This window comes from Uloborus diversus, chromosome 10 (assembly GCF_026930045.1).
Source record: "Uloborus diversus isolate 005 chromosome 10, Udiv.v.3.1, whole genome shotgun sequence".
Lineage (NCBI taxonomy): Eukaryota > Metazoa > Arthropoda > Arachnida > Araneae > Uloboridae > Uloborus > Uloborus diversus.
The window spans coordinates 24,784,542-24,856,630 of NC_072740.1; the positions used below are offsets into that span (position 1 = coordinate 24,784,542).

At 32.5% G+C, this 72,089-nt stretch overlaps 1 protein-coding gene across 1 annotated transcript; it reads right to left on the bottom strand.

Moving 5' to 3' along the window:
- Nucleotides 1-1,677: 1,677 nt before the first annotated feature.
- LOC129231762 (kelch-like protein 8) lies at nt 1,678-30,120 on the bottom strand. The gene is made up of 8 exons (XM_054866130.1): nt 29,512-30,120; nt 28,736-29,003; nt 26,165-26,308; nt 19,551-19,662; nt 17,652-17,820; nt 7,138-7,297; nt 5,371-5,572; nt 1,678-2,584 (listed from the first exon to the last, which is right to left on the bottom strand). The coding sequence occupies exons 1-8, from the start codon at nt 30,118-30,120 to the stop codon at nt 2,461-2,463; spliced, it is 1,788 nt and encodes a 595-aa protein (XP_054722105.1). The 3' UTR covers nt 1,678-2,460.
- Nucleotides 30,121-72,089: the final 41,969 nt, after the last annotated feature.

Sequence of the window (72,089 nt, forward strand, 5' to 3'; positions counted from 1 at the left end):
GAATGATGAAAAATCAGTCTATATTTTTAAACCTATCGTCTGCCATTTTACTAACTAAATAAATTTTTTTGTGACATACTGGAAACAAGGCTCCCATATGACTGGCATCTTTTGCACTAGCAATGTTTGGGAAAATTGCATAGCACACTCATGCAAGTAAAATATATCAGGTTAGCAAGGATGTGCATGTTTGTCAGAGCCTCCCTTTGGGAGCCCAGCTCAAAACTGGAGTGGGAGCTGACTATAAATGTTTCATATGCATTACAGGGCAAATAATTAACATGGAGTCTGTCTGAGCTCTTCATGGCCCTGTTTTTTATGCATGCCTGTAAGAGGGTGTACAGCCACCTTTACTAAATACAGTAAACTCCCGATAAGCTGCAGGTCTTTTCGCATTTTTTTTAAAACTTATGATTATGTTATTGTTTTCTTTTCAATTTTACATATGTTTTTTTATACTCAATGTTAGTAGAAGCAATGTTTTCAATTATTAATAAAACTCACACATACATTTAAATTACATTTTTTAGCTATTGTATACATTAGGTATTGTTTTGTACCTATAATTTGGATTATACGCAGTTTTTTCTTATCCACGGTTATCGTGCCACCCTATTCCGCGGATAATCAGGAGTTTAATGATAATTTTTAAAGCACTGTAGCAACAAAGAAGTGAATTCTTAGCACCTTCAAATACAAATTTATGTTCATAGTTTAATGTTATTTTCCTAAGCTCATATAAAATAATGCAATTCAGAACGAAGTCTGAATTGCATTATTTTAGTTCTATTTAAGTTCTGTCTTTTGACTTTAACTTCTAATACAATTTAAAATCTAACTGTACCAGTTCTTCAATTGTAGTAACTTTTATGTGAACCTATTTGTTTTACATTATGTTGATCTACTACTATTTTATAAATGTTTTTAAAACAACTAAACAAAAGTTATGGTTGAAGTCATGAATAAAATAATTCATATTTATTATTTAAAGCAGATTTTCTACAAATGTAGTCATATTTAAGATGATTAAATCAACTACTTCAATTTATGTATCTATTTTCAAATGTGAATGTATGTTTCTAACTGAGATGAATAAGATGATTAAAAAAAAACACGTTTCTGGCAAACAAGTTCACATTTTCAAGTAACCGATACATTTGAGAAAGGGGTCGACACCATTTTAAACTTTTAAGGCGATAAGGGGCAATCAATTTTTTTTAGTAATTTTCAATGAATTTCTTCAAAATTTTCAGCACAATTAAATGATGCTAATACCAACTCAAATATAAAATTACATTAAATTGTTTTAAAATTGTTTTTTTTTAATTTAAATTTTGATTTTATAACGCTTTTTTCATATTCTCTCAGTGTCTGAAAAGTCATCAAAATTATAAAATACTAGCTAAATATGATATATAAAAAACCAAAAATAAAATGTTGGAAATACTTTTTCAAAATTTTGTGGTAAAGATAAATAGAAAAAAAGCCAAAAACTAGACGTTCTCGGTAAAATATGCCCATATTTAAATAAAATATAGCAAATATATTCCACAAAACTAACCAAACAGAAAAATCTTTCCCAACAAAATGTTAACAAACCTCTTAAGTACTTGGCATAAAATTTTCAGCAAATTTAGACAATTCCTTACACTGGAATAGTTTGAATTTTGTAAATATGCTGAAAATTATGCTTTGGGAAAATCAACATTTACTATTTTACTGTTGCAAATTTCATTATTCAATAAACAATTTAATTTTTAATACGAATTCATCACAAACAAGGTCTTATGATTTATTTCAAATGGTATAGATATTAAAAATTTAAATATTCTTTGCTTTTTTACACAAGCATTTTTATATACATTTTCATATGCATTTTTTAATAAATAAAGGGGCGTGGCTCCCACAAAAAGTGTCAAACTTCACCAGTTTTCACGGATTCAATTTTTTTAAAAAAATGTTCAGTTAAAAGGTTTAGTTTTTACAAGTATAATAAATAAAAAACATTTTAATAAATGAAAAACCATTGACCACTTTTTGCTCATCTGAAAGTCTTATCACCTTAAAGTTGTTATAGTTAAAGCCATGAGTATCTTCTATTTTATTAATATACATTCTATAAAGATGAAATACTAGCAATAAAAAAACTTAATAATTGAAAAAAGGGTTCAATGAAAAATTTCTATTTGGCTACCAGACCATTGAATAAGGTAAGGTGTCGAATTGATGAAGAAATTTCAGTCTACTGTTTTCAAAGAAACTTGTAAATTTAACAAGAAAAATTGTCTTCTATTATTTTTTACTGAACAAAAAGCGATTTGTAATGTCATGAAAAACACAACTGCATAACAGAAAATTAAAACTCAGAAATATGTTTAAAGTAATTCAAACACAATAGGAAATGCCATAAATAAATGTTTATGTGTGTATTAAATGCTAGAAATCTGACTGTCATCACCTCTAGGTGATGTTTTCTTCCTTGATACTATTGTTACACAGCTTACTCAGGTAATCAGCACTGCAAGAACACCAAGTCACTCCTGCACCAGCACGGCAATCATTAATATTTTCTCCCATTTTCCACCTACACACAAATAAATAATTACAATCAATAATACAGCAGATAAAGCATATAATTAATATAATTATTCTGTTTGTTTTTTTAATGTTCAAGACTGGGGAAGACAGGCAATTGTTTACTTCAACTAACAATTCAAAATATAGGCACGTAGTTTTTACTTCTCAAATTCATCTTTAGAAATTTTAATTAAAATGATAGTGCAACTTCAATTTGCAACAGAGAACAGTTAACTCCCAATTATCTGCGGAATTGGGTAGCACAAGTGCCGCGGATAATAAAAATCGTGGATAAACTGCAAAAGGGCTAAAAGGAAGGACTGATAAGGAATGTTCTTCATCAAAAATAGAGTTTGAAATAGAGGGCGGGATTGCGCGAAACAAGCACAAAATTGATAATCCTGCGCAATCTAAAGGTCTGTGCGGGATTCCCCCTCCCCTCCCCTGTAGATTCTTAAACTCGATGATGAACCCCAGACTGGGAAAGCGCAGAAGAGAAAAAAAAATTTTCCTCCGTGCGGTAGTATCGGCAAAGAGCGAACGAATTCCTCCCCCCAACGGGGGCGCAATTTTCAATGTTCCTAAGTGTACATAAATTGATTTTATACTACAAATCTTTAAAATAAATTCTTCATGTTAAACAATTGTGAAGTGGCTAGAAACCTCACAACAGGTACAGACAACTTGGGTTCAAATTCGTTTGAAAACAATCAAAAAGAAACATTAAAATGTTACTTCTAGTTAAGATATCAGATTTTTATCATATTTTTGTTACTTCATTGCAACAAATATATAACATGCTGATGGCAAGTTTCTGTGCTTCCATGTTAATCATATTTTGTTTGATTTCTTAATATTCTGACATCAGTGCGCCCGACTCTTCTGTTGCATGTTGAAAAATTTTCAGTTTGTTCATTCATAAAAATTTTCCGAATACCACAGCTGTGATCATACTATTGTTACGATGAAGCAGTAACTTATACAGGGTTAAAAGCATTTGCTTTTCCACATTTCAAATTTAACTGATTTTTACCAATTTACATGCTTTATTTTTCAGTTTCTTGTTTTTGCAGTAATTTGAACTATTCTGTTATAAGTAATAAACTAAATGAAATAGTCAGATAAATAAACTGACTCTGTTGTTAATTTTAAAGAACATAAAACCTATACTTTTCTATTTAAAATCCAAGATTGAAATGAAATAAAATTCAACTAATTTATCCTTGTAAGGAAACTTATTAAACATAAGAAATGAATGAAATTCAGTTATTGTAAAGAATGTAAAACTGGCCACAATAAAGAACATATTTATTACACATAAAACCATTAGAATTGTTCAAAAAATAATCGGAAATAACCAGAAAATATTGTTAATGGTATCAAATAAAATCCACTGCATTGATGCACTTGATCAATATCAAAAGCAAAAATATTTTAAAAAGGGAAATAGAAACCTATGTCAAAAAAAGTTATTTTTAGAGGAAAAATAAATGCATGCTGATCCTTGACCCTAAAGTGCATAATAAAATGAATTAGACTGTTTTATATCTGCAGCTAGAAGTTTTTAGAATATGCGATACAACAAATTTTTGGAGCAAATAATTTAATAAAAAATATAATTTTTGCATAAGTTCTGTTTTTAACCCCTTAAGGCAAATTACTTTCAGAAAAACTGGCTTTTTTTGACAGAAAATGAATGTATAGGTATAGTGTAAGTTATTTTTCCTAATTTCAGTTTTATGGGGAGGAAGATGACTTGGAAGTGAGGAGAGGGGGTATAGTTATTTTTAAGAAAAGCTACACAATGTGTATACAATTTAACTACATGTTCACTTTGAATTTCAAAATATAAAAATCAAACTATCATGCTTAGAAGCATAAAAATTGTGCATTGTATTTAATACAATAGAAACAAAATACATAAATTTTCCACACAAAACACCTGCTTTTCAATAAAGATCTCCTTACTAACTCATGGCATATCATCAAAATTCATTACATTGTTAATGCAAGAAAAATGCTGCATAAGTAATATTATTTATGGTAAATAAACTGCATTATAATGTACTTTAGCAATTATATTGGGTATAAGAAATAAAATAACAGGCCATACAAGATGCCCGTGGGACAAGGGCATGTGCAAGGTAATTCATCCGTGTGAGACACGGACAAATGAGATAAGTGATTAAAAGCCATTTATACTATTTTAATGCTCCCAATACATAATAGTAACAAAAAAAAAAAAAAAATTAGATTGCAGCTTAAAAAAAGTTTAAGAAAAATTTAGCTTTCATTATAGATTAAAGTAAAGCAGTACAGTCTTATTATCAAAAACACTTTTCTTTGATTAAATAGCAATCAGCATCAGAACGGGGCGGGGGGGGGGGGGGGGGGTGCCCACCTTAGATGACATCTTAAGCGGACAGATAAAAGTTTTAAACAAAGAGATTTAAAATTACTCCCACCAGTTTCTTTTTCTCTCTCACAAATAAAGAGAACTGAACTTCATATTCAGCCTCTTATTGCTGTATAATCACATGGATTTATGATTATTTTTATAGCATGAACAATATAAATAGAAGCTGTTTCAAGTATTTAATTTATGATAAAAAAAGTTTTATCTTAAATCAAAAAAACTAGTGAAAAACCGAGAAAATGAAACGTATTTTTTGAAAACACAGGCAAGTATGGAGATGATCAGATATGGTTATAAAAATCCAGGAGTGGGAGCATTGTACTAAGCACATGCAAAACGAAGAGAAATTTTGAAAAAGAAAAACATATACAACTTACCTATCGAGTTCAACATCATAAATTTCGACAGTGTTTAAATAATAAGAACCATTGTGTCCTCCAATAGCATAAATACAGCCACCTAATGTTGCTGCACCAACTCCACCACGACAAAATTTCATAGGGCTTACGAAACTCCACTTGTCATTGTCTGGATCATATTTTTCAACCGAGTTAGTAGATACATTGTATTCAAATCCACCTAAAGAGAAATTGGAAATGAATTAATAGTATTATTATAAATACAATTTACTTTGCAGGTTGGCAGATTTGATTCACAAAATTAAACCCTCAAAACAACGGCTTGAGATGTATGCATGTGCATGTCAAAATTATATTTCCCCTTTCTTAAAGTTCAAGTTTTTTGGGACAAGCAATGAACTCTAAGAAAGAGTCAGTCCTGAGTATGCTTTAGTAGGGTGGTGAGCACTTGGAACAGCTTATCGGAAGAGGCCATAAGGAACTAGGGTTTAGATAGCTTTAAGAGGGCCATTGATTTTCATTGAGGACTAATAAACTGACTAGGACCAGCCTAGCTGTTGCTAATTTTCACATTTGTATTTGTATTTATTATCTGCTACAGCATGAAAATGAAAAACTACAGTCAAACACTTGGTTAAAAAAGCTTTTTATAGCAAAAAAGAAAAAAAAAATGATGGTGACTGTAAAATTAACAGTCACAAGCCCTCGAAAGAGGATGTCCACCAGAAAACATTACTTTCATGTACAAAACAGAGAAGCAATTTCTGGTTATTTTCTACAAAAAGTCAGGAAACCATTCCGGCAAAATCTGTCCGTGGATAAGGTTAATTGTTACAATGCATCTTAAAACAATCTTAAGTAATATGATAATGAATGTTGTTTTGAAAAGTGGAATGAATGGTGATAATATGTTTAAATAAAAAAAATAGACAGCTGAAGTCGAGTTCCAAAAGTCAAAACAGCAGTATTAATTGAAAAAAAAAACCTTACAAGGAGCACAATTGCTCTTTGTTATTCTCTTAACTATTAGTGAGACTAATAATCCTCACACAGTTATGAAATATGTTAATGATTTAAGTAAAGAGCATTGATGTAAAATATTTTTAGCAATAAACAAAAAACTTAACTATATTAACTACCAAAACCTTGGGAAAGCTCGAACTTAATTTGCTTGTGTTTTCCTTTCATTTCTTTCATAAAAACAGAAAGCGTCTGTTTCTGAACAAAAAAACATTAATTTCATGAAATTTTGAATAAACTCCATTTTTCGAAAGTGTAAAAATTAAAGTTTAGAGTATCATAATACAGAATCGGATTTCTTTCTCCCCTTTTTTTTGTTATTGCCTGAAATATAATTCTGCACACATGATGTATAATAGAATTTTAAGACATAAAAGATACAACCAAAAATACAATGTAACGTATGATGTAATAAAAAGAAAACTACAAAGGGCATAAATGTGTTAAATATATTAAGTTTAAAAACAAGTGATTTGAATTGAAAACTTTTTACATCGTAAATTTGTTCTTAATTTATACAGTTTTGGCATAAAAAGGGGGGAAATGATATGTAAAAATCATTTACTCAAAGCAATACAGCTCTACTTAAAGAAAGTTCTTGGAACCAGGAGTTCCCAAAGTGGATGGCCATCCCAAAAGGTTAGTTTAACTGAGTCACAAAATCAGTTAAACCAACGTTTTTTCTAAAACTAAATAAAATGTATCACATAATATAAAAAAATATTTCAATTCAACTACTTCTAGAAATATTTAAAAGCATATTACCAATGACATAAATGAAGCCATCAACGACTACTGCACCAGCTCCCGCTCTACATTGATTCATGGATGCGATAAATGTCCATTTATCAAGATGAGGATCATATACTTCACATGTTTTCAGAGATTCAGGTCCACTGTTTCCACCTAATGCGTACATTAGACCCTAATTTAAAAAAAACTTAAACATTTTAGAAAAAACTTCAAAATGGTTAACAAAAGTAGAGATATAAAACACTCAAAATACATTGAATACAATTTTGTTCAATAGCATTACGACTACTTAGACACACAATTTCAATTGCACACAGAACTGTAGTGAAACTTATATTTTACAATATACTGATGCAGATTACAGTTTAACAGTTAATTAATCTTACACGCATTTTATCATTTCGTTTCATTTTTACATTCCTTTAAGTCTAAAACTAATTTTCTCTATTTATAGGCTCGACAGAATTAAATGTAAGGGCTGGGAAACTTCACAATATACAAATAACACTTTGATAAACACGAAACATAATGACAAAACGAGCCAAATCACTTCTAACCCAGAATTCAGAATGAAAATGTCTCCATTTTCAAAAACTGATGTCAATCACTGTTAACAGACTTTACCAAGCATACATCATTAGTATGTAACAAAGTGCAAATCAGAAGTTAAATGATGAAAAATATTTAAATCTAGTAAAATTTATGAAATGCTTCATATCTACTGTTATTAACTTAGATGCTAACTAATATCTGCTAGCTGACAAAGAATGAATAAGGCAATCAGTGCTACACTTTAGATAATAGTTTACGCTTTGATATTTTATTGAAAATATTGCTTAGTTAATCAAATCTCTGAAGCTCAACTGATGAGCACTAATGTTCACCACAAAAAGTGTTGGGATAAAATGTTTTGAAAGTAGTAGTCAAACAAAGATGTGTTTTTGTTTTGTGCGTTTACAGTGTTTCAATTTTGTAATGTGAGGAGTTACTCAAATATGGTTTGTTATTTTGGTATTTTTCTTATTCTCCACAGAGTCATTTGAGTTGTTAGTATTTGATGACAAGCTACGATAATGATAATCTTAAAACAAAAATGGCAGAGTGGAACTGCAAGTTTGTCATCTTACCAGAGATATTTTTGAGTACCTATTTTTTTTAATAACTCTTGCGATATTTTAAAAATTGGTTTTGAAACTGAATTTTAGTCTTAGCCATTTCCTCCTTTATCTTAAAACCTTATCCCCTTGATGTGACTTTCTATGGCCCGTGGAGACTTCCTATGGTCAAGGCTGTGAAGATTATTTGATGCCTAGCCCCAGAGCTGCCGTTACCATCTGAAGGTAGCCCCAATTTATTTGGCAAAGCTTTCCTTAGAGCTAAGTACTGCTCATATTCAGTCAAGGGATTCAAAGTTACTGGCGTTGAACATCTAGATGACAACATTTTTATATGTAACAAATTTTCCAATTTCATAGACTACTGATGTTATTGCAAACAAAAAGAATGCTCCTGCTATTGATTCAATTCCTTAGCATTCATTAGATTTATTGTCTGTTCCTCAAACTCAACCTCCTGTGTCAACTACGTTAGTTATCTCATCCCCAGAAGTTGTCTGTTTTCAGCCATCAATTTCTTTGATACTGTAATACTGATTCTGCAGCTATCTACTACAGTGGAGAGAAAAAAAATCTGAATTTGGAAAAAAGAATCAGCACAGGGTGCAAAAGTTGTATTTTGCACATACTATCACAGATACAATTTTTTTTAAATACAAATTAATATTTTCATAAGTGAGGATTTAGTAAAAGGAGTTTTCACGGCCCTTAGCAACAATGTGTAAAACAAAATTTTTCTCACTTTCATCTTTTGTGAGAATATTATTGGGTTCCTGAATTAATTTTACACCTTTCTGCAGTATCAATCACAATTATTTTGTCAGATTTTCCAGTTCCGCTTATATAACCAGAGTCATTTTTCCAAGTTGAAGGGTCTTTGTCACCTATGTTTCATTTCTGTTGTATCTGGCCAAATTGCTCGAATTTCATTGGTTAAGCCCCGTTTTTTAAGTGTTTGATAAGCAGCCAGGACCTTTTTCTTCTCCTGATAATGTTGGGATTTCAGGAACTCCCAATAATTGCTCCATGCCTTGAAAATGTATTATAATTTCTAAGCTATTGATCCTTTTAACTTCTGTAAATGCTGGGAGCAACTTTCCATCACAGTGTAACACTAATTCTTGGCATTCGTTAAGGTTAAATTTTTGTGTAGAACTTTTTCATGTCTCTCTGCTCTAAATAATTTTTGAAGGCACTGAAGACAAGTTCGATTTATGATTAGATCCTCAGTATCATGCCCAAACGCTTCTGCAGCAGCGATCAATATGTAAATTTCATGTCTATCAGTGATACTTCAAAAATACGAGGAGTAAAAACTGCAATATGCCTCATGTTTCTGTTCGAGTCATAATTCCGTGCTTGTAATGTCACTGCTGTGTTAGTTGCCGGTGTTTGCTTATCAATGACAGAAGGACTGTCACTGTTGTCAAAACGATCATTGCTTGGGTGGCTTGAAAGTAAATCATTAGTTCCTTATGCGACTAATTGTTATTTCTTTTCTTCATAAGTTCTTTTCTTTCAAATAACTTCTTTCTTTTCTTATCGATTTTTTTCTCCTCCTTTTGCACAATCTTTTTCAGCACCAATCATGGAGCCCGGGAGTCCTTTTTGCTCTGAAGAACTAAGAATTTCCTATCCTCTTCATTTTTGATCTCTTTCAAAGCACCTGCATGCACAATGTCGAAGAGATTGTCCATAATTGCAGGTCTCACCCCCTCACAAAGATCTTTCTTCCTATTTTCAACTAGAAATATAGAAAAGAAATTCTGTAACTGTATCTATGCATCATGGAGTTTAGACTAATTTATCAATTCAATGGTCTGTTCTAGTAAAAATTCTTGCATTTTGCCAGAAATCAGAATATTCTTGAATCTTAATGCTGCACTTTTTTTTTGTCATACTTACAACTTTAGATTGTAAAAAAAATGTTCTTAAAACTTGCCTGTTTGATGGTAGCTTCCTTCTAATAACTTGTTTGGAAATATATACCCCAGAAGATCAATATAAAAATCACTTCTTAATTTGCATGAAGAGACGTTGGTGCAATTTTACAGGTCTAGGTTGATCATCTCAAAAGTCAGGCAAAAGTTGTTGTACTCTAATCATATATTCAAATAGATAAATCATTTCTGCAGAGCGATACAATCTTAAAAGGCCAAGGCCACTCTGACGTCATACTTATCCTTCCCACAATTCCCTTCTTTTCCCCTTCAGTAGTTTTGTTCTTTGTTCTCTTGATATAGTGTGTGTATCTGTTTTTGTGCCGTATGGAATATATTTTATAATATGTGTACATTTAGTTTTTAGTCATTCCTAATTAAATCTTTACGTGTTGTTCGTCTACTCGTCTATTGACTGTTCTTCATGCGTTCAGAAAACTAAACTATCACACCGCTGCCTATCGAGATAAGAAAAGGTAAGCCAACCTTTCCTCACAACATTGATTATGAGACTGATATTCTCTAACAGTGTATATGTTGAAGTTCTGAACAAAGTTAGGACTGTATATATAATTTTCTATTGAACTGTGTTTAATAAGAAAAACTAAATATGGCTCAAGCAAATTTTAAAGATTCCACGCAAATAACGAAACTGAATTCCGACAACTATGCCACTTGGAAATTCAAGATTTAAATGCTCTTAATGCGTGACGGGCTGGATGATCTTCTTCATACACCCCCGCCCGCTGAACCTAATGCGGAATTTTTAAAGAAAGATAAACAAGCGCGAGCTATAATTAATTTATGTATAGACGACTCACAAATTATTCACGTAAAAGATGAAACAACAACTGCCGGCACTTGGCAAAAATTAAAAACGATACACGAACGATCCAATTTAAGCAGTAAACTATATCTGTTGCGAAAATTATATTCTATAAAGATGCCTGAACATGCTAATATGATCGAACACCTAACTCACATGACAGATTTAGTCGAAAGACTAAAAGCTATCGGTGAAAATATCCCAGATCAACATGTAGCAGCTCTTTTATTAGTTTCGATTTCCGAATCTTACAACAATCTCATCACTGCTTTAGAAGCAAGAGATGAAGCACTTATAACATCGGATTTAGTAAAAACGAAACTAACAGATGAATATAATCGAAGAATAGAGCAACAAGCGGATAGAAATCCTAACACTTCAACTGCTTTTAAAACTGCAATTAATGCAAGAAATTATAATAATAAGAATTCGAATACATTATGTAGCTTTTGCAAGCGGTACGGTCACACACGCGATCGATGTTTTAAATTGCAAAACAAAAATAAAGCCGATTCCAATAATAAGAAATCAGAATTTCATGGAACCAAAGATGGCGGAAAACCTGCTCGACATTGCACGAGCGCCGACTCTACAAAATCTCGTAAATCACACGAAGATCTTTCCTCCCCTTCCGCGGTGCCTGTAGATCAAAACGTCTCAAGGTTAACCGAAAGAAACTTTATTGCGAATCCGACTCATTATTCCGAACAAAAAACAAATGAAATAGTACTTTATATGGACTCTGGATGTAGCTCCCATTTCTTTTCAGATGAGGTGTTATTTTCGGAATTAAATTGTAATAAATCCTTAGCTGATATAGTTTTAGCGGATGGAAGAATTTTGAGGTCAAAGGCCATTGGAACTGTAAATCTTGATTTGAATGATGAATACGGTCTGCAAAATATCAGTTTGACCGATGTATATTTTGTTCCAGAATTAAAAAGTAATTTAATATCCGTGAAGAAGATAACAAGCAAGGGATTCTCTGTACTTTTCGAAAAAGAACATTGTTTCGTGAAAAAGAATAATGAGATAATTATGCATGCGCATTCCGATAATGACAGTTTATACAAAATTGTTTTAAATAGACACTCAGAAAACGCTAATATTGCAGTTGAATGTAAAAATAAAAACTGTATCCGAATATGGCATTCGAGATTAGGTCATAGGAGTTACGACGCAATCAAGCAACTCGTACGCGAAGATCTTGCTGAGGGAATTAAGTTGGATAATTGTTGTCATAGTAACAATTGTCCAGAATGTATTAAAAATAAAATGCAGTAACTTCCATATCCAAAAGTTTCTATTGCGCGTGCAAGTAAAGCACTGGAACTCATACACAGTGACGTTTGCTCTATGCCCACTCCCAGTATTGGTGGAAAGCATCATTTTGTCAAATTTATCGATGATTATACTAGATACACCGTCATATATTTACTTGCTAAAAAGAGTGAAGTTCTTTGTAAATTAAAGGACTATGTAGGCATGACAAAAAATAAATTTGGAAGAACTATACAAACTCTCCGAACTGATAACGGCAGCGAATACATAAATAGTGAAATGGAAGATTTTTTATCTAGTAACGGTATCAAACATCAACTCAGCGTTCCGTTTTCACCGGCTCAAAACGGAGTAAGTGAGCGAAAGAACAGAAGTCTTACAGAAATGACTAGATGCTTGCTGTCCCAGTGCAAACTACCAAATCAATTTTGGGGTGAAGCTATTATTACTGCAAATTACATTCAGAACAGACTTCCAACTAGAGCTTGCGAGAAGACGCCATATGAACTTTGGAGCGGAAGAAGGCCTAATTTAGCTCACATGAAACAATTCGGTTGCACAGCCTATGCTTACGTTCATAAGGAAAACAGAAAAAAGTTGGATGAGAAAGCAATTGAAGGAACTTTCGTTGGCTATGATCAACGTTCTAAAGGATACAGAATATACACCGGTGGAAATCGTATAATTGTCAGTAGAAGCGTAAAATTTATCGAAGACTGCTCGATAACTGATAGCGTTGAAATTTCATCTCCTCCACCACTCGAAGATTCACTCAAAGATGAAGAATATGATGATAAATCTGTGGATGAATCTGAAATGACATCTGAAGAAGAGCGAATACCCGAAGAAAAGCCTAGACGATCAAAAAGAAAAACCAAAGGGAAACCACCAGATCGCTTAGGATTTCTTGCCGATGAAATTAAAAATGTTCCTGAAAATTTCGAAGATGTAGTTAAAATGAATCCAGCAGAAAAAGAAAATTGGCTTCAAGCAATAAATGAAGAAATCGAATCCTTGTCCCGGAATAAAACTAGGGAGTTGGTTGATCTTCCACCTGGAAAGAAAGCCATTGGAAATCGATGGGTATTTAAGCTGAAGAAGAATGAAAACGGAACAGTAACACGTTGCAAAGCGCGCCTTGTTGTAAAAGGTTATAGTGAAAAATTTGGAATCGATTATGAACAAACTTTTGCCCCAACAGTGAAATATACAACAATCAGAACCTTTCTAGCAGTCGCAGCATACGAAAAAATGCAAGTGAGACACGCTGACGTTACCACTGCATTCCTTCATGGCGATTTAGAAGAAGACTTGTACATGAAACAACCGGAAGGTTATGTCGATCCAAAGCATAAGGATAAGGTTTGCAAATTGAAGAAAGCAATATATGGATTGAAACAAGCAGCTAGAGCTTGGAATAAAAGAATTGAAGAAATTCTAAAGAATGAAGATTTTTCTCAAAGTATTGCAGATCCATGTCTATTTTTAAAAAATGATGGAAACGACAGAATAATGATCATAATCTACGTCGACGATATACTTATAGCATGTAAAAATGAAGATAAAATTGCGAAATTAATCAAACAACTGAACAAATTCTTCGAACTGAAAGATTTAGGAGAAGTAAGAAATTACTTGGGAATCAACATTGAAAGAGATGGAGACAAATTTCTACTAAACCAAAAATCAAAAAATTGAAAAAGAAATTTAGTCCAGACATCAAAAAGCCTTCTTATACACCAATGGACACATCTTATCCAAAAGAAGAGGATTCCTCTCTCCCACTAGTTGATAACACGCAATACAGACAAGCAATTGGAGCTTTACTTTATATATCTACAGTAACCAGACCGGACATTACCTTCACTGTGAACATATTGAGCAGGAAGAATGAATCTCCCAATGAAAAGGATTGGAAAGCAGTTCTAAGAGTCATTGAATATTTGGACTCAACAAAGGACATTTATTTACAAATTGACTCTAGCAGCCCACCAACTCTTATCTGTTACACAGATGCTGATTTCGCATCTGACCTTGCCACTAGAAAATCAACAGGGGGTACTGTATTTTTCTTAGGGAACAATCCTATATTTTGGTCCACTAAGAGACAAAATTGTGTTTCATTATCTTCAACCGAGTCTGAGCTCATTTCTGCAGCCACTGCTGCTCAAGAGCTGAAATGGATATTAGATCTACTTAAAGATTTTGGCCTAATTCAAAAATTGCCTGTTAAAATGTTTGAGGATAACAAATCAACAATTTCTTTAATTCAACATGGGAAAATGAATACTAGGTTAAAGCATTTTAACGTGAAATATTTCTTTTTGAGGGAAATGGAGGAAAATAAAATAATTAAGATAACATATTGTAACACTAACTGTATGATTGCAGATATTTTTACTAAACCTTTGCCTAAGCCCAAGTTTATTGACTTTAGAAATAAGTTAAATTTAGTTTAAGTTTTGTAATTTGAATATACGATTAAGGGGGAAAATGTTGTACTCTAATCATATATTCAAATAGATAAATCATTTCTGCAGAGCGATACAATCTTAAAAGGCCAAGGCCACTCTGACGTCATACTTATCCTTCCCACAATTCCCTTCTTTTCCCCTTCAGTAGTTTTGTTCTTTGCTCTCTTGATATAGTGTGTGTATCTGTTTTTGTGCCGTATGGAATATATTTTATAATATGTGTACATTTAGTTTTTAGTCATTCCTAATTAAATCTTTACGTGTTGTTCGTCTACTCGTCTATTGACTGTTCTTCATGCGTTCAGAAAACTCAACTATCACACCGCTGCCTATCGAGATAAGAAAAGGTAAGCCAACCTTTCCTTACAACAAAAGTAACCCCACAAACCACTCTCAAATAAAAATTAATGATATAGGCAATGTTATACTTGGTTAGAAAGTAAATAAAATGCACATTTCATGAAAATAGTGTTACAAATTAAGTTCACCTAATCATATAAAAATAATTATAGATTTATTTCGTAAATAAATATATATATGTGTATATATATATATATTACCTTTCATAGTACAAAAAGGAAATATCAAGTGTTTTCTCACATACAAAAGCATAAATTAAATTATAATTAATTTTAAAATCGGTCATCAATGTATGTGTTCTTAGAAAAATAACTCAACTAAAAAATAACAGGGAAACTTTTGTGAAATTGTTTCAGAAATGATTGCAGTAGCATGAAATGTCGTGTTGGCGATAAAGCTTTGTTGCTTGAAAAGAAGTCTGATCAGGAGACGGAATGGTACACTATTTCACAGGAGAAGGTAGTTTGAGTAAAATATCACTTGTAACAGGAAAAAAAGGCCATCAAAAATGTAAATCTGATAAGGTTTTTATTATTTGAAAAATGATGAAAAAAATCTTTTTTTTTTTGGCAAAAATTCGATAATTTTATGCTATTTGAGGCACCCCTTAAACGTTTCTGATTGACCTAATATTTTGCACACATCATTTTTTTTTGTCCATTGGAACAAAATTGGGGCATAAGAGCTAACTTGTTACAAAGTTGAAAAATAAGAGTCACCCTAATATATATATGCAACACAAAGAAGGAGTGGTCAGAAAGTGATGAAATTTGTAAGAAAGACAGAGACAGCAAGGAATAATAAATGATCTTAATTTCAAAATGATAGGCAGAATACAGAGCGAGGACGGTGTCGGCTCAGTAGGATGTAGGACCACCGCGGGCAGCGATACACAAAGAAACACATCTAGGCATAGAGTTAATAAGGGTGCAGATGGTGTCCAGAGGGATGGCTCTCCATTCCTTTTCAACCATTTGCCACAGTTCGTCTTCTGAACGAGGCAGGGACAGAGTCTGCAAACGGCGTCCAATCACATCCCATACATGTTCGATTGGTGACAGGTCAGGAGAGTATGGTGGCCAGGGAAGCATCTGTGTGCCTTGGAGAGCATGTTGGGAGATGCGAGCACTGTGTGGATGGGCGTTATTCTGCTGAAAAATTTCATTAGTAGCCCTTGAAGGTAAGGGATTGCCACCGACCGCAGCACATTATCCAAGTATCGTTGTGCCGTCATAGTGCCCTGAATACGAACTACAGGTGGTATGGAATTGTACGCAACTGCGCCCCAAACCATTATGCCACGTTGTCGTGCGGTGGGACGTTTCAGTTACTGCCAGATTAGATGTCTCCACGTCGACGCCACACACATATGCGGCGACTATCACTGGATAAACAGAAGCGGAATTCATCTGAGAGCACAACATTTCGCTATTCTGTCATCCACGTCGCTCTAGTCCGGCACCATAGTAAACATTGCTGTCCATGTTGTGGGGTCAATAGCAGTCTTCTTAGCAGACGCCGTGATTGCAGACCACGTGCGACCAAACAACGGGAAATAGTTCTGGTTGACACGGGAACATTCAGGGTATCTTGCACCTGCTGCAGAATCGAGGAACAAGTGACTTGTGAGTCTGTTACAGCTTGTTGGTGGATGCGCCGATACACGCGTTCCAACGTCACTCTGGTTGCCCTGCACCCCTCAATCTTGCCATATTTCATTGTTCCAACCATCTTCGGCACAGCCGATGCACTGTGCTCGCATCCATGTGGGTATCAGCTGTGATTTGACGTGCAGACCAACCTCCCCTTCTCCGTCCGATCACCATACCTCTCGTAAAATCGTCTATCTGCTGGAAGGGCTTTCATTGACATCGGCCTGGCATTCTCCCATGTTACACTTATCCTCCAAGACAAAAACAAAATTTCTTTGCTAACTCTTCAGTCAGAAATAACGACACGAACATTTGCCCATTCTGCAAGTTCCTTCCCTTATATCATACTTCACGTGTGTCGGAGGGCTGAGCATTTCGCATCATTTACATAACTCAGTGATGTACGTCTACTCTAAAATTTGCATAAATTTTTCAATACTCCTTCTTGGTGTTGCATTTTCAATGTCAAACAGTGTATATATATATATTTGTTCAACATAAAGACCCCCGAGAAGAACATTCAAATTTTAGATATTTGATTCAGATCCTTAACTGAGGAAAAAAAATTGAAGTTTCAGTTGGTCATCTTATCTTGCCTTCCCTTACATGTAGTGTACTGTACATTTTATTAATTGAAAAGATGAGGTTGATTAATTTTCTAAGAAAATTTACAGTTAATAAATTATAAAAGGAGCTTTATTTTAAAAATTTATTTTATGAATGTTTCAAATCAAAGGGAAATGATGGTTTACATGTAGAAAATGTTAAAGAACACAAAAAAAGTTTGTTTTTGAAACATGTGCCATAATACATATAAAAACACTGAGCAATAGGTAAAAAGGTTAAATAATTATTTATAAAAGATAAAGAAATCATACTTTCAAGTTGACTACAGCAACTCCTCCTCTTGCACAATTCATAGGAGCTACAGTATTCCAAATATCAGAGCTGACATCATATCTTTCAACAGTAGAATAAAAAACAGTATCATCTAAGCCACCAACAGCATATATGGGACCTCCCATGGAACAAAGTCCTAATCCTCTTCTGAAAATTATCGAAAACAAAATTAGTGATGATGCAAAGTGGTTTTCAGAGATGTAGATTAGCAGTGGACCAAAAAACATGAAAGTTGGACCTTGATTTGGAATACCCGCCGTAGTTGCGTATTTGTAAGTACACTGCAGGTATAAAATATTATCTTGTTTGAACAACTTCTTGAGGCCTGTACCAAGGCTTAAACTTTTTAAAAAATAGGAAAAATGGTAAATTTTCAAAAATTTTTTTATGAAAATACAAATGTTTAAAATTTTTGTTTCAATACCATTCAAATGCTTCTGTTTAACACTATTTCCAAACACCTTTATAATTATTTATATTCTTTATAGGTCATAGATCATACATAAACTGCAAAATATTTACATGGATTTTATATATGATGATGATTTTCAATATTTCCATGAAATTAACAAAAAATTGTCTTTTTAAAACTTCTTTTCTACACTGAAACATTTCTTCTTTTATAGTACTGTTATTTTTTGCAATGAATGTGCACTATGTAGCTTTTTGGTAGAGTTATATTTTATTGCAATAACAGCCCAGAACCCATCACAAGGAGGTGACTGCATTTCATATTATATTCTGCCCTTCCCATCCATCCAGTCATGTTTTTTGCATATTTACACATACATTTACAATTACTACATGATTTTAAACAGGTTTCCACTTTTGAAGGTTTGAAGTTGGACTTATGACTCAATTTTGGGGTTGATGATTGTGAGTATAAAGTTTATCATATAAATCTATATCTTGCCTCTTCCCCATTTACCAGTCAACCAACTCACTAACCAGTTTTATAACCCTTTCAACAGCCGGAGTGTGAAAGAGGAACATTTAATGAATTCAAGATCATCATTGTTTTTAGAAAGTTGTATTCTTTCTAAAAGGGAAAAAAAAATCACATCATTACAGGGAAGAAAAGTGAGCACATTGATCAGTCACGTAAAAATAATTGAACACATGTTTTTATTAATCGGCAATAAACAATTTTAATGGGGTGAAATTTACCCCTAAACGTTGGATAATTGGGATATTAGAAGGTACAATGTATTCTTCTATTTCAAATTTTAACTACAAAAATTCAAATAGTAATTGAAAATTTCAAAAACTAAACAAACTAAAGTTGGCGTACTTCAGGATTTTTCTGAAAATACAATTTATAGGGGTAAACCATTACTTGCAATCTTACCCCGTCATCGTGAATGACTTTGAAAATTAAATCTATCGTAAGTCCAAAAAAAAAAAAAAAATCTGAGAACGTAGGGGAGAGGATTAATTAATACTTTGACTAAATTCAAATGGAATTTGATTTCAGATAAATGTCAGCTGAGATACAGTGAACACGGCAAATCATTTTTCTCCGAAGGTGTTCTGGGAAAAAATCTGTCACTGGCATGTCTGTAGATATTTTTTAATCAAAAAGTTATAGAATATTCTTAAACTCATACATAATAGTACACAAAAGGTTTTAATAACTTGAATCAAACCATTTTGTAAAAATAAGTTCGTATATAAAGTGAATTTTTTGACGATAAAAACCCTCCCCCCCTCCCTTAAGGAACAATAGTAGTTTAAAAACATAATACCAGTAAGTTTGAAGATTACGTAATAACAATAGAAAAACATTTCTATAGTAAATATACTCTATCTCTACTTAAATAGATATCCTATGTCTATCAATTTATGCATGTATTGGCATGCACACACACATATATTACCTAGGTGTGGACATTGAAGATAACATTGACCATTTGTTTGTCAGCAGATCAAGTACTTCAGCACTAGCTAAATGCACATTTTCATCACATCCTCCCACAGCATATATTTTGCCTGAAAACAAAAGGCTTAATCATACAGTATAATCAAAGTTTTACACATAACACAAAAGTATAAAAAAGTTTTATTTCATAATTGCTTACCAAAAAGAAATTGTTTTTTCTCTTTTTTGAAGGGAAAAAAAAAAGAAGGATAACTATGTTTTGGTAATAAAAGAATAACCACTTATAGAAGTAAATACATGCAAAACTATTGCTAATCATGAACTAATAATGACTTAAATACAGTAACCTTCATATTGCGCTTGTTGGAAGACAACAAAAAAGCATGATGTATCCGAAAACATGATATAACCATGGTCACAAAAAGCAACGATTCTATTGACACAAAAATTGATGAAGTACAACTACAAAAAGATAAGTTAATCTCCATACTTGAGTGATTTTTTCAATAAAAACAAAAGTAAATAAACTAATAAATTTTTCTTCAATAAAAAAAATAATACATATATAATTTAAAATATTTCTATGGTTTTATGGTTGAATACGAAAATAAAATTGCTGATTAAACTGCAACAAATTTAGATGTATGAAAAACATACAATTGATAAAAAAATATTGATTATAAAGAAGAGAATATTCTTTATGAGAAATGTAACATTTCTTTTCAGTGGAACCAATATTTTAGTTCAATATAATTTTTTGGGAGACAAAGGAAAAGAGTGATATATCCAAATGAGTGATATAACGAGTAAGGATGTAACAAGGGTAGTAATGTGAAATACCCAGGTATTTATTTTTAAGTGTAAATATCCAGGGTATATGCCCGGGCAAATATCAAATTGGGTACTCATTTTCCACACTACTTTATTCACACAAATTACCCACATTTTTGAAATGATATTCCATTCATACATAGGGGGAAGGTGGGGCACCTTGGGACTTTTTAAATAATGATTCTTAGAAATTTAATTTTTAAATCAGTTTTAAACAAATTTAGCAGAACATGTAATTTAGACATTTTTGTTTCAATTGAATTTAATTTTACATAATTATTTAATCACATTAAATTTTCATAAAAAATTACGCAGTCATTCCAACATCCCAACTAGGTGAGGTACCTTGGGACACTAGCAAAAAAACTTAAATGAATAAAAAATACAAATCCTAATTGGTTAAGAAATCTTTATTTACAAAATTAAAGCCTGACAAATTTCATTAGCTTCCATATTCATTTTAAATTTACTTATATACCGTCTTAAGAGTTCTTTTACTCAGTCCATATGTTTAAGTAGCCTCTCTACTTGAAATCTTATTGCTAAGAACATTTTCTGCTGCTGTTTTAAGAGCAGCAGCCTTTTTCTCAATTTCAGTTCATTTAAACCCTTCATCAAATAAATAAAGTAAAATGAAAGACTTTTTCTGTACTGTATACTGGTGGAAGTGTTGCAACCTGCCCACCACTGTGTGTCCCACCTGCCCCACTTAGGTAGTTATTATATATGTACTTTTTAAAAGTTAGGCTTAGCAGTGCAATACATTTTTAGCCTTTAAATTATTATGAAAGGACATGTTTTAATTCCCACATGCTCTGATTTAAGTTATTTCATTTCCTACTTGAAAATTTCAATAATGAAATCATCCATCAATGTAACTCTGAACCTCTGAAAACAAGAGAAAATTAGATTAATTCTTATCTGTTGATGTGAGAAATTCCAAAATACATTGAAGAGTAGATCTTATTCTCATTTATGATATCCTAAGAAAACTAATTTCTGTTTACAAAATTAAAGCTGATATTTATGGTGTCCCAAGGTGGGCCATGTCCCATGGTGCCCCACCCACCCCTACCATACATTGAGTGGAAAGAAAATTTAAACATATGAAACCAGTTTAAGAAAAATCATAAAATAACACTTGAAAAAATAAAAAAAAAAGTTAGAAAAATTAAATCTTAACTTAAAATACTTTTTCTTTCTTTCTGAAAATAACAAATAAAACAGAATGAGTTTTTGCTCATTTTTAAATAAAACTATTAGTATAAAATACTTATCATGTTATACTGTGCAGCATGTTTCTTTGTAATAGATCTCAAAATAATTAAAAAATGAACTTGAAAAGGCAAATTTTTAAGCAAGATCAATTTCAGCAGCTTGATTACTTTCAATGAACCTTAGGTTGTGATTTAAGCAATAATCTGTATCAGATTCAGTTATTCCAGAGTCTGAATTTGAATTGCCTTCTGAATTGCACAAATTATTTGTATTTAGGCTAAGACCTTTTCACTTGTAAATTGATGTTTATCCTCTTGCATAGCATTTTCCTCATTTATTTCTAAATCTCTTTTCTTTCTTTCATCTCCCTGTCTCAATGTAGAAGCTTTCAATTCTTGAATACATAAGATATATGAACTTAGCTGCTTTTTCAGGCCTTAATGTTCTTACTGAGAATCAAACTGAAAATGTTTACAAATCTTTCTGTTGCAGCAGATGTAACTGGTGCAGTTACAATTTTGTTTAAATTCCATTACAACGAATAAAACTTGTAGTCTCTTGAAGTTCGTTGCGACAGGATTTCACTATATTTATGCAATTTACCTATTTATTCCATAAGTAGATAAAATTTTATCACATATACACCTTTTACTTTTTTTTTTGACAAATACTGACTTTTTGGATATTTACCTAGGCCTCAGTTAAATACCTCGATACCCAAAAAATATTTACCTTGTGGGTATTAATCCAATCCACATCACTAAACCAGGGGGAACAATATTTAAAGCTGAATGCATTTCTCAAATTTTAGCTGTTTTACACTAAAATTTGGATAACATACAAAGTGTATTAAACTCATATACTAAATATTTAACTCCTGTTTTTTTCATTCAATTCTTTATGTCTGTATCACTAAATGAAGAATCTCAAGACATATTTCCCAATAATTAAACTCATATTTATTTTAGCGTTTACAGACTCTCAGGGCAGTAGAGTACTCCTAGACGATGGGAAACCACATAGCAATGCATGGTCGGAAACGTTTTCCTTGCGTGGTAGTGACAACACAAATCACCGAAAAGACAAGACATGAACAAGAGAAGAAAACATGTTTATTATGTTTAGTGCAGAAAAAACCTAGGAAAAAAGAACATGAAGGAACCAACGATCCTCATCAAAGTAGGCGTTTGAAATTACGAACCTGGGCCGTGATGCATGCCTCGTATCTTTGGCGCATTGAAGATCAAACATCAAAGTGCTTAGCGGCAACCAAAAGCGTGTGCGCGCAGGCACCGTTATCTGATGCTTCAGTTTACGTAACAACATCTATCCTGTACACCAGACAAAGACTTACCAACATTTTTACTGCTTAAAAATAATAAACATGTTTTCTCCTCTCATTCGTGTTCTGTCTTTCTTGTGCTTTAAGTTGTCACTATCGAGTCAGGAAAGCGTTTCTGACCATGCATTGCTATATGATTTCCCATCATTTCGGTACACCCTATCTGCCCTGAAAGTCTGTAAACGCTGTACTGATACACCCTATATATACAGGGTGTGGCAGGTATTTGAGAACAAATTGAGGTTCACAGAAAAAAGGGAATAAACTGAGGTAAAAGGGCATTTATTACCCATTAAAGTTTACGTACAGGTAGCCAGATACATGAAGGACGACATCATTTGATAAACCCACCATCAGCGGCAATAAAAGTTTCTATACACTGTCGTAACCGACTGCAGGCAGCAATAAGATGCGTCTTTGGAATTATTGCCATTGCATCCACAATAGCAGCTCTGAGAGCAGAAACAGTGTTGTGGGAATGACTATTGGAGTCCCTCTCAACTACCTCCCATATATAATAGTCCATTGGATGGGGAGCTGGGGAGCCAAATGTTAGGTGGTCGCCAAAATTTTTGCATATCCAATCAGGGTTGTCTTGACTGTATGAGATGGTGCCGAGTTTTATTGGAAAACATAAGGCCTCCCACGTGCCACAGTAGTGATTCAGGGCTTTATAACTCTGCCTTGGTTTAAGCAACGGCATTAACTCTGGCACCTTGACAAAAAAGAATGTGGAGGCATCACCCCCCCCCCCCCCACCCCATCTCTGTCACTACTAATCACACCAAGAACCATCACTGATGCTGGAAATTTGGTAGGTATAACAGTCGGTACCTCATCCACAGCCAACGATCGTTTTTTGCAGTTCACCTTTTGGTCCTGAACAAAGTTCTTCTTATCTGAGAAAAACCAGAGCAGTCCTGGCTCCTCGGGATGTTTGAGCTTGTTCAGAAGGCTTCTGGCTCTATCCAAGTGATTAATCTTGGTTCTGTCAGACATGAATTGTCCTCTCCGCATCATGTATGATTTGTAGCAGAGGTTCTCATGAACCACACATCGGAAAGTAGCCTCATCAACCTGCTGCTCATTAGCGATTGCCCTCATCGATTTCTCAAGGTCCTCATCAATAGCAGCTTTGAAACGGCTGACAAATTCTGGGGTCCTGACTCTCTCAGAACGTCAACAATGACATTTCCTTTGTGAAACTTTGACCACATCCCCTTTTACAGCTTCCAATTCTCTCCGAACTTTGTAAACAAACAATTGGGCAACTTTCAAGAACGCAGCAATTTCTGAATTGGTGTGCCCTGCAGCTAAAGAGATAATAACGACATGTCTCTTCATTTCCTGAGTAAGAATATGATCTGCCACGACTATCAGCCAAAAGAAAATCAATGTTACTATAAAAGACAGGGAAAAGTGGCTCTTTTTAGGTGTCCTCAAATAGCTGCCGCACCCTGTATATATTTATATATTATACATTATGCAAGTAAATTAGCCATTAATGTTATGTTTTTCTTTTGCTTTTAGAGATAAATATTATTTCAGAACAATGAAAATCAAAGCTAAGTAACAAATATGCAGGAAATAATGTCTACACAGCTTTTTAGTTCATAAAATTACTCACTTGGTTTTAGTGCAAAAATAAAATGATTATAGTATGTGTTTTAAAAAAAGACCAAAAAGGAAAAAAAAAATTCAAATGTAGCATTAATGCAGATAATTTATGAAATTTACTTATAAAGCATTCATTTGCACAGCTCCCAACCATACAAAATGAAAAAACAGGAAATTGGGTCAAAGTTTCAAGGGAGAAAACAGGAGACTTTAAACAATGTTATTTGAGGAGAAAAAAATCTTTTATCAAGCATTTTTAGTTCAAAATACTTATTTAATGTATAAATTCAATAACATCTCAGAGTTCTAAAAGATTTCTTATAAAAAGCATACAAATGGAAGAAGATTTGCCAGACATTAATTTACTTAAAAAAAAAAGAAAAGAAAAGAAAAAAAAAACACTAATACAATTTATGTTATAGTCATTAGCCCTAAGACACTTGTGTCACCATAGCTACAATTTTAATTATGTCAATAAGTTTGAAAAATATGTGATACAAGTAGTAAAATTAAGTGTAGTACATACTGAAAAAAAGTCAAAAAAGAGTTTTCTACAGCAGTATACATTTCAAGTATCACAATAAGCTTCTACTTCAAACAATTTTTCGGGGAGGGCGGGGGACCTGAAAGCAAGGAATGCCAAAAATACCTTTGAAATTTTATCTCAATAGGCATTGCACAGGTTGCAATTCTGTAAATTATCAGAAAAAAGACAAACCAGAAACAAATGCCAGAAAATTGCTGCCCAATAACCTGCAATGCGCTGGAATTGTCTAAGCTTTATTCTCATGTGCATAAACTATACTGCACAGAAAAGTGGTGCCATTGGGTCTTGTAAAGGTCAAGAAGCTATGGATATTCTTCTACCAGTTTTGGTACTGAACATTATGATCTAAAAACGCTGTTTGCGATATATTTGACATTATTAGGGGAAAGGGAAAAAAGAGGTTTTGTGAAATTCTCCTAGACATTTTTCAAAATGGAGTTTTAAAATCCTTGACCTCAAGCACAGAACAAAGATTCGGCGCCCGAAATCAAAAACTTGGATTATTTCTTGGATCAATGCCTTAAATAACTCGGAAAAAAAATCAGAAAAACTGGATTTGACCCTAGGTCTGATGTATATGGTTACTGGACTATTTGAGGACTACATGAGTTTTTACCATTATTCTCTTATTAAACTACTATTTATTTGGATGCCCTTATAAGCATCAATTATATATTATATGATTGAAAGAAGTAAGGCAGATTACCAGCTGAAGTAGCTTCTGAGCACAGAAAATGATATTTTTCGTAAAATGTACATGTATGCTAAATTGGCAAATTTAGCATGGGCATCCACAAAAGGTTTTGAAAGAACTATCTTTAATTTCACTATAACTAATTCACATTTGGTCATTATAATCTCCAAATAAACTTCAATTAAACATTAAATAACAAGGCAAAGAAATACATATTTTTCCTTTCTTTTTTCCTTTTCAATTTTCATTTTCATTTGGGGAAACATGCGGATCCATTTTTAGGAGGGGATAATATAGCCTTTTTCCCTCTACTGTAAGCAATTACAATAAGCACATTCTTGATCATCACAAATAATGATTTACCTTTTAATGAGACGCATCCAACATGCCTTCGATGAGTTGACATATCATTTAGCTTAACCCACTTATTATAAAATGAACTATAAAACTCAACAGAAGCAAATGGACTACCATTCCATCCTCTGCCACCAACACAGAAGATGATACCTGAAAAAAAAAACCTCTCCTTGATTAAAAACATAATTCATGTAAAATTAATTTAAATTTGTGTGACTTGGGCTACAGTTGAAATAGTATACAAAAACTACTAAGAAAGAGGTTAAACTTCTTTGAAAGTTGTACATTTTAATAAAAAAGCAAGTTTTGAGGAAAGTTTCTAAAATGAAAACATCGATTCAGTTTTAGGGTACTGAAAATTTTATATCTGGGGTTTAAATTTAAATACTAGCCAACCAAGATTTTTAAAAAAATGTTCTAATTTAAAAGATTTTCATTTTAATTGGAGAATTCAGATGGAGTACTGTATATTATATGTGGAGATTATGTACATTATATGGAGATTATATATAGTAGTACTGTTTACAAGAAAACAAGTTAAAATTTCTATTCTATACCTTTAAAAAGAACATTTTGTAGATGGAAAGCAGATGGAAAGAGATAGCTACAAGCATTATTAACGCATCTACTTATGCAGTTGTAGTTATATTAATAGATGGTGCTTGCATACTTTTATAATGCAGTAGTGGCACCAAAAAGTATGTTCAAGCAAGCATATAACATTGAATTTCTCTTCACAAAGAAGAGATTTGTATAGCAAAATGGGCAACTTTTCCTTCTTAAAGAAAAATCAGTTTTGTGGTTTAGTATTTTTTTTTTTTCAGAGAAAACAAGAATTTTGGAAAAAATCATCAAAACTAAGTTGTAGTCAAAGTACCCCAACCAAATTAAAGCTCTACATATATTCCATGACTTATTGATGAAAAATCTTTCTCTATTCCTTTCACGGATATGTCGTTTCACCCATTAAAGCACACGATTTTTTGGGGGGAAGGAAGGGGGAACTGGCAAAAAATGAATTTTTTTTTGATTGAAAATGATGATAATAGTATTAGTTATTTTTTGCAATTTCAGTTGCGTTGTGAGGGGATGACAAAGGAGTGGCGGAGGATGAAAGTCATACAAAATTATTGTACAAACAAAAACTAAAAGACATCATTGCATGCTTATTTTGAATTTAAAAATATTAAAACCAAATTAAATCAAATTATTATACTTCAAAGCATAAAAAACACTAAAAGTTCAATTTGGCGATAAAAATGGATATATCACCTTTTCTGTACCAAAAAACTGTTCCACGCAAGAAAAGCGGTTTACACAAGAAAAATGCTGCATACTTGAGCCATTTATAGTGAATAGGTTTAATAATAATCTAGCCTATCTATTTTTACTAGAACAGAACTTAGACCACATTAGGAATAAACTAATGCAAGTTATAAAAAGCTCCAGTGCCAGACACTGGCATGTGTGAATTTGCCAGTAACTTATGCCTGTATTTCTCCCTTGTCACACATGGGCAAATGCATCAAGTCATTAAATTAGAACACCTTGTATATTACTCATTTAACTGAAGAACATACTTTGTTTTTCTTGCCATATAATAACTATCATTATCCTTAAGAGTAAACTAAAAGAAAGGTTCTAACAACTACAATTAAACTTTTCAAACTATCTTAAATATTCACTACAAAAAGTTTAAAATTAAACAATTGCAAAATGCTTTATTCTGCCATTTGAAGATAACTTTTGTGTGAACACAAATTATTTATCATGTAAAGTAGGAAAGATATTCATATACATTTGAAAACAGGACTTCATAACTGAAAAACAAATGTAAATAAACAAATAAATAAATAAATAAAGCATATACATTACAAGACCCCGAATCTGGAATGCTCGACCTTTCCTGATTTTGGAATTTTTTGGATTTTGACTCAAAAAACGGTGAAAACACTTCTGTAATGTGGTATTTGTCACGTTTTTCCTGGTTTTGCTGATGTTCGTGATAAAGTTCTTTCATTTTTTGATCAATCTGAATGAAAGTATACTTCATTATGTTAAAACAAAAGTCTGAGATAATTTGTAGCAACATATAGTCCGCGGACGTTGCATTTTATTATTACGCAATGGGCTGATCAATACCAAACATAAATCATATTTTTTACTAAAAATAATTTCGTACTTTTGTTCAATAGGCTTTGTATTGCATACTTATGAGAAGTAAAAAAGAATTATCATTAACCGAAAGTGGATGTTAAAAGATTGCTGCATTATTACAACAAAAGGCTTATTTACGCATAACACGTGGCATCGAAATAACTTTAACAATAAACTAAACTGAAAGTACAGTGTTTTCAACATGTAATTGCTAAATGTTAACAGTTTTGAACTTTTAAAACTGAATAAATAAATAAATAAATAAAAAGGAATTTTGTTTTCATTTTATTTATTTATTAATATAATTTTTTAATTTTTAAGGGGAGAAATTTCGGATTTAGGGAATCCCAAATTAGAAACACATACTGTAACATATCTCTCCCCCCCCCCCCCCCCGATATTTAAAAATTTAAAACATACCGGCATAACTTTTCCTTGGTCTAGTTCGTTTATTTACAGGAAGATGACCGTTAGGTAAATGACTGACTTGCCACATCTGGTAATGACGAGCTTCATCCAGTAGATCACGGCATTCTAAGCTTTTGCGAATTAATGAATCTGATTCTACATACATACGAAGATATGAAAGTGGTAAAAGAGGTAGATGGACATTTGATAAGAGTTTTGGCAAATATTCTCTTCTTTTGTCTACATCATGCTTGACCCAAAGCATCATGGCTTCATACACCTAAGCAATTTTGGAAAAAAAATTACAAAATAAATATTTGCTACATCATATAACTTTAAATAACATTTATCATAGAGAATATGAAAACCAAAGCACTTTGTAGTTTTTAGACAGTATGATTAAATTATTCAATATTTATTGAATTCCACTGCACGAAACTTAGTTTCATGGTAACTAATATTGAAAAATTTCTCAACAAAATACTGTAACCTTTTATGGGTGCAAATATTTTATAGCTGAAATGAAAGTATTAACATTATAAATGATAGCTTAGAATACATGTTGCATGCATTTTTACTATAAAATTTTGGAGCAAAAAACTTTTCTATGTTATCATAAGACTGAAACTATACATAAACTATACATGGTGATTATTGGTGTTTTTCAAACCAAATAGATATCACGTTTTTGGTACTTAAATGTGAGGAATTTCACTTCTTTAGGAACTAAAAATAAAAAAATCATTTATAGAATAAGTGAAAAATATTATAAAAATGAAATTTCTTACTTCTATTTCATTATCCACAAATAAATCTGAAGATGAAATGATTTCTTCTAAATGTTTTACTGATATTGATAAATATTCTTCTTCTAAGATAACTTGTCTGAAATGATTTAGAGTATACTCGTCAGCATTTTTAATTAGGCTTGATTGTCCCAGTTGATGAGCTAATTGACGGATTCCAAGACAATTACTAGGATGGAGCTGAGTATTCATGAATTCACAACATGCTTGAGCTAAAGCATCCAACTGCAAAACTGAAGCTGCATGCAATAATGCTTGGGCATTAGCAGTATTTAACTCAATCTTTGCAGTATATGCAAATTTTATGAGCATTTCCATTGTAGTTTCATCAATATCCCCAATTGTTATCACATGCTGTTTGCTTTCTGCCAGAGGAGATGTGAACATAGCTTGAAAATACGGACTACAACTTGCTAAAACATTACGATGACATTTTATAGATTTTGATCCAGCTTGTATTACAACATCACATAGAATTCCCTTTTCCAAGAACTCAAACAACTTGTTGAAAGATGTTTGTAACATTCCACTAACTTCAAAAACTGATCTTTTTGAAAGATCTGCTTCTTCAATTAGTAAATCACCCATCATTTACCATTGTGTTGCATTATATAAGAATAATTTCTTACTTTTCTGTGTTGCATGATTGCCTGCCTGAAAATAAAATACAATTGGTGAGAAAATAAAACACAGCAAAGGTTCAAATATCACATGCAAACAACAAGAGATAGAAAAATACTTAATAATGGCCAAAGTTCTAAATTTACATTGAATGAAATGAAAAAAACAGCATGAAATTAGTTTTCTTAACTTTTCATAATAAAAGATAGCTAATTTTGAAATAAAGGGTATGCTTTATAGACCTGCATAATTTTCACACTAGCAAGATAAGACTGTGTTTTCCCCATGTCCATGTCATTCAGTAATTTGGAAAATAATTTTACTAAATGTAATGTACCTTTCCAATATAACACTACATGATTTTATTTTTGTGCTTATTTGTTCATTTATGTATTTTCCTGAAATAAGCACAAACATCAGTATATATAACACTGGTGAAATAAATTTTCAGAATTTGCATATTTTATCCAATTGCATGAAAAGAAACAGAAGGAAAAATCACTGCTTCTAGATAAAAATGCAAACTTTGCATGGCAAATATGCAAGCATACACACGTTTGTAGGCAGACCCAGCAGAAAAATTCTTTATAAGTGCATGGAGGGTAAGATGAATTTTGTTTGCTAGCACACCTCGGCGAATTTCTTGGTGTTATCTTGCAGCAAACGGTAAAATTCACATCGGAACAGTAAAAATGAGTAGCCACAGCATATTTAGATGATAGAATACGGTGGCAAATTGTTGTGAGGTCAGAGGCAAGCCCATCGCAAATCCAGATATGTAGAGAGTTTAATTTAGCATCCAGTCGTGTAACCTATGAAAACAGTTGAAGGATACTGGATTCAGCGAAAGAAAGCCCATGCAAGAGCTACGATGGCCAGAGAAGATCCCCATTTGTCCATTTAAACAAGACGCATCAGAAGGGCTACAGCTTCTCAGCTCTTTTGGGACTTGTATGCAGTCACAGGAGCCCATGTGATAAGGTAGACTGTTCCCAGAAGACTGCGTGAGAGAGGGTTGCTTACAAGAAGAACGGCTGTTTGCGCGCCACTTAAGTTTACGAACAGGAGAGTTCGATCAGCATGGTGCAGGTTGCATAGTGATTGGAGTATAGAGCAATAGGTAATGTTTCTGTTCATCAACGAGTCCCGTTTTAGCCAGATTTTTGCCATACTTTCACATGGAGAGAGCCAAGGACCCGTTACCTACCCTCCAATGTCCCTGAAATCGACAATTATGGTGGTGACAGTGTAATGGTCTAAGCAAGCATATGGCCGCACACCTCTCCACATCTTTAACAGAGGCCCTGCAACTGGTGTGAGGTACAGGGATAAGGTCTTGGAGCCCTATGTTTGCCTTTTCTAGGGTGCAGTGGTTTCCGAGTTCATCTTAATGGATGATAATGTGAGGACACGTAGAGCTTTTCTGGTTGAAGAATTTCTCAAGAGTGAGGATATTTGCCGGATGGATTATCCAGCAAGGTCTTCAGACCTTAATCCTATAGAGCATGTATGGGATGCCCTGGGGAAGGCAATTACAACTCACAACCCTTGCGAGAACAATCCAGGAACTAAAAACAGCGTTGATGAATGAGTGGGACCAACTGTCCCAGACACTGATAAACTGCCTTATTTCCAGTATGACATCATGCTGCGAGGCCTGTATAGCTGTAAGAGGAGGAGGGGACCAAACCTCCTATTCAACCATTTCTTATATGCATTTTGCAACCACAGTTTCAGACCTTGAGACTCCCATAAGTGTTATGCACACACATGGGAGTCTATTATAACTGTTGAATATTTCTTTTGTTTGTATTATATCAACCTATCTTCAAACCAAATTTTATTAAAATCTATCCCGTCTTTCTGGAGATTGCAGATTGTATATGAAAGTTTGCTAAATTTCTTACACCACTGTGTTTCTCAAAGATTTTTTTTTTGTGATAACATCATTACACCCTCAATACTTTATCAAACTTCATAAGTAAGGCATCATTATAAAGATTTTTTCAGTGTTTTTGGCAAAAAGTAGAGGCAATTCACATTTTGGTTGTTTGTCAAAAAGAAACCAATTTATTCTGTTTTGTATTATGCATTGCTTCAATGCATAGCATCCTGAAATTGAGACTAGTTGGCTCAGTTGATTAGAGTCATGTTAATAGAGCAAAAGCGGCGAGTTCGAATCCCCGGGTGCCGAAAAAATACTTTAAATGAATTATCTTCTTCTGCAGAGTTCAGATCCAAATTTCCATGAATATATTATCTGAAACCAATGCAACATTCTGAGCTACAGTTCTTTTTCTGTTAAAACCAGGAAACAAGACACTAATTTTAACATGGTGAACTGCAGTATAACTTTTTGACAAAATAGAGGCATTGATTTTTTTTTTATTTTGTTGAATTATTATGCATTGATTTAGTGTAAAGCATCTTGACATGGAGGCCCAATAGCTCAGTTGGTAAGATCATCCTTATAATCAAATGAATTCATTTTAAATAGCAGTGGCAAATGGGTACAGATATGAATCAAGTTTCTTGTTCTGGTATCTTACACCACTCAAGAGTTCCACCATGTAAAAATACATGTAGGTCTATGAAATCATCAAGTTATACATAACCACACCATGATTCCACATAAATCTGCAAATACAGCTGTAAAAAGTTCTGGATAGATTTTACCTGGTGCATCGTTTTTTTTCGAAGTTAATAGATGCTCAAAATTTCTGATTTGATATGAGATTGTACTCATTTGTAAAAAGAACAGAAACTCATTTTTATCCTATGCAAGAAAACATGGTTTCTTAACAAATATAAATAGTTGATTTAAGGAGAAACCCACAAACAGCCCTTAGAGTAGATGTTCTAACCTGTGGTCATTTTAGGTGATCTTACAGAAACAGATTTTCGAGTTGAAGCTGATTTCATATTTGTTGGACCACATGGCAAAACAAATCGAGGGCTTAAAACAATATTACTTCGGAATAATTGGATTCTCCCCTCTATCTAACCATTTATTACTTTAAAGAACCAGGTAAGACCTTGATATTCCACTTTTACAGTGAATGTAATTGCCAACAGCAAAATTCTGTATACAGGCACTAGAGGTTAGTTTTGTACTCCTGGTTACACTAATGCTACTATTAACTAAAATTAAACTTAAAATGAAAACATTTACAAATTAAATCTTATGGTCTGCCTCAGTATCATTGGCACTTGATGGAAGAGTCAAAAACATTGAATTTGAAGGAAATTGAGAAGGCAATAAATAAAATCGGCAAAGCATGACTTCAATAGCTGGCTCCTTAACATGGAGTTTGGCATGAGGTCTCAGTTGAAATTTATTTCTCAATGTAAACATTCAATAATGATTCACAAAAAAAAAAACTTATTTTGCCGATTTTTGATTATCTGTTTTCAACTGGTTTTGAAATGGAGTCATCCAAAGATGAATGCCAACAATATTGAGGTGAACTATACCAAGAATATCATAGTTTAAAGTTAAATTAAGCATACATCAATAAATGCACACCCCAAGTACACTAAATCACAAGAAAGCTTGCACATTTCAATTTGAACTGACAAAAATTCTAAAACATGTGTTACGCATGACTCTAAGCATACCTCTTTTATGAACACTAGGATGAAAGTAAAGGAACTAAGAAACAAGTAATGGAATAAAAGACATCAGTCTTGTACACTAAATCACAAGAAAGCTTGCACATTTCAATTTGAATTGACAAAAATTAATTCTAAAATATGTGTTACGCATGACTCTAAGCATACCTCTTTTATGAATACTAGGATGAAAGTAAAGGAACTAAGAAGCAAGTAATGGAATAAAAGACATCAGTCTTGTACTTAATCATGTAAATAAATATCACAGATGCATTACGGCCAGTTTCCAGTCATGCCTACAAAATAAAAGTTTGAAAGAAGTGTGTGACACAATGTATGCATATTCTAAAAAATATAAAATCAGAAACCATAACATGAAGTCACATTTTTTAAATACAATGTTTAAAAATGGACCATGTATAACCCCCCCCCCCCACTCGACCCCCTCCCAAAAGTAAAAATTAAATTTAAAATATTTAATTTATTATTTTTACCTGACTTTTCTACAACATAAAGATTTTTTTTAGTTATTTAAACAGAATACAAAACACACACAAAGCATATTTGAATAAAAGCATTTTTGTTTGCTGAAAAAGTACTTCTGGAGTCAGAGGCCAGAACTACAGAATACATTTAACTCACTGGTTTTGAATTCAAGGGAACCTAATATCGTGATTTGTCCATTAATTCTTCTTTGTTAGAATCAATAATTAACATTTTAAAAAAAGTACCTATAGACCTACCTAGAAGAGTCATTTTGATACAGGAAGCTATTTGCGAAAAAATGGATTTCTTTTTTAACTTATAAGAAAAGCAAAATGAAAGAAATCACATGGTAGTTTCCTGACAAAACTATAATATTAATGGAAACAGCATGTAAAATCGAAATGTTATCTCAACTGCTGATTCCCCCCCTCCTTTTTTTGTTTTTGTCCTTTCTTTTCTTCTTAAATTAAAATTGGGACACATTACTCAATTTCAACACAAGCAATGTTGCTCATCATTAAACGACCTCTTAAAACGTGTCAAAATCAGGGCAGTAGGCCGCCGTAGAGTCCCAATTTGCATTGAGTAAGTTTCCCCTCAGCAGCAGATTTTATGGGCAAGGGGGGTGGGGGGAACCTGACCCCATCAAAGTTCTATTCTTATGAAATGATATGAGAAAAGCCCATTTATTTAGACTTTTCTTTTTTTTTTTGAAATAAATCAATCCACACTGTAAAAAAAAAAAAACATTTTTCAATTGATCGTTAATTTTTAGCTCTGAAAAGGCAAAGAGCCTGTACTCATGGTGGTTACAAAATCCAGGAAAAAAAGTTCCCTTATAATTCCCTGATTTAGCTTCGAAAAATTCGCTAATGTTACAATCGTATCTAAAAGATAGAACCACATTATATAGGGGTCATTTCACGTCAAATCGCCTAATGCCATGTGCCGTCATGTCTCATATTTTGTCCATTATTTTTTTTACAAATGAAAAATCTATGAGAAAAGCCAAATTTTTTTAGATTTTTTGATCATTTTTCGGAGTTGACGTTTTGGCATGAATGTAAAAAATCTCTCTAATTTCTTTATTTTTCCACTAATTAAGCTGAATTTGGTATCAATTTCAAGCTAATTCTTTTCGCTTTCAGTGTGAATGGCAAAGTATTCTGTGAATAGTTGTGTGTTGTCACTCTTTATCTAAAGTCAGTTTTTATGTTTTTTCAATTGGGAGATTAATTAAGTCATATCTCCAGAGTACCTACTACGATCTGCATCAAATTTTTTATAGCCTATTTAAATCATTCTCTTGCTATGTAGAAAAAAGTAGAAGGGTGTTTTTTGTTGTTTTGAAATAAAAAAATAAAGTTTGTTTTGCAGAAAATACAAGCTTTCTATTACTTTAAATCCCTTTTAAGCTTAAAAAGGCCAAAAAAACTTTTCAGAACAATTAATATTGGACTGTCAAAGGATTTGTATCAATAGTTATTAGCTAAAAAGTTGTTTATTTTGGAAAAGAATTGTGCAAAAACTTGTTTCAGACTTTGCAAAAAAAAAAAAAAAAAAAAAAGAATAAAAAAAAAAGAAAACCACTTTTGATTGAAAGTGTAGTAAATATTAAGAATAATAATTTGAAGAATAGTGTAAAGAAATATTTCTAATGGCATTATTTAGCTTTTTTTTTTTGACAGTAAAAGATGGAAAAAAAAAAAGAATTGTTACTATTTAACAGTTTTCATAGCCTAAACTTGTTTGGATTACGTAACACCTGACAATGATCTTCCGCTCTTACAATACTCATGCAATACACATCATTCTTCTTTCGCTTTGAAAGTTATTCGACACATAGCTTTCGTCGATGATAAATGTGAAATGAAAGGCATGCTTGCGCAGATGGCATTTTTTCTTTAATTTACTATTTCCTATGTATCAGAAGATGAGAAAATCAGAATTTCTATCAATATACGTTTCAAAGAGATTTTACAATATGCTTCAATATCAGGAAAAATAATCTTCTTCAGAGAAATCTAGAGTTGTGGAGTACTTACTGTAAGTGTGGAAGTTCATAGTCAGGGGTTACGTAATCCAAACAAGTTTATGCTATGAAAAGTTTAACAGTATTTTTTTTCCCCCATCCTTTAATGCTAAAAAGAAAAAAAAAGCAAAATAATCCAGTAAAAATATTTTATACTATTCTTCAAACTATTATTCTTAATATTTAGTACAGTTTCAATCAAAAGTTTTTTTTTAAATTTTTTATTTATTTTTGCGAAGTCGGAAATTGAGGTTTTTGCACAATTACTTCCCAAAGTAAACAACTTTTTAGCAATTAACTAATGATACAAATCCTTTGAGAGTCCAGTATTAATTGTTCTAAAAAGTTTTTGGCCTTTTTTAAGCTTAAAAGGGATTTGAAGTAATAGAAAGCTTGTATTTTCTGCAAAACAAACATTATTTTTTCATTTCAAATTAAAAAAAACCATCCATCTACTTTTTCTACATAGCAAGAGAACAATTTAAATATGCTACAAAAAAAAAAAAAAAAATGATGCAGATTGTAGTAGGTACTCCGGAGATATAACTTATTTAATCTCCCAATTGAAAAAACATAAAAACTGACTTTAGATAAAGAGTGGAAACACCAACTGTTCATAGAATACTTTCTGTCACTCACACTGAAAGAGAAAAATATTAGCTTGAAATTGATACCAAATTCAGCTTAATTGGTTGAAAAATAAAGAAATTAGATTGATTTTCTGAATTCATGCGAAAATGGTAACTCCAAAAAATGATCAAAAATAGAATTTTTGAAAAAATTCTCCAAAGCGTAATTTTTATTCAAAAAATCTAAAAAAATTAATTTGGGCTTTTCTTATAGATATCTATTCGTAAAAAAAATAATGGAAAAAATCTTAGACATGACGGCACGGCTGACTATTTAATTTAGGCGATTTGACGCGGAATGATCCATAGCATACCTGCCGTTTTTGCAAGAAACACAAGCAGTAGATTTTATTTCGAAAAATAAGAGGAAAATCAGTAGATTTTTAAATCAGAAAACAAGAGAGAAAATGGTGAGATTAACATTCAAAATACTTTAAGACTAAACTTTTTTCAATTAAATTTGGTTTGGTTCAACCTTTAACTTGTGACATTTAAAAACACACTCAAAATGATCACAAAATTTTTATTAAACATTCATGAATTATTGTTTCAATGAAAATAAACAAATTTTAATTACAAGCCTTTTTACAAGGCTTAAATAATAAACAAAAATTGGAAAAAAATACAATTAAAAGCACAGATGCAAAAAATATTGAAATCATCAGCTGTATGAAACAAAAGATTAAAATTGTATTGATAATTACAGACACGATCGTCAGAACGTTTCAGGGAATTAAAAAAGAATGAAAAGAAACATATATCTAATTTGGGGTGATTTTTGCAAATTTCTATCATTTTTTTTATCACGTTTGACCTTAAGGCTTTGTTGATTTGTAGCAGTTCTTAAAAATAATTTTAGAATGTTCAGCAAGTTTTGTTTGGTACAGAAAAAAAAAATCTTTTGTGTCCAAATAAAAAGAAATTTTAGGGAGGAAAACTTTGAAAGGTTTGGTGGCTTGATGTTTGAAAATTATAATTTTCCCTGATATTTTGAGAAATTTATAAAATACCCTGATTTTTTCCAGAAATTAAAATTCCCTGATTTCCAGGTTGTTACTAACCGTGAGGGAACAATTTCCCCCTTGTCCCATCGTATGAGCCCCCCCCCCCCCATGAATGTTTCTAATTAAAACCGCTCATTTCATAGCATTTTGGTGAAATTATATGAGGTTTAGTATTTAATCCGCTTGAAACGTTAAAGATATTTTACTTTAAAATTCAAAGAACATTAGTTCATAATATTTATGAACTTATAGTTCATAAAGATTTATGAACTTAAAAACAGATTATTTTTTCCTTGAGGTATCCATAAAAAATTGAAAAATTTACTTATAAAAAATGTGCTGTGAAAAATTATTTGGAGGGGAGGGAGGATTTTCAATTTCTGGTGCCCCTTGCCCCCTCCTAAAATTGTTTTTTTATCCGCCAGTTGGAAAATTCCAAATGATGGGACTGAGGCTGGCTTTGTAACAGAAGGTTTGAAGCGAGCTGCACTGTGCTTTATCTTACAGCTAACTAAGTTTAACCTCTATGCATTGGTAATGGTACACATGATGTGAATCAATCTTACCCCATGCTAGTAAAAAGCCACCTCATTCAACTGTATGTTTTTATTTGTATCAAAATCTTTTTCTAGACTAACATTCATTCAATTAATTATACATAATAATTTATTTGATATGTTTAGTTCTCACTTTTAAATACAATAGGTTAGAGGCGCTGTTTCGGAGAAACAATGAGTTTGAAAATTTAGATTACTCATACTAATGAACGACTTTGACTAACTCAAAATGACCGTAGGCGAGTTCGAATTTTTAATCAGTGCGATAAATAAAATATTATTCAACAATAACAATGAACGAAATAGTATTCTTTCTGTACAAACACAAAATGCATTAAACAGCAGTTCTTCCCAAAGGAATTAAAACGGTGGAATATTGAGATCTTAACAATAACTAATTCAATTTGTACACAAATTTAAGGACATTGTGATTAAATAAAGTGAGCTAAATAGTGGAGTTTTAAAAGATTTCAATATGTTTTTTAGATTAATAGATATAAACATCAGTAAAAATGTAAACAAATAAGTATAAAAATGGGAAAATTTAGTTAAAGCAGTAAAGAAATACTGATATGCAAGCAGAAAAAAAAATAAAAGGCAGTTTTACAATTATTACAGCATTAGTGAATACACATTTAAATACCAGTAAAAAAATTCTCATATAATATGTAAAGCATACTTATAAAAAACAAAATTCTTAGTAGCAGACGAATTGCATTATTGCGTATATGTAACAGACTGATCTTCGTAAAGCGCATGTGCGAAGTGGAGATGAGCTGATGGGTGGGTGAAGAGAATTTTCAAATAAAATTTGAATTTGAAATAATTTTTGATACAAAAGTTACAATAAATTAAGCTAAAAAACTCTATTAATGCTATAACTTTTAGAAAAAATTCACAGACACACATCGTTATGTTATAACAGGTGTATTTATTGTGGGGAACTGAAAGTAACCATTACGCCATCTGGCGAGAAAATCTAAATAGGATAATTTGGCGATAGCCCGTTGTTTGGTATGTTCTTTTAACCAAAGGGGAGGGGGGGGGGGGATAATATCCGTGTGTTTTAACATAATGAAAGAAAATAGATAGCTCTGAAGCTCTTATATCTGCATAAACCATCGTTCAACAGTTAATCCTCCTGATAAATCGGAAAAAGGCATCAAAATAAAACTTGTCTAGTTATTGATCCTATTCACGATTATCCTAGTCATCAAATATTAAATACAAAAGTATTTTCCACCTAAAACCACTCGGAAAACTGGCTCCGAGCAGTATTATTAAATTACAACGATCTGCCATGATACATGTACGTATGTTCTTACAAATTTTAAAAGAAAAAATGATTTATCAGTAAAGTCAGCTTTTTCAAATAGTTACATAAAAATATTATGTCTTTCTAAAAATAAATGAATAAATAAATAAATAAAAATTACTGTGAAAAAAACATATGTGCCTTAAAATAAAAATTCTTTATTTTACTATTTATCATTTTACTGAATTTTCATCATATGAGACAGTGAGAAGCAAAGGGATGTAAGTGGACATTTTCAAGTTTTGAGTAAAAAACGTGTTTAAAGATAACATCCTAGGTCATTAAAATTTTTTTCTAAATCATGCTGTATAGCAGCAACGACCAGTGTTAATAGTACCATCTCTTGCCCCAAGACAGTGGAGAGGTTCACCTACCATGTGTACTGGTTATCTTCAAATTTTTAGTTTTGCCACTTGAAGAAAAAACGGTACGTGAAAAATGTATTTGTTTTCCCAGACTGCATATTTATACTGATAAATAAAATACTAATAATGAACAAACTATAAACTATCTAAAGTTGTGTTATCGCAATTTTTCGCTGCCCGTAAAGTAATTTAAAAAAAAACCTATAATAATATTCAATCTTACTGATGGATTGGAAATAAACATCAACAGCGAAAAAGAAAAGATAGTTCAAAGTCAAGATTAGAAGTGAGAAAACGATGTCAGATGATTTTAAGCAGTAAGAATGAACGTGTTAATACAAGAAATCAAAATATGAGAAGAAAAACCGATAAATATGCTATACAGCTTAGGATTTATTAATGCATTTTGAATGATTAAATCCTAACGAACCGAGCATGAAATATGAAAAAAAGGCAAGAAAATTACTAAAAACAATGAGAAAAGTAAAGATTCATTGCAGCTTAACAACATAGCAGAAGATCGTATCAGATAAGTAGGTATCTTTTTTTTTTCTTTTTATCCACTTAAAAGCGCCACCTATAGTTACTTTCCGTTCCAAATTATTTCCGCGCCATGAATCGGCATTTGCCTCTTTAGCATCAAACAGAGTCTCCCTGGCTTCAAAGTAAAAAAAAAAAGTCCAGCACTTTTTGAAACATTATAATGTTATTTTAATCACTTAATAATTTCAAATAAAAAATAAAAGCGCCGAAAATGTACCGAATCATTCAAAGAGGAGTTGAAAATGCCGGCAAAAGTTTTTTTTTCCTTCTTTGGAAATAAGACCTTATTCGGAAAAATTATCCGAATTTATTAAATTCTCCATTACGAGTCGGCGATTATAAAGAGAGAGAGAGAGAGAAAAAAAAAGCAGTAAATTTGAACACTTTTACTTGGTTTAATGGTGATTATGTCATCTGGGGCGGAAATTTGTAGTACACCGCCCGCCTGAAACGCTCAAAAAAAAAAAAAAAAAAAAAAAAAAATGTTTATGCAAACATGAAGTTTATAGAACTGTCAGAAATAAATTTCAATTTTTGTGGTAAATCGAAAATTTACTTTAAAAGACAAGTAAAATTATTAATTTAAGATTTTTTGGGGGGAAATTTATAAGAATTGCAATGTTTGCAAATTTTTTTTTATAAACTCTGACTATTTTGAATTTTATTCCCCCCCCTCCCCAGAAAGGTGTAATCTGGAGTGAACCGCTCCCTTCTTCCCCTCCCGTAGTGACGCTTCCGATTACATTATTTATGATATATCACCCAATTTGTTTGTTTTAAGATATTTAATTAAAGTAAAGCAAAGCAAAACCAGTTTTATTCCTTTTTTGATTGAAATATTTTTGCAAGCTTTGATAGATATCAAACCTTGTTTCAATTGTAAAAGTAATTTTTAGTGTTGAAAATATTATTATTATTATTATTTTGGAATTAAGCCCTTTTTACTCTACATAGTTATTTAAATTTATTGCATTTCCCATCAAGAGTCGGGGATTGTATAAATAAACCGTAAATGTGATAAATATTGAATAATTGATCACATTTACCAAGTTTATTGCTTATTGTGTATAATCACAGGTAATTATATACAATCACCGATTTATCATATTAACCGTAACATATACATCTTATTCGGGAGCTCATTGAAAAGGGAAAGTAATTGGTGTTTAGTTGAGTTAATAAACCGCACTCATTTTAGAATTTCATTGCTTCCAAAATCTTGAAATAAAAGGGGGGAGGGGCGGCGGGTACTAAAAACCAGTCTTCTAACTGCCCAAATGATGGGCCTTCTCAGGCACGCATCGAACTTCAAATTTTATCAGGGTGGAAAATCTCAGTGGGCCGAATGGAACTCTAAATTTTGCCGAATAATATTTTTATCATATCGTCAACGTCAAACAGAACTTTTCGAATGATGATATTTTTGCCATATCGTCAAACAAATTTTGCCGAATAAAATTTTTTTTGGGAGGTTACAGTGACCTCCCATCAGGGTTCCCCTCCCCCTCTCCTTTCATGGTTGAGCTGGATACGCCCTTGGTTGTACGAGTTTTTAAGTCATCGATCATACGTCAATTGCTTGTGTTCTCAACCAACGGTGCAAACAGTAATAGAAACAAATTTCAAATGCTTCAAAAAGAAATAAAATTAATAAATTTTTGTGTGGTTACATTTAAAATCCCATATACATATAACATGTATTCCTCAATATATATATAAAAGGTAAAATGTCTTTAATCTATAAAATTAGAATAAATGATTAATATTTATGAAAAAATATGACCCTAGTTATTTATGAAAAGACAATTATATTGCTCAGAAAATGGTTTCGAAAAACAAGAAAATTATTTAAGTTTTTTACAATACATATTAATTTTACCTTTTATTGAGGAATACTTGTTATATGTATATGGGGTTTTAAATGTAACTACTCAAAAGTTTATTAATTTTATTTCTTTTGGAGCTTTTGAAATTTGTTTCTATTACTGTTTGCACCGTTGGTTGAGAACACTAGCATATGACGCATGCGCAATGACTTTAAAAACTCGTACAATTAAGGGCGTATCCAGCTCAACCATGAAAGGAGAGGGGGGAGGGGCAGCCGTAGGGGAGCCCTGATGGTAGATCACAGTGAACTCCCAAAAATTTTCTTATTCGGCAAATTTTGTTTTGACGATATGGCAAAAATATCATTCGGTAAAATATGGAGTTCCATTAGACGAATTATCAGCATTCGGGGAATTTCGGAGTTCTATTCGGCCCATTGAGAGTTTCCACCCTGATAAAAATGGAAGTTCGGGGAGCGCCTGAGAAGGCCCATGCATCATTTGGGCAATTAGAAGACTGGTTTTTAGCGCCCCCTTTTTATTTTAAGATTTTGGAAGCAATGAAATTCTAAAATGAGTGCAGTATGAAACCCAACTAAACACCCATTACTTTCCCTTTTCAATGAGCTCTCAAAGAAGATGTATACACTTTCAAACTCAGGAACAAGTTACTACATCTGAACTCTTTGCTAAATTTAGAAATTAAAACACCCGTCAATTTATATAAATTTTTTTTAAAATTCTAAATATTTTTTACTTTACAAGGGGGGGGGGGGTTCCCTACCTTGCCCCCCCCCTCTGGATTCGCCCATGCGTAGAGATAGCTATCGCCATCCCTGTCGAACGAATATTGCAAAGCGCTAACTCTTTCATCCTAAGCAATATTTAACTGCTGGCAACCCCGTTTGCTGCCATTTTTGCATAGGCAACCTTAGTTTATCACGTTCAGCAAAAATTAGCTTTAATTTGACATTTAAACGATGACTATACTTTATGAGTGCGTAAATGTGCACCAATAGTGCCCGTTTACATGTGGCTGCAAGTAGGTAGCGGCCTGTTGCGCAACGGCAACCATAACTTTTCAAGTTCTGTAGGTACATTTTTTGAAGTAAAGTATAGTTTATTTTAGTAACAAATGCGTCATTTTTCCCCCAAAATGTCAAACAATATTAATTTGATAAAAAATACTTGCGGGCACTTCTTGCTAGGCAATCTAGCCAAAACATATTGCCCCTTTCATAATGTAATATAAAAATTTGATTTTGACTTTATACTCGATGAGTGCAGTAATTCTGCAGCCGGATCGCGTACTATAATGAAAAATTCTGACTGTATCTAATTGCTTCCTGAAAGTTTTACGAGAATTTCGATTTTAATGAACAATCCTGAACTGCCGAAACTAATTCAATACTTTTTCGCGTTTGCAATCATATTATTCTTAAAATATCATACAAGTTTCATCACATGATATTATTCATGAAAATATTGTACTTTCTTAAGAACAAGATTTTTTTATAAGTAAAATTACAAAAATGTGCAAAAAAAAAAAAAAAAAAAAAAAAACCCGACTGAAAAGCTGTAAAAATATATAAACCGATTAAAAGTTCTACTTATGCATTCTGCAGCTGTGTCTTCAACAATATAACCGACAAAAGTTCCGAAGAGTTGTAACTGCACACTTTTTCTGTCATTGCATATGCTATAAGCTAAGGAAGCGTTTATGGGAAAAAAATCGGACCGGTGAAAATTTAGAGGAGGGGGGAGGCTCTAATTTTCCTTTTTTATATTTATTTAATTTTTACGGAGAAAAATTAACTAATTAATATATAATCTTTCGACTCGCAGACCGTTGTGGAAAAAGTTAAGCAGCCGGTGAGGTTTTTTTCTTCTGAGGGTAGACCGGGGTACGTTTACGAGGATTTTTTTTCAGTGAATTTTCTAATTTTTATGTTTTAACGTTGGAGATTTTAGGCATTGTGGTTTAATAAAGCAATTAATGGAGTCAAAATTGGTATATTCAATTGTTGCTCAGCGTGTGTTTTTAACCAATAAAAAAAATATTCTTGAGTCCAAGTCGCTTGCGTAAACTTGCCCAGGATACGGGGTCCGTTTACGCATATTTATTTTGACACCTAACGTGGTTCTGTTAGTGGTTTGAACATAATGTCTTACCATCGCTAAAATAAAGCAAAATTTTTACAGACTAAATAGTGTATAAAGTTGAAGCTGAAGGGGCATGAAGACAGCACTATATAAGCTATAAGATACGAATGTGTAACTTAATTAGAAATTAAATGGTAATTTTCAAAACTAAATTGCCGGAAAATACTAAAACTGTTTGAGACAGTTTGTAGCGAAAAAGGTGTCAGGGGCACGTTTAAGTAAGACACAGTAAGAACGATCGTAAAGCTGCTCCGACGTTCAACGTGTAAATTTGCCCCGTCGCCAAGTTTGGATTTATTTTTAACGTACAAAAAAAAGTAATAACATTTCAGTTCATACAAATAAAATTCTCAAGAAAGGATAAAATTCTGCTAACATTATATATTTGTTTTTTTCTTAACTAAGTATTATTTATTCACAATAAGCTTCAAAACGTGCAATACAAAATTCACTCAACTCGCTAGAAAACAGATTATTCTTTCTGCATGCTTGACCGAAGCTCGACTAATGCTCAAAAACTTGTGAGAATACAGTACAACCTCGATATCTCAAATCTCTCGGGACAGGAAAAAATTCGAGATATCGAGTTTTTGAGTTATCAAGGTTTTGAAAAAAATTACACTAGAAATTCTCACAATTACATACACGTACGCGAAATGCATTTATATATGTAATATGAGACCACTTTGAATTACGATCAATTAAGTACTCTTCAATATTTTACTAGATTTGAAATTTTATAATTGTCGAAAGTGCACAGGAAGAGATTTTGAAATGAACAACAACTTCAACTTGGTTTTTCACCTAAAAATTTAAAAATCCTTATCTTCAACTAGTAGTTCCCCACATTCAAAAAAGTTTTCAATAGCCATTTTGTAGGAGTTGAAAAAGCAGAATGATGAAAATGAGGAACACATTTTCCGTTTTCACTTGAAATCTGACTGGCGAAAAATCAACCCCCTTTCCTCAAAGTGGACAACGTGTTCGAGAGAAATGCACAAAGATTCTAAACTCTGGGGAAAACACAGCACCCCTTTCATACCAACACTTCCCTATTATCTTGCTTCAATCCCCTAATCAAAGTTTCCAAGAAGAGAGATGAAAACTGGTCCCTGGAACTGTTTTTACTACAAAACTTGCCTAAGAAAAACGACAACTGAAACTTGCTTTTGTGCAAAAATTTCGACATATCAAGGGTTTCGAAAAATAAATTTCGAGATAACTATGGAAAATTCATTGGGGTTTTTATAGAAAATGCAGGGGAAAATTTTTTTTCGTGACATCAAGGGTTTCGAGATAAGGAGGTTCGAGATATCAAGGTTCGACTGTATTTGCTACGGAGTAGTATCAATCTGTTATGACTGTTAATTCTCCAGTTATAATTCGTTTTAAAAAAAGGGCACTGCGTAAACGGGTCCTGGTCTACCCTACAAAATAAATAAAATAAAATAATAAATAAATACCTAAATAAAAAACTTTACTCGCTATTTAAGAAACTTTGACAAAATATTTAAGCGTGAGGATAGTAAATAGCCATTTATTGTAATACCTCTACATAAGCAAGAAAGCATTTGAGAAAAATCGTGAGCAATTTTGATAATTCATCACAAAATTCAAGTAAGAAAATGTCGTTTAGGATATTATTGTTCTTTTTCTTGAGCAGGATTTTTTTTTTTTAAATCGTGGAGAAGCAAAAATCTCTGAGAACCAGTCAAATTTTTCGTAGTGAATCTCTGAGCTAGGATATAGTAAGGGTGTAAATTATCTAAGCTTGATATTCGATAGCATAAAATGACTGTTTTGATGTTAAAAAACTCATTACTGTACATTGATTTATGTATTTCTCTTGATTTTAAACACTATAAGTAAGAAATGAAAGCCGTATTTTTGCATAATTTTTTATATGTTCTGGAATTTTTGGGCGCTTCTGAAGCTATTGGACTCTTTGGTCACTTCCCTATATGTCAAAAAGTAAATCAGGTCCTGATTAAATCATGTATGTCTGGAAACATTACTTAGCAAACACTGAGATTCTTGAAAAAAAAAAAAAAAGATAAATAAATAAATAAATAAGTAAGAAAACGATCATTTCTTTGAAAGGGCTATCTTAGCAGCGGAGCATTCACTAAGTTTTTTTTTTTTTTACATTTCTTTATTTTTCAGTTGAGCGCTGACTCAATTCAGTAATGTCAATGTACGCAAGAAACATAATTGGCAATTCAGCTAATGAAATAATTTAAACTGCCGTTCGCAAGCTTGAAATAAAGTGACAATAAACGCTCGCTTTGGGGTTTGGCAACGGGCCCGTTATTGGTTGACATTATATCGAGTTGGTGCCGTAACGGATGGATTATATTAAAATTCCTATATGGAAGATTTGTTTAGTCTCAACTATGGCCGTACAACGGGATTGGCCGTTTAAAAGTGGGCACTAAATCGGGGTTTGACTGTATATCTAAACCTATTAAATTAATGGCATATTAAAAAAGAGTTATTCTGCATTTTTTAGAAAGCGAACTAAATACGAAACATAAGAGTAAAGAAAAACGTACTTAGAGTTGTTATTAAAAAAAAAAAAAAAAACATAGTAATTTTTGGTCACATGGCGAAAGAAAAACGAAACGCTTATCTTTAAAACTATCTTAAGAAAATATAAATTTTGATACTTGATACATTAATTGTTGAAAACTTTACGCTATTATTTTTTTCTGAAGTTTTGAGAGAATCACATAAGTTACCGACTGCACTCGTAATTTATGCAATATTTTGTATTGCATGAAAACATTTTAACGCTTATTTAAAAAAGATTGAAATACGTAATGAACATGATACGATCAACAAATCTTAATAAATTAATGCCGTCAGTTACACACGTTATTCTTTTCTGAATTAAGCTTTGCTCTTTCCAAGTGGACTCCTGTTTATGCTTCACTGAAGCATGAAGAATAAAATAGGGAATTAATAATGTAAATTGAAAATATCTTGAAAAGTGCAAAAACGAAAGAACAGAGGAAATGTAAACAATGAATAAGAAAAGCTGAGCGTAGGAACGGATTAAAAGCGATTAGATTAGAAAAGATTCAAATTCAGACAAATCATTGGCAAAAAACTGGTTTTTGAGTTTGTGTTTGTTTCTTTAGTTAACTTTCTTTTGTCATACAGAATTTCATATCAAACCACATCTCAAAAAAAAAAAAAAAAAAAAAAAAAAAAAAAAAAAAACTGAAATAATTGAATGAATAATTGCTATTAACTATTCTTTCCAAAGTTACCATAATGTTGTTGCCGTAAAATACGGAGTGGACCAAAAATATAAAACGCATTTCACATGTTAGGAAAAAAAAAAAGGTCGAGTTTTTCTTAGAAATATGACGTTTGTCTTGCATTTATTAAACCTATTTATATATGTCCGAGGCTTATTCACAAGAACTCCAACCCCCTAGAGGGGCACTTGTAAACATTTTAAGGCATTTTTTAAAAAATACCATTAAGTTAAAAAAATCTTTAAAAATCTCAAAAAAATTTATTATACGAAGAATAGACTATTAGATCAAAGGGACATTTTTGCGCTGAGAATTTGATAATATTTTTTTTAAAAATAAAGAAATTAAAAAAAAAATGTTCACATAAGCCCCCCCCCCCTTTCCCTAATATGTTTTCTTTTTCATTCTAAAGACAACATAAGGGAGATTTATATAACACAATATTAAAAACATTTTAAAGTTCCACATGAGCTCCGTTCGTGGTATGCAACATGTCAAGCCGAAATTCAATTTCACGATAGGTATGTTGCAGCATTTCAGCTGGTATTTCTCAAATGACTTGAATGATTCGATGTTCTAGCTTATTAATATTCAGAACTGTCAGAGCTGAATTTAGCTCCTAGGCAGATCTAAAATCTGTCGCCGCTCCCTCCTCCCCCTCCCCCCCTAAAAAAGAAGCAAAAACTCCTTGACTCAAAATACGCAAAAAAAGTGTTCTCAAAATTTAAACTGCGAAGCATATGAAGAACTAATGACTTTTTCATTTAGAGACGCCCCGATGGGAGATCACGGCGACCTCCCAAAAAATTCCTTATTCGGCAAATTTTGCGGACGATTCGGAAAATTTGGAAATAATATTGCAACATTGAGATTATTTTTTCTTTTTTTCAATTTTTTAAATTGTGTTTTAATTATGCCTAACGTTCCTTATCATTAGATGTTGTGTTTATGTGATATGCTTTCAAGCGCGTATTTCATCACTAAGAAAAGTGGGAACTTCATTCGGCAAATTGAGAATATTCCCCTTCCAAAAACTCTGGGGTGCGGGGCTTCTCTGTTTACATTTAGTTTTGTACGTCGGTCATGGCTTAAGTACTGTCATTGTACAGTGCTTTTGAACTTTCTCTTTTAACAGCATACAAATCATAGATTTTCAATTTGAATTAAGTATTCTATTTTTAAGAGAGCCTCAGTACTTTACCTCAGGATCAGGCATATGTGTAGATATGTCCCTTAAAAAACGAGCTGATGTGTGCATCACATGACTTCCTTTTACTCCAATTTAATGTTATTTCCCCATTATTGGCAATTTTAATGTGATTCAATTGTTTTACTCTCTAAATATCACTAACAGTGGACAAATCGAAACCAAATTTTAAAAAAAAAGTAAAAAAATCGCCAAATTAGTCGCCAAGTTGGCGACCAAAAGACTGGCAATATATCGCCAAGTGTCCAACAAATTATAGCACAACTTGAGTTTACATCGAAATTAACAATGATTTCCCCCAAAAAGGGGCAAAAGTCAAAAAGTGGGGCCTTTAGGAACATCCGAATGCAAATAAAAGGAAAGGTGCACAACTAGATCCCACTAGGAGTCTACGTACAAAATTTCAACTTTCTAGGACATACCGTTTTTGAGTTATGCGAAACATATACACACTACACACCGCACATACATACGTACATACGGACGTCACGATAAAATTCATTGTAACTAACTCGGGGGTCGTCAAAATGAATATTTCGGGTGTCTGTACGTTCCTAGGCATATATCCACGTGTGATCGGGTCGAAAAAAAACTCAACATTTATTCGGGGGTGAGAAAAATGAAAAATGAAAAGTTAAGGCCGATTTTTTAGTGAAAATTTTTTCGCGAATACAATACTTCCTTTTTTTGTAAAAGGAAGTAATAATAATAAAAAAAAATCTCCCAAATTTCGGCAATTTTGAGATATTACTCCCTAACTTGGGTCACTTACCATTTTGTCTTTTCTTTTATGTATGCAGCAATATATTATAGCTTGGGACACCAATTATCGTTTAAAAAAGAAGTTTTTTTTTAGAACTTAATACAAAAATATTAACATTAGAAGCAATTCAGTCTTATAAATTTCCGTAGATTTCAGAATGTACATTTGCCCCAGTAAATATTGTCTCTCCATCTTTATTAATTCTCTTGAATGTAATGTTTCCGCGTTCCCATTTACATTTGAAAGAATAAAAGTATTTATTAACTCCAAATAATTCCTCATGCAGCTGATTCTTAGATCTCAATGTTTCTCATTTTGCATTCCTTATTTTCATTCCCTCTCAATACTTAAAACTCACAAATAAATTGGTCTCATCTATATTTTGAGAGTATTTCAATAGTGGATTTAATTTTCAGGCTTTTCAAAGCGAATCAATCTTATAGAAATAGTCTTCAGAAACAAAAACCATTTTTTTTTTTCATTTCTAAGTCTTTTTCGTTTTGAAATTTATTTGAGGTTAAACTTTTTGAGATTTAAAGAATATTTACCTTTTACCTATCTTTATTTAAAACAATAACGGTTTGACGTTCGTTTTAATATAAATGTGTTTTGCATAAAGAGATAATAGCTTATATTTACCATTACCTGCTCTAAATATTGCAAATTTGTCTGCTCGAATTTAAAAGCAGTTTTGAGCAGTTAAAAAAAAAAAGCTTTTAAAAACGCTTTCAAACTGATGACTTGACTAAGCAAAGAAAACTCGAAAACCTGCTTTATTTGGAAAGTTTTAACTGCCCATTCCACAAATACATGCTTGCTTACGTTCAGCCTTGAAGTTTATTTGTTAAATTTAATAACAAAAACTTTAACTTTTTAGCTATTATTTCTCATTGTTTTGGCAACAATGAAAAAGCGGAAGTATGTTATCTTTATAATTGAATCGTCTGGTTTGAGAAGGGAGTGAAGATCAAAAATTATTTTTTTAACTCTAAATTATCTCCAAGCTTTATTCTACATGTGAGTGGTAAAAAAAAATAACAAAAACCAGTCCCTGAAAGACAGGCATAGCAAAAATTTGGTGGTCTTTGAATGCAAAATCTATCACTTATACAAATTAGTTCGATTTTTTAAACATCTGATTTTTGGACTAATTCCCTTCTTAAACCTGACGATTCAATTACTATTATTTTATGTTGTTTTTGGCAACCGGAAGTGAAACGCAGGCATTATGACAGAGAACGTAAACTAAAAAATAGTCTTTAAAAATAGTCTTTAGTAATAAAAATAACCGTTAATCACTCAAGAAACCACAACTGAACCACTTTTAGTATGGCACTAAAAATGTTAGTCTAACTCCAATCTTCATGCGACTTCTTGCTAAACGCAATGATAACTGATTTTCTTCAATCGACACCTGCTTTTTAACCGACTTCAAAAAGGAGGCGGTTATCAGTTCATACCGTATGTATGTTTTTTTTTTGTTTGTTTGTCCACTCATTGCGTCTCACCTAGTGGACCGATTTTGATGATTCTTTTTTTAATGGATAGGGGATGGCTCAACTTAGGTCCCATTACTTTGTTTGACCATATTTGTTCTTTAGAAAAAAAGTTATGGGCAAAAAACAGTAAATTTTATGCAATTTCCCTATTAAATGATTAAAATGATATTGTAGCGAAGTTCGCACTTTTCATCCGTGGATAACGGTGGCTCAGTGGTAGAATTCTCGCCTCCCACACGCGAGACCCGGGTTCAAATCCCGACTAGGACAAGGTGAATTTTACTAAAATTTCGTTTCTACTGTTTCCCGTATTTTCTCGAATGTTCTATTAATTTCTGTACCTTTCCAAGTCTGGAATGTTCCAGCACTTTCTCAAGTTGTATATAAGGAGATGTAACGTTCATTCGTGGTTTTGAATAAAGATCTCGAGTTGAGACGAACGAGTATTCGCTTCATTTGGCTTTCACATTGTCTTCGCTATCTTCATCTACGCGACAATATGAAACTCATTGTTATAAAAGTTTGATGCCATATAACAGTAACATTAGTAGTAATTGTAATGATAATTTTGAATAAAGGCTTTTCTAAAGCAATACAGTGATATAGAGCCGAACTTCTTACTAGGTAACTTCTTACTTTTACTGAAATATCTACATTTACACTAAAAAGAATGAAATAAAAAAATTTTGAAAAAAAATAGAACCGACTTCAAAATTGCTCTAAAAAGGGAAAAATAATTTTATTCTTTAAACACCATCGATAATACTTTTAAACATAATTTTTGAAGTTGGCGCAAAAACAAAAAGTAAAATCCATTGTAACCATGCTTCGTTCATATTTTTATCAAAAAATCATCCAAACTTAGGAACGAAACATTTATATCGTTACTCAAATATGCTGTCATCAATGCGTAATGCATGTGGTAGTGAAGAAACTGGACGTGGTTAAATTTATACTTGTAGTTGAGTTATGGCTGTGAATGATTTTATCGATCGTTTTTGCGCCAACTTCAAAAATTATGTTTAAAAGTATTATCAATGGTGTTTAAAGAATAAAATTATTTTTCCCTTTTTAGAGCAATTTTGAAGTCGGTTCTATTTTTTTTCAAAATTTTTTTCGTCTTCACACTTATTGTTTTACACTAATCTGGTACCATGCTTGAAAAATATTTCATTTTCATAAGATGTATGATAATAAACATTATTAAATTACAAGAAAAGGATGCTGCTATAGAAAATGAACGAATGCTATTATTTTACTTCGAAGAATAATAATTTTGAAAAAATGCGCAATTAAAACAAAATTGCCTCTGCTTACTCTGCCCATTGGAAATTGGGCCCTGAGAACTGTAGTTTTGGTATGAAATCGTTTCCAAAATTTTAAAAGTATTTTTTGATGAAAGAGCATGCTTAAAAACATAGGATCTGACCATTTTTTAAATAATTTGACTAAGTTTCATATTAAAAAAAAATATTTTAATCGGTGCGCTTTTATTGTTTACGCTTCTGCTGATGACATCACAAATGATGAAATGCCGTTCACTGATGCCATTCACAGAGCACAATATTTAATACGCCTCTTTACTCACATGTGTTGGCAACGATATTGTTGATAGAAGCGTAGAGCGCAATATTTAATTCGCTTCTTGATTATCATAACGTGGAAACGTGGTAGACAGATGCGCCAAAGTACATCATTTGTGACTTCATAAAGACCGCGCTTTATTCTCAAAATCGGACATTTAAAAAAAATAATTAAAATTTAAGCGTTGGGAAAATGAAATTTTTTCCACTCTATATGTTATTTCTTTTGCTTATCCTATCAATTTCAGTGGCTAAGTGTAATATTTTTGACTGAAGGAAACAACCCCATTGCTTTCATGGAATCATTAAAGCGCACGTTGCTTTTCCCTGTACCGTAGTCATTGCGGACTAACGCAATCAGTAAATTTTCGCAAGAAATGCTGTTTCGCCATGTATTAGTTTACATGAAGGTAATTTAAAGTTTAAATTTTTAATGTTAAAATTGTTTCATGTTGTTTTTTTTTAAAAAAAAAGAAGCATTTGCGTACCGCAAAGTGGGGCTACTTGAATCCATGAGAAAAAATGTTTAAAATCCGCCCTGGTCCTATAAAAAACTCAATCTATAGAATTAAAAAAACCTTCTTACTGACAGGTTGTAGTACTAGGCAGAGGCTGGTGCAAGAAACAAAGTTTCTGCTATTCTCGCCTTTTTCTGATAGAGGGTATGATTGTAAGTTGTATAAACAACTGTTTTTAGTGTCTGCAAACTTTCACACGTAAATTCATGGAAAAATCTGATATCATCAAGGTAAAGATGATTTTATGTTTACATTCTATTTCTTCATAAAATTGCAGTGCTTTAAGGTTATAGCTATATAATTAACACAGTAACTAATATAAGTTAGTAAAAGTGCACCGGTTGCCTTAAAATGGGGCTACTTGAACCCAGCGTTCAAGCAGCCCCAGACCACATTTCATCACTAAGTTATGTTAAGTAAGGTTAGTAATCTTTTAAAATAAAGAGGTTAGTTACTATCTATACCCGTTTATTTGCAGATTTGGGGATAAAAAGCGTCCGAAAGTAAAAGAGAACCCTTTGAAGTAGGAAATATGCGGATTATTAAGAGGAAAAATTACAATTGTGTACCGATTCAATTTATTTCGGAGAAATATCTTAGAGAGTGGCATCAGCCCATTTTGACTTAAGTATATGAACTCGAAAAGAGAAATTAAAAGATCGTTCACAAAGCAAGCCTGGGCATCCTGTAGTATTTGTAGCGAGGAAGAGCAGGTATTGAATAATATCAGAAAAAATAAATCCACCCAAGCCATTAAAGAGAGGAGTTTTCATTCTTTCTAATGTTTAAATAATGAGCCTTTCAATTGGTTTTAGCTGTAGTTAGATTATATTTCTATTTAAGAAATTATGTTTGCCTAAAAATATGTTTTTATGAACCCAATTTTTAAAAATAGAAAAAAATATAAAGAATTTAAATTGTTGTTTAAAAAAGGCTTACGGTGGTAGCATAGCGTCTGAAAAGTGGTAAAAACAAGATGATCTGTGCACATTATGGGTTTAACCAAAAAATCACTCGCAAAAAATACGAAATTTCGGGTCCAAGTAGCCTCAGTTTATGGTACCTCAATTTGTTCTTTTTCAAAATTAAAGCATGAAATGGGCTCTTTTTTTTTGGCTCAAGATGTACAACATGAACGTAATTCAAATAGTTCTCTGTGTATAGTTGCGATAGACAATTTCAACTTCAGAAGACTAAGGTAAGACTAAGTAGTTCCGGTCTATAGAAATGCATTTTGATTTCTATACGAAATCTAGTTCATACCGTGGACAAGAGGAGCAGTAGCTCCGAATACTTGTTATGAAATAAGCAAAGAAAAACTTCATTATGATTATCTTCAATAAAGTCAGGGCTTCCCAAATTTTAGACAGCGGATCCCTTTCATAGACCGATATTCAGTGCAGACCCTTGTCATTAGAATGGATAGATATTTATAGTGTGTAGTTTATAGAACTGAATCAAATCAACCATTACAAATTAGAAGGGAAACTCACTATTTAAAAAAGCATTAGGTAGATAACTTTCAATGTTTTATTAATAATTTCTGAAAAGCAAAAATAAAAATTAACAAACAGATATTAAACGGTAATTTTTCTATTAAAATTCAAAAATGAGCATCGATCCAATTGGAAGAGTGAGGACATATTGTTTTAGCTGGACCGTTTTACTATATTGAATTTAATTTTTGGTAACTGGAGTCGAATGTTCAAGTTTAACATCTTGACTGCTTCGGTTTTTGGTTTTGGTAGTTCGATGGCAAATATGTATTTGCAAAATTTAAGCTGTGGCAACTGGAAGAACATGATTTGCGTTTTTTAACGAGCAATTGGTATTTCTCGTTTTAAAGACAAAGTCGCGGGGGGGGGGGGGAATTGAGTTAATTATCCTGGAAGGTAGATTTTAACATTTTAAGTTGTAGTCAGAATTTATATTCATTCAAACATTCATTTTGACATTACGACAAACTGCATGGCTTTGTTGAAACAGAAAACGGTTTGACCACCTATGAATGATCTCGAAAGCATTTAATCTTGATATGTCGGGAAGTAAAGTTTAGAAGGGCAACTCCATGCTTCGAAGGTGTTTACATATTTTATTAAAAAAAGAGCTCTTTGAAGGCTCCACATTATTTTCATTTGAAAAATCATTCAAAACAGGAAAACATTTCACCTCTCTCTTATCAACAGATTCAGCCCAAAAAGGATTTTTTTTAAAGTGCGAAGTTTGTTATGATTATCATAAAGTGTGGTCTTATTCCCTTGCAAAGCCTCATCCCCTTCATTTTTATGAAGGATATCTGATAACTGCGGAAGTATACATTGCCAATCTTCATCATTGAAAATGTTGGCTAGTTCGGCACTGTGTTTCACCAGAAGACCTAAGACTTCAGAACGTAAATCCAGTAATCGTGAAAAGGCTTTCCCACGAGATAACAAACTCACTTCTATAAGTAGAACTATGGATAAATGAAGGCTTCTAATTTCGTCACAAAGTACTGTGAAAATTCTTGACTTCAACAGACGTGATTCCACAGTTGAAACTATTCTTTTCATGCAGCCTTTGCTATTTTTGCCTCTTCTAATTGAATCTTATGAAATTTTCAAACCCAATAATTAATTTTTTTACCAGTCTCCAACGGTAAATTCTTGCTTTTAAATGCAAAACCATTATTTGGTGTTACTTAACATTTTTAATAATTTTGAAGTCATGCAATATGTTTTTGTGTTTACTACTGCAAATTTATTTTGCTAGATATTTTCTTCTCCTAAATCACAAGTATGTGCATCTAAACCAAAACTTTTACAGAATTTAACTATACGTCTATCATATTTGAGCACTCTGTGTAGTTCAAAGTTAATAACGTAAATGGTTAAATTATTTGAAAAGTTAAAGATAAAAATAGCGATGCGGTTGTGTGTGTGTGTGTGTGTGTGTGTGTGGTTAGTTGTTTAATATCCGCAAAAGGAACGTTTGCAGCATGATCTCCATGTAATAAAGAAGAATCTGCCACTGGAGCAAAAAAAAAAAAAAGGCTACCTTTATTTACGATTATAACTATTAGATGTACATGAATAAAATAAATTAGATCATAAATAAATTTATTAAATAGGAAAATGAATAATTTAGCGTAGAAGTAATTAAGTTAGAAGTTACACACATAACCAAATTTGAAAATACTTAAAATTTAACTTTTTGATATAATGCATGCTTTTTTTCCCGTTCGTTTTAAAAATGCCTAGATATCGTAGTGACCAAATGGTAGGAACAAAATTGTCAGGAATGATGGGATATGTCACTTTCTTTAGTATCAGTTGAACAAAATCTGTAAGAAGCTAAGCTTTCAGAACGGAAGATCAGTCATGCATCTCTTTCTTTTATAGGTTCTGCAAGAAGAAACTCAAAGGCCAAAACCGTAAAGATTGCTATAACTAGTGCAACTAAGTTTTTGATACCATGATATCTAACAATAATATCAACTAGGCAGGCAAATCGCAACCTGACTCATCATTTCAAAAATTTCCAAGGGGGGGGGGTCGAACTACATATGCTCAATGCATATTGTGTCGTAAATCAACAAAAACCACACCCACATACATAGAAATACATTGATTTCTCAAAGCCAGTGAGGTCAATTTCCCCCTCCTGACCCCCCTAATTGACGGGGTGATCACAACGAGCAACAAAAAGGGTGAAGAGGTGTAAAGTTATTAGATCAGAATGGTACTAGAACAAATTGAGAAATGCAAACGGCGTCTTTCCATGAGAAAAACTTTTTGTACTTAAGGTATGCATCGAAAATTCTGAAGACAGACAGTCCCTCTCTTTCCAATACAGTGAAAGAAAGACGTGCGGAAGTCCTGCAGTCGTCACGGCTTATTTTAATGCGCAAATAGTCAGAATTCCATCTAATATGTAAAATTTCCCATAAAATGTGGAATTGAAAAGAAATGCAGGAGCTGAGCGCCTGTGAGCTCCCATGCAAATTAAACATTGCTTGTGGTGTAACCAAGTGCGGTGTACTGTGCCAGAGATCAAAAGAGCCCAAAACTGTCACGAAGTATTAAGAGACTAAATTATAGGGTACTTGAGCTGTACATTTTATTATTCGACTGATTTTTTGCTCATCCGAAACTTTAGTTAAGATACTGATCAATAGAAAATTATATGAATGCTAGCTAAAACATTTTTTCGTTCATGTGATGTAAACATTTTTCATTTATATAATTTCAGATTATATGTGAAAGATTTAGAGAGCCGCCTGTGACCTACGGGCTACAAGTTGAGTATCGTCTCGTAGGTACAAAACGTCTTAAGCTTCTAAACTGAATGTGTTTAGTGTGACCATCTCCTACATCAACCTCATGTTTCCTCCTCCGTTTGTCCTCCTTCGTTTAATGAGTCAGAAAAATGCGATATTTATGGGGTTCAAAAATATGATAGAAAATGTGTAGAACTACTCCTACATAAACCTCAAGGGGAAACAAATGTAATGTTTCCAGTTGCCCCCTATTCTCCGCGGTAAATGGAAACACGCTGGGGTAAAAGTTAATATGATTTCATTCACTAACAAACCATCTTAAAGTCACATCTTTCCAATTCAGTTGTTTTTTGGAAGTGTAGTCTTGGACACAATGTAAAAACATCCAAAAGGAAGGGAATGATCTCTAGTTGAAACATTGAAACTCTGTTTCCCTCTACACCAACTGACTGATAAAAGAGCGCATTCCGTTTAATATGTAAAAATTCACATAAAATAGAAAAGAAATGCTTAAGTAGAGCTCTCAGTCAAACTAAGTTTTGCCACCCATCTACCAGCTGTTGCAGATAAAAATATTAAGTACAGTTAGCGAACTGCTGTTGATCGCAAACCAAACTCATTGATGAAACTATTAGGTGAACCGTTTAAAGTCTCTTCAGTTAACTAACACTGTCCGACCACGTTTCCTGTGGAAAATTGGCAAATGCCCAGTCTAAGATAATTCTATCTAAATGAGTCTAGCAGAGGGAAAAGTAAAAAATCTAGTGAACTTTGATGGACTTGTTTCTCTGATTTCCATGTTTCTGCTTCCAATTCGACAACTGGCATCGTAGCAAACTAATAGATGCGTCCTTTTCCGCCTATAAATCGGTCTTTCAATTTCATCGGTGGCGGTCGAACAGCAAATTTTGTTCTCGAAGGAGAGGCTTAATGTTTATCTTGGTTTTAGTTCTAAAAAGCTAGACAGTAATAAATCCAAGCTATAGATACCTTTTGGTGCCTCTGTATAACTAAAAATTTAATTATACAGTATTTTCAAATCAGATTTTTTCTAAATGTTACACGACGCGACACAAATTTTAAGATGTTTTTGTGCAAAAATAATAATTCTTACAAAAATGCAAAATAACCAAACTAAAAATGAACACTATTTTATCATACCTTACTGCAACGTTAACAACACTTCTTTAAAAGCAAAAGGAAGTCTCCTTCAATAATAAGAAATTAAACTTTTCTTCTGCTATATCTTAGAAATTTACTTAGTAAGATCAAACAACCAAGATAGACAATAAGTGAATACGCAGTTGTCAGGGATGTAGGCCTGATATTTGGGTGACTCATGTTTATTTAAATACTCGAGTAGTACATAATACGTCAAACAAAATGGTTCATTAATTCGGTCACAGAACAGGAACTTTTAAGAGAGCTACGTAAAATGTGTTACAGAAAGCCAGGAGTAATTTATAGTTTTGTTTGCTGAGTTGCAATCCAGCGTTCAAAGGTCGGTGACACAAGCGTGACTTCTCCGGAAGTCTTGTCCAACAAAGTATGATGAAAGTTATTCGAGTATGATGCATTGCTCGTACCCTATTTTTTCGTTTCATGAGTCACAAAAATGCGATATTTATGGGGTTTGAAAATATGATTTATATCTCGCGAAGTCTACTCAAAGTTTGTAACGAAAGTTGCCTAAACGTGCTTTGGAATCTCAGAAAACCTTTTTATAAAAGTTAGAAGAAAGAGCTCCCCCCCCTCCCCTCAAAATGAGAAAAATACCCTTATGGGCACCCCTGGTTCAGGGTTAATCCACTGAAGTTAGGGTTAAAATTTCAACTATCAAAATATCACCAAACAGGCAATTGTTTCGTTCAAATATAGAAGCAATTTTCACCCGTAATATCTTGACGGCCGATTTTCTAATATTTAATATCTTTCGTGATGTACTTTGTACTTTAAAAAAAGAATCGTTGTTGGTCTTTAGTTAATTTTATTTTATTTTATTTTTAAAAGCCAAAGGGTGTGAAAATACACCTTCTAGCATCTCTCTACTAGCGCTCGTGGACATAAATAGGATAATATTCATGATGTATTTTGCAGTTTTTAATGTTGTAGTTGTTCCATCTTAATTGATTAAATTTTATTTTTAAAGCTAATCGGGGTAAAAGTGCACCCTCTTGCACCCCCCTGCTGACACTAATGGACAAAAACAAGTCTTTAATGTTTTTCGCGTTGTGTTTTGCAGTTTAAGCATTTTATAATTTGCTCTTTGTATAAAACGTATTGAATTTAATTTATTTAATTTATTGTAAATAATTTAATTTAATCTAAATTAATTTTTTAAAACATTTTTTTTTGGAAAAAAATCAAATGAAAATTTTTAAAATGAAATTTTTTTTTCAGAAGCCGGAAAGGAAGTTTTTCGCGTTGTGTTTTGCAGTTTAAGCATTTTATAGTTTGCTCTTTGTTTAAAACGTATTGAATTTAATTTATTTAATTTATTGTAAATAATTTAATTTAATATAAATTAATTTTTTAAAACATTAATTTTGGAAAAAAATCAAATGAAAATTTTTAAAATGAAATTTTTTTTTCAGAAGCCCGGAAAGGAGGGGGGTGTAATGCACTTCCTTGCACACCTCTGCCGGCGTCCATGTTTGAAACACGTGTTTGTAACATTCATTGAAAATTCGTCAACAAAGTATTTAACAAGATATTCATACCAAGCGAAAGTAATTCATTTAATGAGAACCAAAGTTATTTTCTAAAGTTCTAAACAATTTTGTGCATGCAGATGAGGAAACTTGATGCTTTCCGACATTCCTTAGTTCTTTATTCTTCCTGAGCACAGTTTCTGAAAATCACGAATAAAAAATTGAAGTTCATCTATATAAATAAAACAAAGAATATATATGTGTGTATACATATATGTGTATATATATATATGTTTGTATGTTCGCTATACAAATCCACAGTTTACGCAGGGCTGCCCACCTAGGGGGGTCATGGCGCAGACTGAATTTCAGACTTTTAAATTTTTTCTTTTTTTTTTTTGGAAGGGGGGGGGGGGTTGAGGGAAATTTTTCACTTTTTTTGGGGGGAGGGGAGGCCCTTGCTTTGGAGGTCTTCCTGATATTTAGGGGGCGTGCACCTTTGCCCTTAGGGGGGCACCCCTGGTTTATATCGTATTTAGACCAAATTTGGCAGGGAGGCACTTGGGCACCCGAGAAGGAACGTAGGGGGTTGTCGAACGCCAAAATAGAACCGAACCGTTCGAATTTTAATTTTAGGGCCCGAAAACGGCATTAAATGGCTCTTTCTACCCGGAATATTTATCTGATCAGTCCAAATTTAGCGCCATAAGAAAGCCCGCGACAAATAGACCTGAAATTGATTTAATTCCTTCGAATTAAAAAAAAAAAAAAAAAAAAACCAAGGTTTTAAAATCACCGAGAAAAAATTTAAAAAGCGTAATGGAACATCGGAAAATTATCATTATAGAAAATTTACATTATAAACTAAAAAAAAAATCGTGTTTTATTTCAAATTAAGGCGGCCAACAAAATATATTTTCACATTACATTATAATTTTTTAATGAGGATCACTGGATCGAACGGCTAGCGTGTACATTTTAATCACAGCGAAGAGCGATCTGACGTTCATTTTTACTACTTAAAATTTAGTCAAATTAAAAATGAAGATTCGTACAACTGGTATTAACTAAAGAGTGAGCATAGTCTTTGGTTTTAGCTGAATTTTTTTTTTTTTAAATTGAATATTTTTTAATGTAACTTGATAACAGTGCCGGATTTAAGATGCAGCAAGCCGGAGCCCTTGCCCTGGGTGACACTTTTTGAAGGTTTGCAAATTCACCATATTTCTGTGTTGTTTCGTTGAAACTCGAAATGAAAACTTGAAGAAAGGCGGGTATAGGCGGCAAATTCAAAATTTTCCCCGAATAGGAAAACGAAAGATCTGGCACTACTTATTAGATATCTACTTCTATTTTACATTACGTTACATTCGGAGCTTACTTCTCTTCGCGTATTTGTGTTGAGTATGCTATTTATGCACACTCTAATCAATGAGTGTTTTCTATGTTCAGGAGCTACTGTATAAAAAATAAATAAATAATAGAAAAAAAAAAAACATTCTGAGCTGTCACTGAGATTCTGATGAAGACTAAGATGTATGTATGTCTTTCGCTTCTGTTACATGTGGTACCATCAATTTATTCATAAAGTTACGTATTTTGAAAGAATGTGCAAGACCAAGAAGGGAAAATACATTCAGACCGAGGGTTAAAGCAGCGCACGATGAATGTATTAGGGAGCCCTAGGCCAAACGCTTTTTTGGGGGCCCCTAAGTAGTTAAATCTTACAATTTGAGCCATAGCATGAAAACCATTTTAGCCATTTGGAGGCCCCTAAAGAGCGGGGCCCTAGGCCTAGGCGGCCTATTCAGTAATCAGGCCCTGGGTGGAAGTCGAACCCACCGTCTCAAGCGTATGAAGATAACGCTCCGACTACTTCGTCACTAAGTCTTCAACTGTTTTTTTTAAATACGCATTTTTTAATTGACATCCATGAGTCATTAGCAAAATGAATCATTTGATGTCCAGTTTTGCTTTAAAAACAAAACTAATAGAATATCAATGAATAAAAGTATCGGGAAAATACAAAAAGAATATTTTCACCACTAGATGGTGTATGTATCGCATTTTCGTGCTTCTACGATATTTTTTTGAATTACGCATGCATTTAAATGACATGATATTTTTTTAATACGAGGCTGTTTTACATTGTATTCTTGTTTTTGTACTGTAATACTGTAATGTCTTAATTTATTTTTGTTTCTGATATCAGGTATTTTTACAGTGATTTTATTCATTCTTGGTCATAATATTTGCTCTTTCACCTCTTATTCAGGGATGCCCAACTGAGGGAGGGAGGGAGGGAGGGAGGGAGGGAGGGGGGGGGATGGCGCAGAATACGCCATTGAAATTTTTAGATTGTTGTTTTTAAAGGTAGTTTTAATTTTTGTGTGTGTGTGTGTGGGGGGGGGTCCAGTTCTTTCCGGTTTTTATTTGGGAGGGGGGGGGGGGGGAGGATTTTTGAAGAGGGTTCGCTCGTGCTCTTTGGTGGATGGACATAACTCCCATATTTGAGCATAATAAAATTGATCATATTTTTAAAGTTGCATTTTTTGCATAAAATTATGGAATATGACAACGAAACAATTATTTTTTTGCTCTGTTTTTCAAACCAATCCCGTACACACTTGAATTTTTTTAAAAAAATTTTCACTTTAAAAATCCTATTTTTTTATAGTAGGTCAATGGTGTATGTTTAATATCTTTTCAGCAAAAGAAAATAAAAATTATTAATTAGTAATTAACTAATTAATATTTAATGAGCTAATTAGCAGAGTTTTCGAAACACGATTTCTTAAAATCTAATTAGTCTAGACACACAATTTAAAAAAATAAACATTTCTTGTATTATTCTTTATGTTGTCTGCCTCCATAAAGATGCTAGAAAAAATAGTTTTTTTTAAAATGATTTTTTGATTAATGAATGACAAAAAAAAAAAAAAAAAAATCTAGCTTTTCCCCGAATTTTTGCTTTCAAAAATGCACTAAAATTTTATTTTTCAACTAACAGCTTTGATTGAGGCAGACCACATCCACTTAAATGTATAGATCATAGTGTTTTTCAAATTATGATGATAGCTTAACTCACTTTTGCGTAATCATGTTTGGAAGAATGCAACATATGGCAAAAACGCGATTCTTCAGAAATTGAGTTTAAATATTTGGAAACATGTTTTCAGAACTTTATATAAAGAAAATAGGCAAAAAGAGCATTATTTCCAGCATTAGAAACCTCCTGGAACATCGCAAGGTCTTCTTTTTTCATTTTTTTTACTTTCTTTTTTCTTTTTGATGCATCGCAACAACTTTCTCTTTTGCTTTTGAAGCGGCATCGGCTGTCGAAAACTTTTGGAAATCCTTAGTTGGTCCATATTTTTACCCCTTCAACCATAAAATGTCCTGGATTGATTCCAGTTCGCCTCATAACTTCAAATTCAGGCTTATAACCACAATAGCAGAATTCATTTTGGAGCAAAACAAATTGTTAAGTTTCGCAAAACAAAAACAAAATTTGATAAACCGAAAAAGAGCAAAATTTCGCACACGCTGGTTAAAAAGTAAACAAACGAAACTAAAATAGTTAAACTTACCGTTAAACATTGTTGCAAAACAACAAAAATAAAATAAAATATATTGCAAAAAAAGTCCTTTTATAAAACATAAATATTGAAATAAACTTCTAGAAAATTGTGTTTGTTTACATTTAGTTCAGATACCGAAACTAAAATTTTCGATGACAGCGCCTCAACGAAAACCCTAGTAAATCCAGATATATTCCAAGTATCGACAACATCTTGGTATCGTTTGAAGGCTAAAAGATTGGGGCATATTTTTAAACAAAACAAAAGAAAAAAAATTGATATTTTGGTCGATTTTCCCGATTTAAAGTGGTGTATATACACCTTAAAAGAATACCTTAACCCGGAATTGTACATTTGGTCCGATACTTCAATCACTGCTCACCTATGTTCGTTATTAAGGGTGTTGTGCCAGAACCTATCTCACACATGCTGCATACAGTGTTGCAGTAATTTTATTCACCGGAAGGCAATTTTTTCTCGCTTTCTACAGCAAAGTTGATGCAACTATATTACTCCTAGCTTTTTTCCAATTAATGGCATTTTTTTCAATCATTACACTAGAAAAACATGTAACAAATAAAGAAGAACATTTTTAAAACTTTGCATGCAAAAATTTCTTTCGGTACTCACCATCCTGCGCACGAGTGTTCCGCATTAAAGGAATTTGTTTGATTCCGCTGTTCCTCTCCAGAGAAATTGCAAACAATGCCAACAGAAGAACGCTCTATCTGCGAATGAACTATTGCAAACCTTATCAGAGCGAAAATGCATCGCCAAGTTGAAGGAAGCCAACCTAAGATGGAAACTTTTTTTTACTTTCGTTTAAGCATGACTAATAGCACGTGAACGTTTCGTAAGTTGAGAATAATTGCGGTTTTCTGTGGAAGATAAAGAATGAAACTTGCATTTATTCCAGCACTTATCTCTTCTCTAAAAATGCCGAGCACTTAAAAAAATCATCTAAGTAAAAGGCAACACCTATTGTGATACGGCGTTTGTTATCAATCTGAAACTGAATTTAGAAACGTATAAACATATGATAAGGTTTGTTATGACTTTTCAAACGTCAAGTTAAATGAAAAAAAAAAAAAAAAACACTAAAGCGCATTTAGGAATAAAAAGAAATAATTGAAATAAAAAGCAAATAAAGGAAATAAACAATGAAACTAGAAAATGCAGCAGACATTAGGGGCTGTCCATAAATCAAGCCACACTTCTTGTCAACATTTTAACCCCTTCCCTCTTTCGTGTCACGCTTCGCCTTGCACCCTTCCTCTTTGTCACATGTCACTTTATTTTCATAATTGTAAAGAAAAGCTTGGTGTCACACTTCTTGTTACACCCTCCCTCCCTCCCACTTGTTCCAAACTCACAATTTTACGAACCTTACACCCCTTCAATGCGTAACACCATTAGTAGACATCCTCTTAAATCAATTTTGAAACTTTCAAGTCTACATTTGCATGGTTATAACTTTTGAATGGCATAAAGGTTTTCAAAATGAATTCAGCTGCACCAGAAAATGCCTGTGTTGGTAAAACGACATTAATTTTTAGTGAAAACATATGTTGCGTGATTTTTCCTTTCAAAGGTTTAAATGTTCCAAATCATAGTGCATTTTTTCATACAGATTGAAGCTGACAGAGAATTTTCAGGTCAAATCTTAGGCCAAGGATAGGGAACTATTAAATTTATAGTTCCATGTGGCTTTGTTGAGTGTTTTGAAAGGTCTTTCCAGTCATTTACTAAAATTTTCATGAATACGTTGAATTATGTATATTAGGTTTTTGACCAAAAGTAATATTTATCAAATTATTTTAATGTTTACTACAGTTTTTATTTTTTAAAATAATATAAAGAATTATATTTTAAAGAATTTTGGGAGTGAGGGAAAGTATTCCATGTTGTTGTTGTCTCGTGCCAGCTAAGCTTGTCATTTGGGGTGCTCTGCTTCATTTTTCTAACTGTACCGTTATTTGGTGTGAAGTCCGACTTCTCCACTGTACACACACACCACAAGGACCCGTTTATAGGGTAAGCCACCATTCACAGCATAACAACACATTCATACAAAGAAAAGACAAGAACAGGAGAGAGAAAGTACATTCATACCCAAGCCATGATTTGAACCCAAGATCCCCCTATCCGCAGTCATATTTCTCTGACCACTAGAGAAGGCGGTTGGCAAAGTATTTCAGGCCAATATCAAATGTTCTAACGTCCATTTTGTTTTCTTCTGCACACGTTTCTTTTGATTGCTGTACTCTAAGTACTTCCTCGATTTCTAAATCACCCAGCCAGAATTAAATTGTTAGAGAGGGAGTGGCTTCTGGTAAAAGTTATTTATCCACCGTTATTTAGTTCATTAGGAACTTAATGAGTAAATAAGATTTTATCGCTTTATAAGTTCTTAATGAAAATAATTTCACCATAAACATACTGAAAATGAACATTTTAAAACTAGCTGCCGATTTGAGAAATTAAAAGCATATTATAAACACCTGAATATCTACAGATACATGTTTTGAATCATAAAACTACAAATATCTCAAAACCTAAAATGGTATTTAACTAGTTTATTTGCTTCCTAGGTTTTACGACTAATCTGATAGTCAGTTTATATTATTTTTATTCATAGGTGTTTTTAAGCGAGTAAACAATCTATTTACAACAAGTATTTTGCATTTTTTTGTTAGTCTGCAAATCTGCTGAATTCTCGAGCTTATCATTAATGGATTTTTCTTTTGTTACGCAATACGCGAACCAGGAGACTCAAATTTGAGGTAGTATGAAATTACTTTAATAACCTTAGGTTCTTAATTTTGATCGGCAATACAGACTGTGGTAAAAATGGCTCTTACGGTTTATTTGGAAGAATTCGCCAACACACAAATAAAATAAAAAGAAAGTAACAGTTATGATTTGACCTAAGAAAACAGTGTCCAAACAGTAGCCCTCACTCTGAAAAAGCTGTAGATTCCAGCAGAAATTCCATAAAATGTGAAAAAAAGGGTAACTTATTATTCTTTCACGTTCAAGAGCAATTCACAGGGCCCATGTCGCACTGATATATGCGATAATTGGGCTCTGTAATAAAGTTTCAGTAAAAAGATAAAATGTAACAATGATCCACCATCTGGTTAATATCAGCATAATAAAAGAGTCTGTGCAGCACTTTATCAAATATTCTAATGCGAGAAGAAAAATTTTGGGGGCAGCTGTTTTTCCTTGCGTCTTAACATTTTAAAGACCTCTTACAATGGAAATTTTTCTCATGCATTACAAAGAAGTAACTGAAAATTTCCTCCGCATCATTGCTCTTCTTTTCTTGCCTGATTAAAGTAAGAATATCTTTTGCACGATCTAAAATAAAATGGTTTAAATGGTTAATTAATTAATGGTTAATGGTTTAATTACCAGCAAAACTATTTATCTGTAATTAACAACTTTCGAGTCAATATTTTCTTTGCGTAGTTTCTGACTAATAGTATCCTTAGTCATAAGATGATTGAGTTTTCACTTCTTTACATCAGACAGTTATAATTGACTGATATCTTAATTGTAAGAGCAAGAACTGTTTAAGTAACCGCAATATGAAGTTTTTAAGAAGATTATTTAAGTCATTTAAAAGTAGATCACTCATGTCCTTGGCTGAAATTGAACTTGCAAACCTCAACACAATAGCATGACAGACATGACTACAGCAAATTGGATCTTATTTTGAAGAAGAATAATTTTTGTTAGAATTTCATCCATTTTTACCCATTAGCATTTAAATAACTCTTATATTTATAGTAACTCATTTCTTGCATTTTAAAAACAAACTAATTTTTCTTACATTATTTTTGTTTTGATTAGAGAAAACATGTCGTTCGACGGATTTAAAACAGCAGTTTAAGACTAGAATAATCTACAAAACTATTTATCAGTAATTGCCCTCTAAGATCATTATCTATTTCGCTCTTCTTGATATTAATAATACCGTTAATAAGATTACTGAGTTTCCTTCTGTTTCACAAAATTTTCTCATATCTTTATACGCTAAAAGCAATAGCGGTTAAATTATAAAGTGAGGAATGAATAGCACAGCTTGAATCACAAAGGCAAAAAGAAACCAATGTTTTAAAAGAGTTCAAAATGTTTTACAAATAAATAATTGCTAAATTATTTTTTTTTCTTAAAATAATTTTTTGCATGAGTACTCCTACTCATACCCGACAACTATAGCTAATGGGATCTTATTTTAAGGAAGAATAATTTTGTTAAAATTTATATTCCTTGGAACCCAACAGCATTTTAAATAACTTTTACAATTCTAACAACTCCTTTCTGAAAATTTAAAAATAAGCTAATTTTTCCATGCTATATGTTTTTCTTGATGAAACAACTATTTGTCAGTAATTACTCTCTAAGATCATTATTTGCCTCGCACGATTTAAGATTAATAATACGGTTAATAAGATTATTTTTCGTTTTTAAAAAGTTCTCTCATTTCTTAATGATAATTGTTGAATTATATTGTAGGGGATAAATCACACAGCTTTAGTAAGGAATACAAAGAAATCAATCTTTTAAATCTTCAAAATATATTACTAGCAGATATATTTTACTAGCAAAATATTTTACTATCCTATAAAATTTAATGTCTCAACAGCCATTTAGACTACTGCATCATTTTATATATAATTTAATTTTATTTATCATTTATTGTAACTACAGTCAAAAATCGGAGCAAGGCAAACATTTAATTTTGGAACATCGTGTCCATTTTTACTTCAAATCTCAAAGTTAGATCGAGTTCAGTAGGTTTTCTAACGTGCAAATGCATTCCGGAAAAAGGCACCACTTTACCATGTCAAACTTTACACAGGTCTAACTATTCGAACGTCTGTCGGCACGTTTACGCGGATTTTTTTCGATGAATTTTCTAATTTTTATGTTTCAACTTAGGAAATTTTAGACATTGTGGTTTTATGAAGCAGTTAATGGAGTCAAAATTGGTGTATTCAGGTGTTGCTCAGTTTGTTTTTAACCGCTAAAAAAATATTTTTGAGTCCAAGTAGGTTAAGTAAACATGCCCGGGACGCGGGGCACGCTTACGCATATTTATTTCGACATCTAACGTAGTTCTGTTAGTGTTTGGAGCATAATGTATTACCATCGTAAAAATGAAGCAAATTTATTGCAGACTGAATAGTGTATAAAGTTAAAGCTGAAGTTGCTTGAAGACAGCACTGTATGATTGTAAGCTGTAAGATACGAATGTGTATCTTAATTAAAAGTTAAATGGTAACTTTCAAAATTAAATATCCGGAAAATACTAAAAAGGTTTGAGACAGTTTGGAGCGAAAAAAGTTTCAGGGGCACGTTTAAAGCCTTGGTTTCTTAGGAGCGAACACGCTGATCATCGGCGTCGCTCTTCGCCGTGGGGAAAACTTGATTCTTCTGCGCATGCGCGCCCGAGCTAAATCAACGTTGTGAATGGGCACGCCGGAATCCACTTGACTTGGATTTCAGCGTCACGGCGAGGAGCAACGTCGAAGATAGGCGATTCGCTCCTAGGAAACTAGGGCTTTAGTAAGACACAGTAATACGTACATAGCGTAAAGGTGATCTGACGTCAACGCGTAAACTTGCCCCGTTCCCATGATCGGATTTATTTTTAACCTTGTAAAAAAATTTAATGACATTTCAGTTCATACAAATACAATTCTCAAAAATAGATAAAGTTCTGCTTTTTTAAATACTTTTGTTCTTTCTTAACTAAGTATAATTTATTCACAATTAGCTTCAAAACGTTCAACACAAAAGTTACTCAACTTGGTAGAAAACAGATTATTCTTTCTGGATACTAGACCGAAGCTCGACTGATGCTCAAAAACTTGTGAGAATATTTGCTACGGAACAGTATCAATTTGTTATGACTGTTGGCGCTCCAGTTATAATTCGTTTTTAAAAAAGGGCACTGCGTAAACGTGCCACGGTCTAACCTAACTGCAAAAGCACATATTTTCGCGAGCCCGTCGAAATCACGAAAATTTAAACCTCGCGAAAATTTTCTTTCAACTTTCGGTTCTGTTTATGTAAAATTTGGGAAATTTTTAGCTTCCGAAATCATCGACATCTTTATCTTTACGAAAATTAAGGGACCCGAAAATGAGTGCTTTAACAGTTTATTAAACTACCACTTAATACCCAGAATAGGGTTGCACGGTTACCGTGGATAAGCGAATTCGCAGATAATCCGTAAAAGAGGTAAAAAAACGATACTAGTGTACAAAATAGTTTAAAATGATCAATAACACTCTCATGCATTTAAACCGTTACTAAAAATAATAACAGTGTATATAAAAATCTTCGTAAAAGCTAAAAAAGAAAAAGAAAAAGATTGCTTATTATTGCTTTATAATAAATGCATAAGACACATTAACGGGCAAATGGTGCAAACAGATGAACTGAAACAGATCAAGCTAAGCTACACCAAACACGATTAGGGGAGAGGAATATGCTCGAACATGACTGGTCCTGTCAATTGTTTACGCGAGTGAGTAGTGTAGATCTAAAAATCAGTAAGTAGTGTAGATTTAAATCAGTAAGTAGTGTAGATTTGAAGCAGTATGTAGAGTAGATCTCAATATCAGGTTTCGGCAAAGGCTCTAGCCATGTTTTGATGACCAATGACCAGGAAAGATTTGATGTCTTTGGAAGAAATGGGGACGAAAGAAATAGGAATATCCAAAAAGTATATTTAGGTACTTGTTAACTTAAAATATGTGTGTTTGCCTGCATTCAGTTAATCATCGCCCTTTTCTTTTTTTGAAAGTGTGAAAGGTTGCGGATACTCGGGACTTTATTGTACTTTTAAAATACCGATACGTTAAAAAAGCAGTAATTTTAGAATCTTAAATAAACACATTGTCCAAAGCTTTCTTTTTAATTTAATGAATAAATAGTAAGAGTAAAGGGGGAATATTAAGTAATTACAACCAAGTCGTTACTTCCCAAAATTAAAAAGTTAAGCTAAATCATTGTATATAATATGTAAGTATTATGCAAATGTGCTTCCTGAATTTTTTTTTATGTACAACAGTACGAAGCGGTCAATAATCACGAATTCTTGTTTAAAATCACAAAAAAGACATTACGCAAATTATAGTTTAACACTCAGCCGTTGATACGAAATTCGAAATAGCAATTTATTGCGCCTCATATGCTTAAGTTTATGCACTATAGTCATGCGTAATGTCATTTCCGCCTCCACATTTGGAAGAAAATTGCATATGTATAGCATCACTTGTTTGAAGAGGGCATGAGACACAACAATGAATTTTTTCCTCCTTTTTAAAAAGGCAACGAGACGGATTGTTTGTTTTAAAGAGCAGTATAATATTTACGCCCCAATTATACGTATAATAAAAAATTCAGTTTTATTTGTTTGTTTCGATCTTTTTTATTTGGATTTTTTTTTGGTAGAGCTCAGCGCCTTTCTAACTCTGGTGCCGTCGTGCCCCGCACGACCTTGCACATATGAACGGCGCGATTCCTGTTCTTGAACATCTTAACTGTATTTAATCAATAAATTAGCACAGCAAAATTAGGTTTCCTTATATCACAAGGCCGTGTAACCTAAGATTGCTTATTTTACTGAAATATTCTCAAGAAAGAACGAATTTTGCACTGCACTTAATTACAGATAAGAAATGAATGTGCATTAAGTAATTTTTTGCTGATTTATGTAAAACTAAAAAAAAAATATTTTTCAGAAATAGAAATCTTGAACTTCTAATAAAAATCAATAAAAGGCTGAAAAATAATTCAATTCCTGTTATAGAAATGAAAGGGACTTTAGAAGGGGATTCAAAAAGAGTTTATTTGATCAAAACTCATTATTTTTATTCCGAAAGCGCTGGAAGAATAAAAAGTTGAGAAAAGATTCGTCCTTTGAATTGAAATTCGTGAACTTTCATTTTGCCTAAATTTACCGTTTTCTTTCTTTCTTTCTCTTCTTTTTTTGTAAGTGTCGTAGCTACTGCAAAGAACTTTTTTTTTTTTTTTTTAACCTGTCAGATCTTCCAATAGGAACA

Excerpts from the sequence above, each read along its gene's own strand:
- LOC129231762 (XM_054866130.1), bottom strand. The coding sequence starts at position 30,120 with ATGATGGGTGATTTACTAATTGAAGAAGCAGATCTTTCAAAAAGATCA. Across the intron at positions 26,309-28,735 it reads ACCAAGGAAAAGTTATGCCG|GTATCATCTTCTGTGTTGGT; the intron begins GTATGTTTTAAA and ends TTTTTTTTTCAG. Across the intron at positions 17,821-19,550 it reads TCTTCAATGTCCACACCTAG|AAGAGGATTAGGACTTTGTT; the intron begins GTAATATATGTG and ends GATAATTTTCAG.